Here is a 72,089-nt window from a genome sequence, read left to right as displayed (position 1 = left end):
CTCGCGCGACCGTGGCGCGGGGCGCGGACGGCAGAGGGAGCGCGCCGCGGGCGGAGGGTATTTAAATCGGCCGCCGCCGCGACCGAACCCAGTTCCCTCTGAGCAGCCATAGCGTACGGATCTCCGTGCCGGCACGTTCACAGGAGCTCAGTCCGTCAGTTCACCTGATGATGGCGACATGTATGATCGCCGAAATATTGTGCCCGTTGGACACTATAGACCGGCAGCATACCCGTGGATATTTTGATTAACTAATAATATGATAAGTTACGTGATGTATGTTTCTGTGGCACCAGCATGAATCCTCCGAAGTGCCATCTGCCGATGGATTTTTAAATACCAAAAACCGACAATGACAATGTTAACTTTTTACATCGTACTTGTGGCTTGTTGCTGTACTCAATCTATAATCAGCACAAATCTACTACAGACATATTTTTCATCACGTTTCTTATCATGCTTAAGTATATGTGTTTCTAATTCACGCTCCCCCCCCCCTCCCAAATTCACAAACTTTTAAGGAATTTTGTAGAACAGCATGTGCTGTTTTATCTCTGTCATTAGTTACTGTACCCCTGGTATGTTAACCAGTGTGATATAAGGTAATTTTGTTTTGTTTTCTTAACACTTCTTTTTTCATTATTTTGTCTTAACAGATTTATATTGCACCTTACCTTATACAGCTGTTTACATCGTACCGTAGTGGTGTAGCTGTAGTCGAGACGAACAAATTGATATGGGACGCTTGTGGTGTATCAAGCCGCAGAACAGCGTGAAACTGACCTATAAAAGCAAACTAAGCTACGGCGTATGAGCGCCACACGAGATTTGGCTAAAGTCGTCCTCGAATGTTGAAAATTCCTTGTTCTTCCACTTACAAAATGTAAGTGATGTTTGGGTAAATTTTAACTGAGACTATTTTGAATTTTAGCAGCGTAAAAATTAACAATTAAATCGTTTCGTTTGTTTGGTCCTGTTACTATGAAACTACTGTGCTTGTAAGCATTACATTTAGATGGTACTGTAAACGTAATTAATTGTTACATAACGTTTAAAAATGTCTTTCCTCTCATTACCGTCATGTCAAAGTTTAAATTAATAATGATGACGAAATAACCAGCTAAACTGGGATCGTAAGAGTACGTGAGGGTATTGAAAACCTCGTGCCGCGCATGCGCTGAAACTTAGGCGACTTACCCAGCTTGACAGGCCGCAAGTGCCCTGTATCAAATTTTTCGTCTCGACTCCCCCAACGTCATTGTGGTACGTTGTAAACAATTATCATTTACACACTAAATTCCATCATCCAAAACAGCGCAATTTCTTAACACCAATCAAATCAGCTCATTAACTTCTGAAGGAATAACACAAAGTGTGTGAGAAAAGTAATGAGACTATCAAAGATTTTTTTTCAGACAACAGTATTGTTCCCTTCAAAGTAGTTCCCTTCGGCAGCTATACACAGGCGTAGTCGTTGTACCCATCTTGATAGCAGCGCCGATAGGCTTCAACTGCTAGGGCCTTTAACATGTCGATCACGTTCTCCAGAGTCACAAAATGACGTCCTTTTAAGACAATTTTCAATTTCTGGAAAAGAAAAAAGTCACAAGGACTCAGATCAAGTGAACAGGGGAGCTGTGGAACAGTAGGAATGCCTTCTGAGGTAAAAAAATTCCTTGATGGAAATGACCGTGTGACAGGGAACGTTGTTGTGATGCAGCATCCATTTGTCCGAATTGTCCGGTCTCACTCGATTCTCCCTCTTCCTGAGCCTTTCAAGGATATCTTCATAAAACATCGGTTGACAGTTTTTTCTGGAGGAACATAGTCGTTATGTACAGTACGCCTTTTGTCAAAAGCAAATCAACATTGTTTTGATCTTTGATTTGCTCAATCGACCTTTTTTCGAGCGAGGAGATTTCTCAGTGTGCCATTCCTCACTTTTGCCGCTTTGTCTTAGGACCGTACAAGAAAAGTCCAGGATCACACAACTGATCCACTCGTGGTCATTGGCTTTCCTCTCAAGAACATCAACGCACACGTTTCTTCTATTGTCCTTCTGCTCAGTTGTGAGTTTTTTCGACACCATTTCGGCACAAATCTTTCATATGTGCAAAACTTCCGTCAAAATTTTATGTGCGGTGAAAGTGTTTAACTTTACCAGCTCATAAATCATCATCATTGTTGTTAAACGTCGGTTCGTTCTCACAAGAGCACGCACACGATCTAGGTTTTCGTCGGTTTTTGATTTTGAAGGTCTCACTAAGCGAGATACATCTTCATCTTGTTCTCAGCCTTCCAAGTACGATTTGCGCCAGCGAAAAACTTGTGCTCTTGATAAGGAATGTTCCCCATAAGCCTGTTTCAACGTTGAAAGGGTCACCCTAGCGGATTCCCCAAGTTTAACACAAAACTTGATGGCCTAACGTTGCTCTAAATTCCGCTTTTCCATTTATGCAATACATAACAAAAGGCCCCGGGAGTAGACAACATTCCATTAGAACTACTGATGGCCTTGAGAGAGCCATTCATGACAAAACTCTACCATCTGGTGAGGAAGATGTATGAGACAGGCGAAATACCCTCAGACTTCAAGAAGAATATAATAATTCCAATCCCAAAGAAAGCAGGTGTTGACAGATGTGAAAAATTACCGAACTATCAGTTTAATAAGTCACAGCTGCAAAATACTAACGCGAATTCTTTACAGACGAATGGAAAAACTGGTAGAAGCGGACCTCGGGGAAGATCAGTTTGAATTCCGTAGAAATGTTGGAACACGTGAGGCAATACTAACCTTAAGACTTATCTTAGAAGAAAGATTAAGAAAAGGCAAACCTACGTTTCTAGCATTTGTAGACTTAGAGAAAGCTTTTGACAATGTTAACTGGAATACTCTCTTTCAAATTCTGAAGGTGGCAGGGGTAAAATACAGGGAGCGAAAGGCTATTTACAATTTGTACAGAAACCAGATGGCAGTTATAAGAGTCGAGGGGCAAGAAAGGGAAGCAGTGGTTGGGAAAGGAGTGAGACAGGGTTGTAGCCTCTCCCCGATGTTATTCAATCTGTATATTGAGCAAGCAGTAAAGGAAACAAAAGAAAAATTCGGAGTAGGTACTAAAATTCATGGAGAAGAAGTAAAAACTTTTAGGTTCGCCGATGACATTGTAATTCTGTCAGAGACAGCAAAGGACTTGGAAGAGCAGTTGAACGGAATGGACAGTGTCTTGAAAGGAGGATATAAGATGAACATCAACAAAAGCAAAACGAGGATAATGGAATGTAGTCAAATTAAGTCGGGTGATGCTGAGGGAATTAGATTAGGAAATGAGACACTTAAAGTAGTAAAGGAGTTTTGCTATTTAGGGAGCAAAATAACTGATGATGGTCGAAGTAGAGAGGATATAAAATGTAGACTGGCAATGGCAAGGAAAGCGTTTCTGAAGAAGAGAAATTTGTTAACATCGAGTATAGATTTAAGTGTCAGGAAGTCGTTTCTGAAAGTATTTGTATGGAGTGTAGCCATGTATGGAAGTGAAACGTGGACGATAACTAGTTTGGACAAGAAGAGAATAGAAGCTTTCGAAATGTGGTACTACAGAAGAATGCTGAAGATAAGGTGGGTAGATCACGTAACTAATGAGGAGGTATTGAATAGAATTGGGGAGAAGAGAAGTTTGTGGCACAACTTGACTAGAAGAAGGGATCGGTTGGTAGGACATGTTTTTAGGCATCAAGGGATCACCAATTTAGTATTGGAGGGCACCGTGGAGGGTAAAAATCGTAGAGGGAGACCAAGAGATGAATACACTAAGCAGATTCAGAAGGATGTAGGTTGCAGTAGGTACTGGGAGATGAAGGAGCTTGAACAGGATAGAGTAGCATGGAGAGCTGCATCAAACCAGTCTCAGGACTGAAGACCACAACAACAACAACAACATAACAAAAACGCAACTTCACTGATGGCGCCCTCAAAAATCACGTGATGGCTGTACGGAGCTGAAACTCGGACTGATGATCTGGCAGGGAGGAACACAATGGTGAGCACAAGTAGACCAACGTTGCCCTATCGCTCGCAGTGTTATGAGTATTATTACTTTTCGCACACACCTCGTGTAAGTGATCAGTATTCGAAGTTTTTGAAAACGCCTGTTTTTTAACCATTTTTGAATATTTATGACAACTGCTGTTACGTTTTATATGAAACCAATGGGCAGAAGGGAGTCTGTAGTATGTACTGCTGGTAGATCGTCCTATAACCCATGAGACTGCTAAAGATGAAATGAAAAAAAAAAAAAGATGTTTATAGCCTACTGTCACTAAAGTAGCGTGGCTGGCGACACTCTCGAAGAGAGAAGGAGAGCTGTGAATGAGATGAGATAAGCCCTCTTCACAGACCATATTCTTATATAAAATGATATCATCTCCGACATTTGTCATTACAAAGCGCTTTACAAGAGACGAAGAAAATTCCCGTCGCGCAGATTGAAATACAGACGCGCTTTGGAAAGTAACAGTTGTGGGATGAGGTCGTAACTGTTTTGACTAATCGATTGTCTCTAGGACTTCGATTCTCACACCTGGCACGGCGTGTCTCTGCAGACTGCTCTCCTTCCCCGCCCTTCGAAGCGTACCACTCACACCTATGACAGGTCCTGGATGTACATGGATGAATCACGAAATATGTCCCGATGTTGGCCACAAGGCCTGCGAGTAAAATAATCAATATCGAGCCAGCATACAATGAACGTGTGGCGATGATTAATGTCCAACAAAAGCACAGGTGCCACCAAGACTGTGGAGGCACTAGAGTATCGCTATTGACGCCGGAATCGTTTAGAATTCGCATTAACCATTTCTTAATGCAAGTCGAATGATGTTCAGCAAAGGTCTAATTTAAGCCACTAAAGCATTCCTGTATGTTATTGTTGTCTACAGAGATAATATGCCAGTTATAACACAACTTCACTTGGAAACGCTGTCAATTGAACTATAAAGTTCCAATTAAGTACGCAGATTCTTAGTTCTTACCTGAAAGTTAAGAGGAAAAGAGTAAGAAAAAACTGTGTCTGACATTCTAGCCGCAGAAATTCTGCATTGAGCTACAAATAATCTTGAAATAATTCTTGCTATTTAATTGTTCGATCATTTGAAGTGCGTCCTTGGTACAGAGTGTTGAAAAATAAATATTGTTTTATTGGCGACAAATTAACTTCTCTTCTGCGGTGCAAAAGCTTCATTGCAAATTCATCAAACCGCAATTATAGCCCTCAGAATTATTTGTAATTACGTTCAGCGAACATTTAAATGAGTCTTTCAAAACAATAACAGATTTACAGTTTCTACACATAATTCAACAAAACCTGACGTTTTAATTTGTCAGAACGGGCATATCTTTAGTGAAACTGAACAGTTCAAATTTCTGGGTGTTCAGACAGATAGTAAGCTGTTGTGGAAAGCCCACGTTCAGGATCTTCTTCAGAGACTTAATACCGCCATTTTTACTACTCGAACGATATCAGAAGTGAGTAACAATATTAGCTTCTTCACAAGAATAAGCAGCTTTCACTCAGTTAATACTCGGCAGAAATCAAACCTGCATTTGGATCGGACTTCCTTAACTCTTGTTCAAAAAGGTGTGCAGTACACTGCTGCATCCATTTTCAATAAGCTACCACTCGAATTCAAAAATCTTAGCAGTAATCCACGCGCTTTCAAAACGAAACTGAAGAGTTTCCTCATGGGTCACTCCTTCTATTCTGTCGAGGAGTTCCTTGAAAAATTAAGCTGATTCTTATTGTATTGTTGATTGCGTTTGCTTAAACTTATGGACTGACTTTTATGGGGTTCACAAACATTTATTTTTATCTGGTATTACCTTTATGTTGCAATGTCGTATACTGACACGTTCCATGACACTGAAGATTTGCTCCTCGATTTGGTCCTATGGAACTTGATGTGGAAATAAATAAAAATAAAAAAAATTATCTTCATCAGTGTCCACATTACTCCTGCCTCTCTAGCTCTTCGTCTTTCATACCGACCCGATTAACTATTCTTCTTCGAGGGGTAGTGTGAAGCAAAAACTTGTGGTAACGGCGGTAAATGAACACAAAATTAGTTCCGTTTACCTATAGACAAAAGTAAGTGAAAAAACGACACTAATAAATAACGTTACGTATAGTCTATGTTGCCCCTTGAGCCTTTGTTACCGCCATGTTTTATTTACCACTGCTGACAACGTCAACGACCTAGCAGTTGTAGCACTACAGCTGCTCGGTATGAGTGTGTTATTGCGAATGAATCATCTGCAAGATTTAAACATGAATGTACCTAGAATGTGATTTCACGAAACGTTGTTAGTTTCGTGTGTCATTTCTACCAGAGCACGTGATCGGTATCGGGGCAGAAGTTGGTGGCAGTGTCGGAGACACAAGAAAACTTTTATCATCTGCGTAGGTCTACTTTCATTTACCCCTCTTAATGGCTACGTACACACATGATTTTTTAACGCGCGTTTATGGAAAAGTACTTTTCGAATTAAGCATTATTGGCCTACTCGTATGATTAATATTAATAATCGGTACTTCAGTTTTCGATTTTCACACGTTAAGTGTGTAACGTCACGGTCTAAGCTTTATTGAACAAGTAATAAGAAGTCATAAGTTAGCCACAAGAAGGACTGAATTAGTCCCCAAGGGCTCGAAGCCGCCCCTGTGCCGACATGTAAGACGGAATAAACAGGCAGGCAAGCGGGTTGCGTAGGGAAGGCAGCCAACCGCCCCATGAAGCAGCATAGTGCGCAATAGCCGCCGCCGATATGGGTGATGAGATGTCACCACGCCAAGGCTGGTCTCTGTTGAGAACGACATGACTAGCAGCGAGTTAGGGAAACAGATACACTAGACAGAGGAACGAATAAGTGCCGTATTTTGAGGCAGGGCAGATTCATCACTGACTCGTCGTCCGGTCATCTTCTGCAGTACCACCACGACGCCGGGACAGCGCTAAGCTGCGGGACGACGGAGCATCCAAGCAGCAGCCTTGGGTTCGAGTACGGACTGCACTCGCCGCCTTAGTCGCTAAGTTCTTGGTGGGCGCCGATACAGCATTCCTGTTGGACGCCGTCCATACGTCACTGTCGTCAACAAGGAGAGGCGTGGTTCAAATGGCTCTGAGCACTACGGGACTCAACATCTTAGGTCATAAGTCCCCTAGAACTTAGAACTACTTAAACCTAACTAACCTAAGGACATCACACATACCCATGCCCGAGGCAGGATTCGAACCTGCGACCGTAGCAGCCTCGCAGTTCCGGACTGCAGCGCCAGAACCGCACGGCCACCGCGGCCGGCGGAGAGGCGTGTTTGCCCGAGGGAGCCAGATAGCAATGCGTTCCAAAGCTAATGAAGATGATGTTCGATGTCAACAGTGTTTCACTGGGGACATTGATCCCACACTCAAACTGCACCCTTCGTCTTCATAGTCCATACTGGAGCGATTTGCAAGGGACTGAAGTGTATCTACATCTACATACATACTCCACAATCCACCATACGGTGCGTGGCGGAGGGTACATCGTACCACAACTAGCATCTTCTCTCCCTGTTCCACTCCCAAACAGAACGAGGGAAAAATGACTGCCTATATGCTTCTGTATGAGCCCTAATCTCTCTTACCTTATCATTGTGGTCTTTCCGCGAAATATATGTTGTCGGCAGTAAAATTGTACTGCAGTCAGCCTCAAATGCTGGTTCTCTAAATTTCCTCAGTAGCGATTCACGAAAAGAACGCCTCCTTTCCTCTAGAGACTTCCATCCGAGTTCCTGAAGCATTTCCGTAACACTCGCGTGATGATCAAACCTACCAGTAACAAATCTAACAGCCCGTCTCTGAATTGGTTCTATGTCCTCCGACCTGATAGGGATACCAAACGCTCGAGCAGTACTCAAGAATAGGTCGTATTAGTGTTTTATAAACGGTCTCCTTTACAGATGAACCACATCTTCCCAAAATTCTACCAATGAACCGAAGACGACTATCCCCCTTCCCCACAACTGACATTACATGCTTGTCCCACTTCATATCGCTCTGCAATGTTGCGCCCAAATATTTATTCGACGTGACTGCGTCAAGCGCTACACTACTAACGGAGTATTCAAACATTACGGGATTCTTTTTCCTATTCATCTGCATTAATTTACATTTATCTATATTTAGAGTTAGCTGCCATTCTTTACACCAATCACAAATCCTGTCCAAGTCATCTTGTATCCTCCTACAGTCACTCAACGACGATACCTTCCCGTACACCACAGCACCATCAGCAAACAGCCGCACATTGCTATCCACCCTATCCAAAAGATCATTTATGTAGATAGAGAACAACAGCGGACCTACCACACTTCCCTCTGAAACTCCAGATGATACCCTCACCTCCGATGAACACTCACCATCGAGGACAACGTAATGGGTTCTATTACTTAAGAAGTCTTCGAGCCACTCACATACTTGGGAGCCAATCCCATATGCTCTTACCTTAGTTAGGAGTCTGCAGTGGGGCACCGAGTCAAACGCTTTCCGGAAGTCAAGGAATATGGCATCCGTCTGATACCCTTCATCCATGGTTCGCAAGATATCATGTGAAAAAAGAGCGAGTTGCGTTTCGCAGGAGCGATGCCTTCTAAAGCCGTGCTGATGCACGGACAGCAACTTCTGTCTCAAGCAAATTCATTATATTCGAACTGAGAATATGTTCGAGAATCCTGCAACAAACCGATGTTAAGGATGTTGGTCTGTAATTTTGAGGATCCGTCCTTCTACCCTTCTAATATACAGGCGTCACCTGTGCTTCTTTCCAGTTCTGTGTATTTACAGATTTTTCACTTAATACTGGTTCTGCAATGATGTTGAGAGAAGACGAGTCACCTTCTCACTATTTTTCATATTCAAGCCTACTCTTTAATGTTGATTTTACACCCAATACATAATTTTTGTGAGACAACAGGATGTTATCAACATGAGCAGGCATTGATGGGAGCATATGTATAGTTAATGCTTGTGGGATATTTATGGTGGCTCTCCTTCGAATAGTATTTTCTGGAGTTGACAACAAGCAGGCAGTTTGGTCATTTAACAGTAAATCTCGCAGTGGACGTTTTGGGCTTCTAAACCACGTGCAGTTGGTGCAGACAATGCTTTCGGTCAAACAGACGTAAAAACTGCCTATCTGGCTCTACCTGTTAGGTGCCTCTAGCTACGGCAGGCGCAGGGACGTAAGGCAAATGAAAGTCGCCTGGCCAACGTGTTTCGACAAAATCGTAAACGCACTTTGTGAACAGGGATCGTAAAAATTCGCGTGTTTCCATTTCACTGTGGACCGGATACTATCGAGGAAGCCATCAGGTGGTGTCATCCCTCTGTTTGCTGAGTTTTTTGGAGAGCCTCAGGCCTTCGAAAGAATTTTAGAACAAAATGCAACATTTATGGCGGCTCTGAATCGTATATGTTGGAATACAAAAGCACTTTACTTAGTTTAGCTGAGGCCCCTTTTCGGACACACTGTAATGTTCGGCCCATCCACATAATGATCTCTATGATAAATGTGTTGTTCACTTTAGGCATAAACTAAACTCAAAACACACTGTCTAAAGTGGTTGTGGGAAGAAAATGGTTCAAATGGCTCTAAGCACCATGGGAATTAACATCTGAAGTGCTCAGTCCCCTAGACTTAGAACAACTTAAACCTAACTAACCTAAGGACATCACACATATACATGCCCGAGGCAGGATTCGAACCTACGACCGTAGAAGCAGCGTGGTTCCGGACTGAAGCGCCTAGTACCGCTCGGCCACAGCGGCCGGCGGTTGTGGGAAGAAAACAAGTCAGGAGCACAATGTGTTGTTCTCTCTGCTGGGAATTGATGAGTCAGGGATTTACTGCTTCTCCAGTAAAGAGAAGAATATTATTAACTTTTATTGGGATTGGCCGATTGGTAGAGGAGACAAGTTAGAGGAGGGAGTCTTGTGATTGGCATGAAGCCCTTGCGGGGGCAATCGCGTGAATCCTTATGGAGAGTTGACGAAGGTTTGATGGACAGGGAGGAGTGGAAAAATTGTGTCTTCTAGTTCAGACACCCACCTGGAGAGATTCTGGTCTTGATTCTTGTTATGGGTGGGTTGCTCTTAGGACAATCGTCCTGAGCGTGATTTTGCACTGGCATTCGTCTTGACTGGGGAGCCTGTGCTGTGCTGTACGGACAGTTTAGACCTCAGCCACCTCTGACAATTCGCTGCGCTGAGAGCAATCTTAATTGCGTAATTGACGTTTGATTTCCTTGTGAGTATGGCAGTACGAGTAAGTCAAATTCGTCCACGGTGTTATCGGCTAGAGGGAGTGTCACACGTTGGAATCTGGCGAGATTTCAGGTCTCCATTAGAGAGTAATTGCAATCCGTCTAACAGATCGCCAGCCGGACTTTGCATATTCCGTACCCACGACAACGAATTAAAAGTGGCGCGCATTAGTAGTGTGCAACGCTTGCACCACGACCGCCTCCTGAGACAGTGACACACATCGAGAGAGGGGTACAGTATTGCTGCTCCAATTTGTTTATGCAAACAGAATCACAGTCTCGCCACTTGGTCTGAGCTGCACCGGCTTCTGTGTGGAATAAATCCATCAAAGTCTATTCAGCGTTAGGTATTTTCACATTGTATTATCCATGTTTTGAGTCAGAGTAAATAGTTTGATCAGACGAACCTTAGTCTTTGCCAACCAGTCACTACCTCGTAGAGTGTTGACTGTTTGCGTCTGTCTGTGCTACCAACAGTTCATTATTTATTTGTTATCTCCCACAACTTGTGTTGTTTGTCCTATTTTGTGATCAATAAACTTTTGCCATAAGCTTTTTTAAAATAAATTAATTCTGTGTTGTTGTATTAATGACCCATCAGTAATTGAGTACAATAATGACAGGGCCGCCATTTCCTTAAATTATTTCAGCATTCAGTTTTATTTAAATTCTGTAAAAAATTATAATCTCTAATGCCGACTAACAAAACAACCACTGTCAAAGGGCAAAATCAGTTTAGCAGATGCATGGGCCAAGTGGAATGCTCACTAGTTAAAGTGATTGTTGTCAGGCCGTAAACTCATAGTCATCTGTAGCCTTTCGAATCATACTGCAAGACCAGTGTAGTCTTGCAACGTGAGTAAGCTTTCATAGGGTAATTGCCATTCATCGTCAAATGTGTGCCTATTCAGATTTTTGGTCGTTTCAAACAAATTTGTTGTGAAAACATGTTCCTCATTTCCAGGTGTGCAGCTTGGAAGCAAGCACCTACTACCTCCTCTCTGTCCTGACTGGGCCCAAAGTATTGCATTCATTTCTCAGTACAGCTTTCACTCGACCTCTTCTACATGACCAGAGGGGAGTAGACACATCGTGATGACAGATAAGGGGCAGGAGGAAGTAGCACAAATCCACTGAAATAATGATCGACTTCAGACTAAAGAAAAAAAAACACAATTAAAAAGATGCAGAAATTCACACGAGGCCATTGAAATAGGTGACGAAGTTGCCTAGGTACAAAATAATGATTATAGGACTGGGAGAGAACGCCCAGTCAGTCAAGAAAAACTACACACATGAATTATTAGAGAACACTTACAAAGGGAAGAAATGAAACACTTTTAAAGTGATAGTGAGCGAGAGAAGTTGTCTAATCACGGCACACGGCAACAGATCGAGGCAGATTACCTTAGCGGCGCCATGGAGGCATTAGTGGCCCGACAGCGTTCGTAATTACAATTGGACATCGTAATTCCATATGGTTAGATTTTCGCAACTAGCAGGAGGCAAGACCGTGCTTCTGACTAATCGGTAATATTAGATCGACCACAGGGTGACTGTACCACCTGAACTATCTTCCCCATAGCACAAAAACAGTAGGGTCATGTGATCAGTAGGCTAACTGTACCAGCCACGGAAACGCGTCTAAACTGCTGGAAAAGTTAGATCTGAATGACGCCGAGCTCTTTCTGTGGAGGTTATTTAACACCGCGGGTTTCCCAGAAAACGGCTGACTGAGCGGAAGGCTCTACTTTTCGTAACCAACCTAACAGAACTCATTTGAACTGTCTTCAAAGTTAAGTGAGGCTAGCTAGCACTGCCGTGCTCTTAACAGTCAAGGCCGCTTCTATACTACCCGTCTGGCGTATCTTTATGCGGAGGACCGTCCAGATTACCCATAAAAAGCTCCATTCCAACGAAAAAGACGAACTTAATGAAAATAACCAGCCTCTGAATTAATAGCAATCACGACCATCAAAGTTTATGGACAAAACTCCTCTTCTGTGGCATCATCACTGCCTGTTTGGTATCTCTCGTCCGCCTTCGCAACACACATAAACCAAAAATAAGTTACACTCAGTATTTAATACCTTACGCAGAAATATCTTTGATAGCCCCAGAGGCTGTAATCAACCTAATTCAGATGTGGCAAGAATAGTTTGCCGCCCTTAGAGTGTGATATCACACTGTGACCGTTCGTGCTGCCCTTCTTTGAACAAGTTTGGTATGACTGCCACACACTTGAGCGATATTCCAAGATTGGACACACAGGAGTTTTGTAAGCACACTCTTTTGTAGACTGCATTTTCCAGGTATTTTACCAATGAACGAAAATTGCTTTACCTTCAGTTGAGCCTATGTGACCACTACATTTCAGACCCTTACAAATTATTACTTTCAAGTAGTCGTACGAGTTAACTGATTCCGGTTGTGACTCATTAATCTAGTATTAATATTTAAATGGAATAACACGTACATCCAAGATTGGTTTTAAACCATGGCGTGCACATCCGCATCTGCACTCACAAGCCACTATATGGTGTGAGGCGGAAGGCAGTCTCACTTCACCCCCTTCCCTACTCCATTCAAGAATATACGGGAGGAGACAGACACTCAGTCACGCTTCTGCATGGCCCGATTTTCTTTAGCTTTTGCGTCGTAGTCGTTACATGAAATGCACGTTGTAGGAAGCAGGGTCTCTCATGATGCGTTTTGGAACGTGGGCTGTTGCACTTACGTGAGTATGGCCCTCCGTGATGCATGACGCATACATTTAGCGCATTTGTTCCCAACCTAGAAGTAATCTCCCCTGAGGGGTAAAATGAAATTTTCTGAGGGGTAAAAACAGAAGAGGTAGATTTTGTTTCAGTTACGAAACAAAATAATTTATATATTATCGTTACTATTATCAGTATTACAGAACCTTTAATACTGATTACACGAGTTACCAATAAATGCATAGCTTTTCCACATACTAGCATTAACGCATGGCACAATGTGATGGAGGGTACAGCACGTGAAACGAACATATGAACATCATCTTCCTCACGTGGTCCATCAACTACAGACATACTTCGTACTACGCATCTACGACAGTAAAATATGGTATATGAATATCGCATTTGCTTAAGTATCTTACAAAAATTCCTTCTCCAAGTTGTAATTTTCGCAATGGACCAAAAATTGCTCCATTATTCACTTTGCAACAGATAAACTAACTTGCAGAACAGTCACTATGTAATGACTACTATACCTTTCTAGGGCCTACACACTCAATTATTGCTATTATTACTATTATTATTATTATTATTATTATTTACAATCGTACTGACCAACTAGGATCACGTTAACAACTTCAGTTCCTCTTCTTCCTTTGTTGTTGTTTCCTATTTTTCCAGTATTCCTTTATTTTCTCCCCATGAAGTCTCTTCCTTTCTTCTGTCCATGTTGTTCCCTATTTTTTATTTCTTCTGCTTTGAAAGCCATCCAAATTTAGTATTTTGTTTTTAAAACGGTTTCTTTCTGCTATTTCTGATTCTTTGATGCGGTTTCTTTCAAGATCTTTTCTTACTTCTGTAATCCAGTCTACTGTCGATTTCTTCTTCCAGAAATACAGTAGTATTTGTTTTGTTAGTCTATTTCCATCCAGTCGGTATTATTATTATTATTATTATTATTATTGTTAATGGCATTTGTCAGACAAAACATTGGCAGCCTAAAATTTTTCAATTTTTGTCAGTTTATAAACAAGGACCCCAGCAGTCAAGTGATTTACAAACAGTTAATGTAGTGCACACATTTTAACTTGGTTGATTTTAAATGAGAGTGCATGGTACGGTGAAGCAAGCGTCACTACGGACAGGAAAGGTGCTGAGATAGCAAGTTCTGTAACAAGTGTCTACCCGCCACGTGCATAGACAGCTCTTTCCTGAGATGAGTAGGTAGCACTTGCGTTCCACTGAGAATCATTTCATCATTCTGTAAGAAAGTTGTTTTAAATAAACAGTGACAATTCTCGCATTTCCACATTAGAGTTCCGTTTAATGAAACACCTGCATAACTGAATATTATATATCATTCGTCCTTTTTAAAGCAAAAATGTTCAGAAAAAATTACTTTTGTTTCTAAAGTATAGTTAGTTGCTAACGTTGATGATATAAACACAGGCGCGGGACATGAGGGATACCAGCCAATATCTGACTACATTTTTGGGGAAATACTCTCAGAAATGTTTTAGCGTCTACCAACACAATTCGTTCAACATTTATGCGACACCATCATGACGGCTAAATAACCCCTTGAAGAATCGCCCTACTCTTCTTTGCATTTCTTCTGCCCTGTCGGAGCTACACCTGCATCTTCATCGCTAGTTCGAAATTCACATTTAATTGCCTATCAGAGGGTTGATATAACTATTTCTCGACTGTTCCACTCCCAGATGACATGTGGGTAAAATGAACACATAGATCTTTCCGTGCAAGCTCTGATTTGTCTTATTTTTTCACGATGGTTATTTCTCCCTATGTGGCTAGGAGTCGAAAAGTATTTTAGCATACGGAGGGAAAAATTCGTGAAAACAACTCGTTGCAACGGAAAACGTCTTTGTTTTAATGATTGTCACTCCAAAGCGCGAGTCGTATCAGTGACTATCCTTCCTTGCTTCTTTGAACTTTCTCGATATCCTCTTTCACTTCTATCTGGTAAGGACCCCACACCGCGCAGCAGTACACTAGATTATCTTGTAACAGAAATTTAACAATATTTTTTAATGCTCGTGTGGAGCAACTCATGCGTTTTTTGTTTGAAGTCAATTGCCACTTTTTGCACCGTGCAGAACTTCTTTCTTCTACTTTTTCTTATGCTTTATCTTGTATCTTCACGAGCTCGGCGTTTTATTTATTGGCTTTAGCAACGATAGTGGTAGAGGCTGGTCGGAAGCCCTTCTTGTTGCCGCCGCCGCCCCCCCCCCCCACACACACACACACACACACACACACGCACATGCCTTGGGACGCAGTTTATTGTTGCGGTGTCGGCGCGCCTCCCTGAAACATGCAATCGGTGTGCTAACGTGCGAGGCTAGCCGGGGGGGTTCTCTCGCACCCTGCAGACATCTAAATACGAGGGCCGTTCAGAAAGTAACCTCCGGTTGATTTAAAAAAATACACCAAGTTAAATAAAAATATTTTGATATATACATCTTACAACTACATCTTTGCACTATTTTTCTACATAGTCTCCATAGCGATTGAGGCACTTATCGTATCTCTTCACAAGCTTTGAAATTCCTTCTGCATAAAAATCACCCGCTTGTGCCTGGAGCCAGCCTGTGACCGCATCTTTGAGCTCTTCGTCGTCATCAAACCGCTGTGACCCGAGCCATTTCTTCAAATGCATGAAGAGGTGATAATCACTTGGCGCCAGGTCTGGGCTGTAAGGTGGATGGTTGATAATGTCCCACTTGAAGGACTCAAGAAGGGCTGTTGTTCTGCGAGCAGAGTGAGGACGGGCGTTATCGTGCAAAAAAACGATACCCGAAGTCAGCATACCACGGCGTTTGTTCTGTATAGCCCGTCGTAACTTTTTTATTGTTTCACTGTACACGTCTTGATTAATGGTCGTACCACGTTCCATGAATTCAACCAACAACACCCCTTTGGCATCCCAAAACACCGTTGCCATCAGTTTTCTGGCAGAAAAATCTTGCGAGGCTTTTCTTGGTTTGGTAGGCGAATTTGAATGTGCCCACATCTTTGATTGTTCTTTTGTCTCAGGGTTCACGTACTTAATCCAGGTTTCGTCACCGGTCACGATTCTGTTTAATAATGGTTCTCCTTCGTCCTCATAACGTGACAGAAAGTCTAATGCAGAGGCCATTCTTTGAGTTTTGTGGTGGTCGGTAAGAATTTTGGGCACCCATCGTGCACAGAACTAACGGTAACCCAATCTTGCTGTCACTATCTCGCACAAGAGAGTCTTAGAAATCTGTGGAAAACCAGTAGACAACTCCGACATTGAGAAACGTCGATTTTCACGAACTTTTGCATCAACTGTCTGAACGAGTTCGTCAGTCACCAATGATGGTCTACCACTCCTCTCTTCATCATGAACGTTTTCTCGTCCACTTTTAAATAAACGTACCCATTCACGGACAACTCCTTCACTCATAACTCTTGGTCCGTACACGGCACAAAGCTCATGATGAATAGCTGCTGCAGAATATCCTTTGGCTGTAAAAAACCTTATGACAGCACGCACTTCACATTTGGCGGGGTTTTCTATTGCAGCACACATTTCAAACTGCCACAAAAACTAAACTAGCGCAGGTACGACGTTCACTCGACCACGGCTTGATGCCGACTGACCTGTTGAGTGCGTGAACGCACAGATGGCGTCGCTACTCCCCCCACAAGCCGCACTGTGACCAATCGGAGGTTACTTTCTGAACCGCCCTCGTAATTTTACAATCCGTTTTGATTTTCTGATGAATTTACTCGACCTTAAATGACAGCAATATCTGCAAACAATCTTAGAGGGTTGCTCAGATTGTCTTGTAAATCTTTGTAGAGATTATAAACAGCAGAGGGCATATAACACTTCCATGGGGAGAAGATCACTTCATCACGCAGTGATTTCCCATCAGTTATTACGAACTGTGATCTTTCTGACAGGACATCACAAATCCAGTAGCACAACTGAGACGATACTCCACAGAGACGCAATTCTATGAAATGCTGCTTGTGAGGGATGGTGTCAAAAGGTTTCTGAAAATCTAGAAATATGGAATCAATTAGATATTCCCAGTTGACAGCACTCTTTACTTCGTGTGGATAAAGAGCCGCTTGTGTTTCACGAGAATGACATTTTCTGAATCCAAGTTGATTATGTGGCATATCATTTTCTTTGGGGTATTTCGTAATGTTAGAACGTAACATATGTATCAAAATACTACTGCAAATTGATGCTAGTGATATGGGTCTCTAATGCAGCAGATTGCTTCTATTTCCTTTCCTGTATATTTGTGTGACGCAATAGACAGTATCTTGTAAAGCTGTTATGAGATAAGCATCAACAAAAGTAAAACATTGGTAATGGAATGTAATCAATTAAATCAGGAATATAAAACGCAGACTGGCCGTATAAAAAAAAGCGTTTTCGGAATTGATAAATTTGTTAACATTTGACGTAAAATTAAATGCTGGGAAGTCTTTTCTGAAGATATTTTTCTGGATTAACGCCTTGCACGGAAGTGAAATGTGGACAATAACCCGTTCAGCCAAGAAGAGAGCAGAAGTTTTTGAAATTTGGTGCTACAGAATAATGCTGATGATTATGAGAGTAGATCACGTATCTAATGAAAAGGTACGAAGTAGAAGTGAGGAAGAAAGAATTTTATGGCACAACTTGACTAAAAGAGGGGATCGCGTGATATGACACGTTTTATAGCATCAGGGAATTAATTGTAAATTTTTTAATGGAAGGACGCTTGGAGACTAAAGGATAAATAGAGTAAGCAGGTTCAACTGAATGCTGGTTGCAGTAGTTATTCGTAGATGAAGAGCCACGCACGGGATAGTCTTGCGTGGAAGCCTATATCAGATCTGATCTTTAATTGAAATTTGAAGTACAGTAATTCCTGAATGTGATAAGGAAACAGCACGCTACAATCACAGGTGATATGCAGACTACACACCAATGAAAAGAGGGAACTTGATTATGACAGTAAGCTAAGTTTGATTGACGGCGTTTGTACGCGCTATTGTTGACTGTATAACATATGTTACTGTTTACGGTCGTGAAGGAGGATGGTATTTATTTACTTGACGCTACAATAAGAATGTATTACATAATTTTTAGTGACCTGTGATCTGTACTTAATAAATAATTGATGAACAGCTCTCGGTGGCTCTGAAGTACGATATTTTCCGGACATTTATGAACTGTGGTACAGAACCTACGCAAAATCTCTAATACTAGTACGATGTTATCTCCGTCATCCACTGTACAGTGGCTTCCAGTATGAGTGAAATAGGAGGTTTTACTGTTTGCACCTTGCTGTTATAATGAATCAGAGACTTATTAGGATTTTGTTTTAGCGAGAAGTCATTATTTACAAGACATTTAATATGAAAATGGGGAAAGAAAAATAGATAAATCGTCTTGCAGAGTTATTGCATGCATAGTTTGTGTGCAGATCATAATGGCCTTTTCTGTTTTGGCTAAAGTGGCCAGATCTGTGCTAATTGGAAAGGTCGACGTTGAAATCAGTGGGACTACTACCACGTAAATCCATTAGAGAAACTGTAGTAGTGCAGCAGTCTGGGACAAAATTCACGTTTCTGTAGGCGCACGGTATTTATCTCAGCGTTACAGAAATCAATAGATAGGGCAGAAAAGACCAGCGAATGTCACCGTGGTTTGAGCTCTGACACAAACAACGTCAGGAAATATTTTTCCGAGTTATTTTCAGACTCTGGGATAAATGGAAACATTAAACATTGCGTGCGCACAGGCCATCGACCTGACTCGGCACATCAAGATATTCCCGAGCTGCCACAACATCCTCTGCATTAAAATTAAGAGCACGGAGACAGCCAATTCGCACTTCTCTTTTCGCATAACAACTAGTACATAAGATGGCGTCCTGAGTTTTATGATTAATAACATGGATTTAATGCACAATACAGGCTTTCACGCTCGGTACTTGCGTCCTTAGTGAGTTTTGTTACATTGTTATTAGGCTGTAACCAAGGCAGATTTCTGCGCCTAACGCTTCGCCTCCTAATGTGGGGACATCATCAGAGCCTACAATGACCCAGATAGCAACTTTCAATCTTATACAAGCTCAGCAAGTTGACCACTGGTGCATCGAACTAAAGAAATCAGCGAACCACAGTACTTAGAGGAAGAGCTCCATCGCTTAAGAATCACCCTTTTACTCTCATAAGAAATGGCTTCTCTCCAAAAAGAGACGAATAGGGTCTATGTGGAGATCCTAGTGAAAAAGAACCGACTAAAGGGAAAGTTTTCCTGCCACTCGTAAAAATGGCCGCAGATAGCATCAGCAGAGTACTACGAAGACAGGTGCCGACACAGTTTTTAAACTGACAAAGGTGCGTGAGCATTTAGACACCGTATAGGACCGACACTCCCCACTCGCGACAGCAAGAGCGTATAGGGTAGAGAGAAACAGTCTGAAAGGCTTGTAAGGATGTTGTTAACAAAAGAAATTCATACGCTGCACCGTTTCCGAGTTATTTAGCATTTAAGTTAGTCAAGCGCGAATAATCAAGCATTTACACGTGCTAAGATCCGGTAAAGCACAGACGTCTGTGGGTCCTCGAGTTACCACTAGTACAAACACTCATTATCAGTGTGTCCTTGAGTTACAACTAGTTCAAATGCTCATTACCAGTTATATGTGACTTTCTCGGAAGTGATAAATTTAACTTAAGAAACCAAACGAACACGTTTGGCGACACACTTTGACAGGCTGCTTGAATTTGGGAGCGCAACGGCCTCATTGGCTAACATAAATGCTAAATAAATTGGAAACTGTGCAGTGTATATATATAAACAACGAAAAGAAGCAAGACCACCCGCCTTAAGGAACACAAAAGCAATTGTCTGGAAAATACGTGTGATAGTCCAAATAACTTACGGGCTTGCTGCTGGGTGACTTCATCGACCACCGCCGATATTTCGACAGGAGCACACCCTGCCATTCTCAAGGTACAACTGCAAGGAGGAAGCAATGTGCAGGGGAATTTAATACCTCGGTTCACAGAGGAGAAACAAGGAAGATACCACACACAGAACAAGTAACCGCAGAGTCAACACACAACCAAAGATAACCAACATCAGAAATATCGATAGTGACTATTAATCAACAGGTGAGGTAGCACTAATTCTGTCCCTCTGTTTTTTGATGAGAGACAGAGCCGGATTCCAAGCAGCATTTAAACAAAAACCACCATCTCTGTTTATAAGGTTGCTTGATATTTTGATTTCAACAGCTTCCTTAATAACACTATCCCAATAGCTGGACGTGCAAGCTAGAATCTCCGTGTTGTATTCCATAGGATGACCGGTGTCAAGGCAATGTTCTGCAATAGCGGATTTTCTCGGCTGTTGTAAGCGTGTGTGACGCTTATGTTCAATACACCGGTCTTCCGCAGTCCTGATTGTCTGACCAATATATGACATGCCACAACTGCAAGGAATACGATAGACACCAGCCTTACGCAAACCAAGATAATCTTTTACGGACGCCAACAGGTCCTTAATCTTAGAAGCTGGTCGAAAAACACATTTCACATCATATTTCCGCAACATACGGCCAATTCTGTTGGAAATGTTTCCTGTGTAAGGCAAAAAGTTCGTAGACTTAGGTGCCACGCTGTTATCGTCACTCACCCGTTGCACAGAAGGCTGATAGCGCAACGCACGTTTGATCTGCCTCTCACTATAACCATTCTGACGAAAGGTGGCTTTGAGATGTGATAGCTCAGCTACCAAAACTTTCAGGGCCCTGTGAACCAAGGTACGAAGTACTCCTTCACGCTGAGGGGAAGGCATCCACTCTTTTCCACCTCTATAGTGAACTAAATATTCGGGTAGATTGAATTCAGGTGTTCCAAAACCGGTTTAAATTCTCACTACCACGAGGCCAAACAACAAAAGTAGGCCCCTATCGTCTATATACCTGAAAAAACATGCAGGTTTCAAGGTCGCTGACTCCAACGCACATTCCTCAAAGTCCTCCACAAACAAACTGGCCACAATAGGTGACAACGGGCTTCCCGTTGCAACTCCATCAGTCTGTTCATAGTACTGACCATTGAATAAAAAGTAAATGGAAGTCGGCACATGTCGAAACAAATTTGTTAACTCGACTCCAAACTTAGCCTCAATTAGCTGCAACGAATCAGAGAGAGGAACGCGAGTGAAAAGAGAAGCCACATCAAAACTGACTAAAATATCAGAGTCATTCAAACGCAATCCCTTCAATCGACGTAAGTAATCTGCAGAGTTCCTAATGTGGTGTTCACACCTACCTACTAGTGGGCTCAACAAATTAGCAAGATGTTTAGCTACACGATATGTCGGAGCACCAATATTAGAAACAATAGGCCTCAACGGGATAGCCTCTTTATGGACCTTAGGGAGGCCATATAATCTAGATGGTACAGCACAGTAAGAATTAAGACTCTTGATAGTCTTCCGTGACAAAGAACTTTTCTTCAGGAGGTGATTAATCTTTCTCTCAACACTCTTAGCAGGGTCAGCACCGATTTTGCGATACGCCGAAGTAGACACTGTATCTTTTGAATGTAATCGTGCTTGTTCGATAAAACCGTGACATTTCCCTTGTCCGCAGGTAAAATAACAATATCAGGATCCATTCTGAATGAACGTAAAGCAGCCGCCTCAGCTGCTGTAATGTTACACTTGTTTCTAACATTGATCGCGTAACTGATGAAGAGGCACTGAACGGAATTAGGGAGAAAGGAACTTTGTCACAACATGACTAAAAGAAGGGAGTAGTTGATAGGGCACCTTCTGGGACATCAAGGAATCGTGAATTTAGTACTGGAGGGAAGTGTGGGGGCGGGGTCAAAACTGTAGAGGGGGAGACCAAAAGATGAACAGATACGCAGGTTCAAATGGATGTACTTTGCGGTTGTTATTTCGAGATGAAGAGGCTTCCACAGGATAGAGAAGCATGGGCAACTGCATCAAACCAGTCTGCGGACTGAAGACCACAGCAAAGGCAACATATGCGGCTTGTTTATTTCGATGAATCACTAGGCTCTTCTGCTCTCTCTGCCGTTGGAAATACCGGTTCCTGTTCCATCTTCGAGATCTACTGACCAGGCTTTATCTGTAACTCAATATAGGTCTCCCACTGTTGTCAGGCTTCATCTGTAACCCAAGACAGGTCCCTCACTGCTACCATTAGAGCCTTGTGGGCACAGGGTCTTGTATGAGGGTGACACTTCTGCCTCCCCACCCCCTTTCCACCCCCGTCTCCATTACGTCTCCATTATCCGAAGACCAGTATCAGTTGCAAAGCGATTTAGAAAAGATTGCTGTATGGTGTGGCAGGTGGCAGTTGACGCTAAACAACGAAAAGTGTGGGGTGATCCACATGAGTTCCAAAAGAAATCCGTTGGCAGTCGCTTACTCGATAAATAGTACAATTCTCAAGGCTGTCAATTCAACTAAGTACCTGGGTGTTAAAATTACGAACAACTTCAGTTGGAAAGACCACATAGATAATACTGTGGGGAAGGCGAGCCAAAGGTTGCGTTTCATTGGCAGGACACTTAGAAGATGCAACAAGTCCACTAAAGAGACAGCTTACACTACACTCGTTCGTCCTCTGTTAGAATATTGCTGCGCCGTGTGGGATCCTTACCAGGTGGGATTGGCGGAGGACATCGAAAGGGTGCAAAAAAGGGCAGCTCGTTTTGTATTATCACGTAGTAGGGGAGAGAGTGTGGCAGATATGATACGCGAATTGGGATGGAAGTCATTACAGCAAAGACGTTTTTCGTCGCGGCGAGATCTATTTACGAAATTTCAGTCACCAACTTTCTCTTCCGAATGCGCAAATATTTTGTTGAGCCCAACCTACATAGGTAGGAATGGTCATCAAAATAAAATAAGAGAAATCAGAGCTCGAACAGAAAGGTTTAGGTGTTCGTTTTTCCCGCGCGCTGTTCGGGAGTGGAATGGTAAAGAGATAGTATGATTGTGGTTCGACGAACCCTCTGCCAAGCACTTAAATGTGAATTGCAGAGTAGTCATGTAGATGTAGATGTAGATGGGGCACTGGGTTTGGAACTGGAAATTTAGCAAATGCAATCAAGCATGTGGTCCCTGTGTCAAGAAGGGCGATATGCTAAGAAGTAAGAAACAGGGGGCACTTTCACGCTGTGGGCTTCCTGACGAAACAAAGGTATAGACGAGTACCTGATGATGTGCTCCAGGTAGCCGCCGTACAGCAGGCGCAGGTGGCGGACCGCCATCTCGTCGTCCCTGCTGGAGAAGTGCCGCACGCCCATCACGTAAAGGTCCGGCGTCCACAGGAGGGCAGAGTCGCGCGGCTCCAGGGCATAGAAGCGGCCCGGCTCCAGAGGCTGCTGGGGGCTCAAGCGGGGCTCCAGCCAGCGCCGGTACAGCACCATGTCCACGCTGAGGTCCTGGAACACAGTAGGTAGTACTCATCCTCCAGTACTGCTGCCAAGGGGCACGGCACGGGAAAGCAAACACTGTTCGAAGATACTGTGGCTGAAGACATCATTTGAACATCGCTTTCCAAGTTTGCAGCTGTACCTTACAGAACAACTACAAGGGCTCGAGTACTGTACTGATCCCAACTTAGCAGCCACACTATGGCTTAGTACTAGAGGGGATCGTGTGTGAATAACACATGTCTGTGTCCTGTCTGTGAGCTGCCACTGGACAGATTAATGTGATCCCCACGCTCATACTCTATTATCTTTGTCAGAGTAGCTGAATGCGCTGTTTGTAAAATGCTTGCAGTTGGGCAGTGTGTCTCATTGAATAATAAAGTTAGGACTCCGTGGTGTAAGTTCAACAAATTAATCATACGAGAACTCTTGCTGATCTTAACAGTTTGCAATACTTTTATGTCTGAGCCCTGCCAAACTGTTGAAAAGGATGTAGAATACCAGCCAGTCTTTTTATCTCATTAACCAGAGTGGTATGCACTACAGTGTCGAAGTGCCCATAACGAAGAATCTAATAGAAGAAGATCACAAGAGCAAGTAGGCGTAAGTAATGCATCTCAGTGCTCAATGTGTTAAGCTCAGGAGGGCAGGTAATGTGTGCAGTGGACCTCGACGCTCAGTGGAATGTCTGGAGATAAGGCATTGCCAATGGACCATGATGGAGAATGGAATAAGGTCAGGAAAGCAGGTAGGGGGATGCACTATACACTGGCAGCCAATGAGCGCTTAAGAATAAACATTGGACTTCGATGTCCAACAGAATAAGGCCCAGTGGGTATTGGACCTCGATGCCCATTGCAATTAGGAGAGCAGACAGGTATACGCATCCAACCTAGACATCAAACGCAGTATGGTCAGGAGACCATACATGTTGCCAAGACTTTCGACTACGGTGCAGAAATTTCCTTGCAAAGACTTTATACAGACCCGAGTTCTCTCCATGCTAGTTTCATATTTTTGCAGTCCTGACAAAAGACATTTGTGACTATCAATTTGCTTCGGACAAAGAGGTGCAGGCCTGGGTAGTACAATCATGGTTCTGCAGGCAACGATAAACTATTTTCCATCAAGGCACAGTCTTGTCTCACAGTAGCATACTTATGGTGATTCCTTTGAAATAATACATAATTTACTAACTTTTTGCCCGTATGCCTCGTATTCGTTTGACTGTCCCTTATAGTCGTATACTTACATTTTTAAGGTAAATTACTTTTCTACTAAACTGGTAAGCAAATTTAAATAGTTTATGGAAAGTAAAGATTCTTGTGTTTGTGTTATTTAATATGAAAAAGGATGCCATCTTTTTGACGGAACGAAATTTCATCCTCCTACGACTGAATCAAAGGTATCCAATGAGTTTTGAAATAAAGCTATAAAATACTCACAAAATATCATCCATATATCCATGTTATGTTATAACTGGAAATTGAAAATCGGAAATAGAAAAACGTCAACACGTCTGAGAACATTCTGCTGGATGCCAATAGAAATAAACAATAAAAATGTGACATTGATACTCATCAATGTGGAGGAAGAAGCAATAAAATTTGCAAAAGGCTTATTCAACTATGGTGCTATTTGTTGCTTACAGAACATCGCAGCTGATTACGTTAATGGATTTATTTTATTACTTTCAGGACTTTTATTTTTTGACCGGAATAAGCCTGTTGGCTTCTGTCTTGGGTTCTTTGGCCGACGTTTGTCTGCTAATTTTCTGACGTTTCGCCAGCACGAGTGGCTGGCATTTTCAAAACTTCCCCTTCCATTGCTAGTGGTGGACGGAGTCGAACTCGCGGGGACAGATTACGCTCGTACACTGTGCTGACGATAGTCATGGCATAGCGATGTGCACATATGTAGGTGGCGATAGTATCGTGTACAAAAGGTGTAAGAGGCCACTGCATTGGCGGCGCTGTCATTTATACTCAAGTCATTCATGTGAAAAGAGATTCGATGTGATTATGACCGCACGACGGGATTGTACAGGAGTTGAAATGGGGACTGCAGTTGGAACTAGACTCATGGGACATTCCATTTCGGAAATCGTTTGAGAATTCAATATTCCGAGATCCACAGTGTCAAGAGCGGGCAGACATTACCACATTTCAGACATTACCTCTAACGACGAACAATGCAGTGCCGACGACCTTCACTTAACGACTGAGAATACCGGCGTTTGTGTAGAGTTGTCAGTGCTAAAAGAAAAGCAACACTGCGTGAAATCATCGCAGAACTCAATGTGGAGCGTACCACGAACGTATCTATTGGGACACTTTGGCGAAATTTGGGCTATGGTAGCATACGACCGACGCGTGTTCCTTTGCTAACAGCATGACATCGCCTGCAGCGCCTCTCCTGGGCCTGTGACCATGTCGGTTGGGCCCTAGACGACTGGAAAACCATGGCCTGGTCAGATGAGTTCCGATTTCAGTTGTAAGAGCTGATGGTAAGGTTCGAGTGTGGCGCAGGTCCCATGAAGCTATGGACCCAAGTAGTCAACAGGGCACTGTGCAAGCTGATGGTGGTTCCAAAATGGTGTGATCTGTGTTTACATGGATCAATGTACTCTGGCCCAGATGAGCCGAGCATTGACTGGAAATGGTTATGTTCAGCAACTTGGAGACTGTTGGTAGCCTTGTTCCCAAACGGCGATGTCATGTCACAGGGTCACATTGTTCGTGATTGATTTGAAAAACAATTTGGACAATTCGACGAACGATTTGGCCACCTAGATCGCCTGACGTGAATCTTATCGAACATTGATGTGATATAATCGGGAGGTCAGTTCGTGTACAAAATCCTGCACCGGCAACACTTTCGTAATTATGTACGGCTATAGAAGCAGTATGGGTGAATATTTCTGCAGGGGACTTCCAACGACTTCTTGAGTCCATGCCACGTCGAGATGCTGCACTAGGCCGAGAAAAATGAGGTCCGACCCAATATTAGGAGGTATCCCATGACTTTTGTCACTTCAGTGTATATGTACTTGGGGCACCAACGTCCAAATGCTTTTCCTTGTTCATTACCGTCGCGGTTCTCACCTTACTACTCGTAACGGTCGTTCTCTGCAGCACGGGAATCCATGATCCAGGCTTTCTTCGTTTTTATTGAAATAGTTGTCATGTTGGTGTATTTCTACAGCTTCCCTGAACAAGCGGGTGTCTCTTCTCTACAGCAACAACAACCGTGTCGGCAAATTTCACCATGCGGTCAGTCCCACACAGAGCGTACCCCACCATGGCCGATTTCTCTACCCGCATCACGCTGCAATTCCGCTTACGTTGTGTGATGCTAGAGTTGATTGATCGTCCCGTCATTCAAAAATAAACTCTTTCATATATATAGGGTGTATGGTACGTTCTCGACATTGCAAGTGGGTCCCTTTTCTGCTTTCCTGATATGTGACACTCTTTGATCTTCTTTGTCGGTTAATAAATAGCGTTTACGACGCGTTTGCGCAATATACGGCCGAATCTACCTGCCACACTAAGAGTGTGTGTTAGAAATACCGTACCCAAGATTTTCTTTTCCGATACGTCATTTTGCCGAATATTTGATTCTGTGAGTGAAGTACCCATTGCTGCTCAGGTGCTTCATCTCGCGTCTGAGGTGCTGTGGTTCACATATTCTTCTTGCTCTCATTACGAGCCTGTAAATCACGGCTCTTTTTTCGGCTCGGTTGATGGTTTGATAGTTTGTGCAGGTATCGCTGCGTGCGTGACGGTTTTCGATACATGCTGTATCTCAGTTTTTCACCATCTCTCGTGACCAGCAAGCATATCTAGAGAGGATGGCTGCTGGTTATCTTCTACTCCCATGGTAAATGTTATTTTGCCATGGAGACTGTTCGGGTGTATTAGGAAGACGCTGAGCTGTTCCTCATTTTCTCACCTTGGCTCGACATCGTATCGTCGACGTATGTGTACCATATCTTAGGTCTGCAAGGTGTCAAGCCCAGCGCCTGATTTTCGAAATGTTACATGAAGAAGTTGACCACAATTGAACTTTGTGGATTAGCCATGGCGATGCCTTCCAGCTGTTCGTAGAAGTTCCGTTTTACATGAAGTAGCTTGCGGTGAGTGAGGCATACATGAAAGACCTTGGTGACTCTTGCGGGAAAATGGAGCCGAAATACTCCAGAGAATCACTAAGTGGTACTTTGCTAAACAAAGAAACAACATGAGCCGTACGCTGGTCGTATTCGTGCCGTTTATTGCTCGACATCTTGTCTCTCGGTACTGCCGTCTCGTTTATTATTCGATTTACTGGCGTCACTAAGTTTCTGGCTTGCCTGCCCGTGGGTGTCAGCAGCAGTGCTTATCGGTAAGACCACTGTCGTATTATCTTTGGAGCGACCGCTAGTATTTCCAGGTTGTCGTGTGTCTGGAGTTCAGTGGGGGACGGACCAGCAATGAGGTCCAGATAGTCATCACTCCCCCGACCGTTGCTGGCACACTTGACTTCAGTGGGGACGACCTTGGTTGGTCGTTCGGTCGGTCGTCTCATTGGACTAAGTCTATTTGGTCGCCAACCGCTTCTGGGTTCTCGGTGTGTGTCGACTTGTGACTCCTCCTAGATGTCCCACAGCGACTGGTTTTAGTACTGTTCGAGTTATTTGTGGAAGTGTTTTCGCCGAACCGTGTGTAGCTTGTGCGGTTCTGACTGAGCAATTATTTTAATGCTGTCTGCGTGCTGGATTGAGTTGGTCGGTTGGGACAGAGCAGCGAGGAAGTCTCCGCAGCGCAAGGTCAGGCCGGGAAAGCTGGCAGTGTGCACGCAAGGTTGGATTGTGAGGCGCTAGCCGCAAGAGCCGCAAAGTTCGTTGCCCACCGAACCTGGACACTGAAGTTGAGTGATCAGTTCATGAAACCTCAACTGCTGTACATCTCTTTGTTCATTGCTGGTTGTTGCTTCCTGGGCCGTTCCGGCTAGCAGCAACGTATGGTGTGTTGGAGTTGGTAAAATATTGCAGCCGTCTTCCTGTATGGTCTTTACCTGTTAAATTGGTTGTTACTTATCAGTGAAGTGCACCAGCGGTATTTTCTGCCTTGTGGCCGTTAACGCCCGAGTTACCATCGCTGGTCGTTAGCTTAGTTTTCCGGCAGTGTGTTTTCCTCGCTGTGTTGATGCTGTCCAGCACGGCGTGTAGTTCGACAGCCTTTTAGTTGTTTGTTCACATTTTTTTCTTAAGAGTGGTTATTGTGCCTTGGCTAATTTTAGACACCAATTTTGAAGACGTAGTGCGGCTGGTATCTTCGTCCTCGGCTGATATTTTCCGTTGTCGTACAGTTGGTCGGGCGACAGGGAATTGATTAAGTTGTTGGTCGGACCTTCAGCCGTCCCTGGGTCGGGTTGCCATCTGATTAAGTTAGGTTAGGTTAGGTTAGTGGTGTTTAACGTCCCGTCGACAACGAGGTCATTAGAGACGGAGCGCAAGCTCGGGTTAGGGAAGGATGGGGAAGGAAATCGGCCGTGCCCTTTCAAAGGAACCACCCCGGCATTTGCCTGAAACGATTTAGGGAAATCACGGATCTGATTAAGTAACCTTACTCTTGGCTGCCTGTCTCACCTCACCTTACGTTACAGCTACTTCCTCAGGCCGACCCTAGGAACACTTCTCAGCACCACTGTTCTCTTGGTTTTAGAGTGTGATTTTTATTTTAGTCTGATGTATTGTACGAAACCTTCAGCCGTCTATTAATTTAGTTTGCTTGAATTTTAAAATAAGGCCTTCAGCCGACTCAAATTAAAATTTGAAGATTGATTTGTTTAAAAACTAAACTTTGAAAGTTTGTTCTATCTGAAGTTCTTGTTATCCAGGCCTTAAGCCCTGAGTTGTTCAATGTCAGGTGTGTGGTCTTCAGCCGACCTTTTACGTGAAATATTTTTAAGATAAGGCCTTCAACTGTCTTAAATTAAAATTTTGAAAATTTATTTGTGTAAAACTAATTTTTTTTAAAAAATTTGCTCTATCTGAAATTTTTGTTATCCAGGCCCTAAACCCTGAGTTGTTCAGTGTCTTGTGTGTGGCCTTCAGCCGAGTATTTAGGTGAAATATTTTCTGTTAAGTAAGGCCTTTTGTGGCGTGTATTCTTTAAAGCAAATTTTTATAACTTGTGTTCAGGCCTTCAGTCGTTCTTGTTTTTGGTGTGGTTTTGGGCCTTCAGCCCAGGAGGTATCACAAGTTTTCTTAACTAGGCCTTCAGCCTTATTGTTTTAATTTGATCCTTTTAAGGCAATATGTAATTAAGTGGTTCTTACGAAAATAAAAGTTTGTGTGTTTTGTGTAACTAACAGTAACTGATTGCGGCCACTTCCACAACCATAACCCGATCCGCTCTATCCTGCGAAACCAGATTTCACAACATTAAAGCCGACCAGGATATCGTTTGGCCCAAGTTTTAGTTTCTTTAGCTTCTTACTGAAATGTCCTGAGTCTTTTATGTATGTGTCAGTCTTTCTTCAGTCTTGCTTCCATTGTGAACCGCAACGTCAGAAGTAGCCTACCTCCCCAGTGTCTTTACCTTTCCCTATCCCAAACTGATCGTCATCCAACAGATCCTCAGCTTTCCTTCCCATTCTTCTCTATATTATTGTTGTCAAAAACTTGGACGCATGCACTGTTGATTGTGAGAGAATTCTTACACTTATCGGCTCATGTTGTCTTTGAACTGGATAATGTTTATCCAAAAGTCTGATGGTATCTCACCAGCCACACACATTCTTCAAACCAAAGTGAACAGTCATTTTGTTGCCACTCCCACGAATGATTTTAGAAATTCCGATGGAATGTTATCTAGCCCTTCTGAGTTATTTTATCTTAATTCGTCCTAAGCACTTTTAAATTCTGATTCCAATACTGGATCTCTTCAAGTCGACACTTGTTTCTTCTTCTGTCACGTTAGCAGACAAGTCCTCCATGTCATAGAGGCCTTTAGTATTATTATACTCCATACACCTACCCGCTCTCTCCTCCGCATTTAACAGTGGAATTCCCATTACACTCTTCACATTACCGCTAATGTTTTGATTTCACCTGAAGTTGTTTTGACTTTTCTATACTCTGAATCAGCCTTTCCGACAGTCCTTTGTTTTTCATTTCCTTCACATTTTTCATGCAGCCATTTCGCGTAAGCTTCCTTCACTTCCTATTTGTTTCATTCCTGAGTGATTAGTATTTCTGTATTCCCGGATTTCCCTGAACATTTTGTACTTCCTTGTTCTGTCTTTTGATTTCTTCGCTGCAACCTTCCCTGTATCTGCGGCTTTGTTTCCAACTTGTGTGACTGTACTTTTTAGAGATGTCCATTCCTCATCAGCTAAATTACGTACTCGCAGAGTCAATAGCCTCAGAGAAGTTCAAACTTATCTCTTCATTCCTTAGTACTTCCGTATCCCACTTCTTTGCTCATTGATTCTTCCTGACTAGCCTACTCTTCATCATTACTGAACTGTGATATTAGCCTTTATCTGCTCCTTCATACGCCTTATAATCCAATATCTGATTTCAGAAGATCTGCCGGACTATGACGTAATCTAACTGAAATCATCCGGAACCTCTTGGCCTTTTCCTCCTTTTGTGATTCTTGAAGACAGTATTCGCTATTCTTAACTAATATTTATTGCAGAACTCAGTTAGTCTTTTCGCTCTCTCGTTCCTGCTACCAAGCTCATATTCTCCCGTAACCCTTTCTTCTGCACTCTCCCCTACTACCAAATTCTAATCCCCGTGACTATTACGTTTTCGTCTTCCTTCAAGTACTAAATTACCCGTTCACTTTCCTCATATACTTTATCTCTTCATCCTCTGCTTGCGACGTCGGCATGTAGACATGTACTGTTATTGTCGGCGTTGGTTTTCTGTCGATTCTGATGAGAACAACCCTATCAATGAACTGTTCACTGTAAATGACTTTCTGTGCCATCTTTCTATTCATAACGAATCCTACTTCTCCCATTTCCTCTCTCTACCTACTCATCTGACCAGAAGTGCTAATCTTCTTTCCATTTCACTTCACTGTCCACCTGGTTAGCTGGGTGGTAACGTGCTTGCCTCCAATGCACTAGGCACTGGTTCGATTCACGACCGGGTTGCAGAATTCCTCCGTTCGGGGAAAGGGTGTTGCGTTGACCTCCTCCTCATCTCATCCTCATCACCGGCCGTAAGTCGTCCAGTGTGGCGACGAATGAAGTAAGACTTTCACTTGGCAGCCGAACCCGACTGGGACATCCCGGCCAACAGTGCCATACGATCATTTCGTTTTTTTTTTCACATCACTGACCCTGCTATATCTAGACTGAGTCTTAGCATTTCCCTTTTCAGATTATCTAGCTTATTTACCTCGTACAAACTTCTGACATTTCATGCCCCGACCCATAGAACATTATCCTTTCGTTGATTATTCAATCATTTTCTCGTGGTCGCCTCCCCATTGACAGTCGCCTCCCAGGGATCAGAATGGGAGACTAGTCCCGAACCATTTGCCTTTGGTGAGATCATGATGACACTTTTTTCAGTTACAGACCACATGTCCTGTGAATAAACATTATGTGTCTTTGGTGCAGCAGTTCCCACTGCCTTCTGCATCCTCATTCCGTTGATCATTGATGATTCTTCCGTCTTTTAGGGGCAGTTTTCCACCTCAAGGGCAAGTGAGTGCACTAAACCTCTTTCCGCTCCTCCACCCTCTTTGACAAGGCCTTTGGGAGGACGAGTGTGACTTCTTATGCCAGAAGTCTTCGGCCACCATTTCAGATGATTTTTATTCAAAATTTAAACAGTGGCGAAGTTCGAATCCGGGTTCCAGGACGGGTTCAATGACGCTACCCCTAGACACGGGTGAACCATTAAATTAATGGAAGAATTGTGGCGACTCGCGAGTGACAAAATATCGGAATGATTCCTTGTATGCCGGCCGGTGTGGCCGTGCGGTTAAAGGCGCTTCAGTCTGGAACCGCGTGACCGCGACGGTCGCAGGTTCGAATCCTGCCTCGGGCATGGATGTGTGTGATGTCCTTAGGTTAGTTAGGTTTAAGAAGTTCTAAGTTCTAGGGGACTGATGACCACAGAAGTTAAGTCCCATAGTGCTCAGAGCCATTTGAACCATTTTTTTGATTCCTTGTAGCAGTAGGTGTGATGTTAGGCTGCCAGGTTCTGGAGGATTTTACCACAGATTTCACCTTGAAGGAATTTCCCTGCACTCTTGCCCACAAAGACTCCGTTTTAACGATGATTTGCAACTTATTGACGCCAATATTCATTGAGGCACAACAACCGGAGAAAATTGCCTCTGTACGCCAGGAACGTCATTACATTATCGTCATCTTTCGGTCGCCCTTGTAACATAAATAAAATTAATATTGAAATTTCTGTGCTTAGCAACTGAGGTAGTGGTATGGGAAAGGCAGTAAGTCACACCAAATCATTTTCCAGCTTTTTATCGAAAAGGTAGTAACCTAGTAAGGAGTTGTTAGAATGACAAAGTGCCTTCGAAACCAGTTCCACACAAACTGCTAAGTCTTATTTTCCGTCTGCAACGAAATTTGCTTGCTTACATTCAGTGGTAACACCTACTTTTGTGTTTTATTATATCCTAACCGATTTGTACACTTCCTTTGTGCAGCTACTTGGAAATACAAATATAACTGCCATAGTTTTGAAGAGAATGACGTACAGCAGCTGCACTCAGAGCCTTGGAACCGAAATTGCATAAATAAAGGTAATTTTCTTTATGGTTTAATCAACATAGTTCAGATAGAACAAAGAAGGCTGCGTAAAATGGACGATCATGCTTTGAGCAGAAGACAAGTATTTGTCACTGACTCTGACTTTGTAGTGTGACAGCTGCACCAGTCAAAATAAAAATCAGGTTCTTTTATAAGCCTTAACCTACGTAGTAATAAACAGTTAATAATGTCTATGTCGGTTCCTAGGATTTTACCTCGGTTTGCGATAAATTATTGCATACATCACCAGTGAAGATCAGTTCTACTTCTTGGATTGTGATGCATGGGCTGCCCATAATAGAAATAGAAGATTCGTTCAATGAAATGGAACCGCGGAGAGTGCACAAAAGGGTAAATCTATTCTCTATGACCAGCTGGATAGAAGATTTCTTGGCGATGATGGACTACATGGACATCAAATATGCACTTTACCGCAATGTTCGTCCACTAAAATTATATTTCTTTCACAAATGGGACAGCTTTCTGCAGATATACTTTTTTGCAAAGTTAATTTGGAGTTTCTGTAACCATTTTGTAAACACAATTTCGTATTTCGTAGTGACAAAACCGTTTCTTGCTTCTGCTATCAAATTTGATTTGCAGGAGTTACTCCTTTCCCCATGCCAACGCCTCATATATTACCGTAGTTTAATTCAGCATCAGCTTTGATCACTTCCTCTAGTTAATTCTAATTGTTAATTGAAAACATACTTGCTATCGCTATCCCGTGAGGTCTCGGTATCGCAACCTGATCGAAAACAAATGAAGACTGTATTATAAAGTAACAAAGAGAGTCTGTAAATTAAGAATGTGTTCATGGTTTGGTCAATAATTAAAAATTAATACCCTTGACAGTCGGTTTATCATAACTTTCACTATGGCGGTCGTGCTCGAATACTCTGCGTCCTTGTTAACAAGAGACGTTTTGCTTGTCAATGATTTCTCAGTCGACCTGGAGACGAGATTAGTTAAAGTGTTTTCTTTAAGAGGTGCCGGTGCGATACTGAATCCAAAGAAACTACCCAGATTTCGTCGACCTGTACAGAGTGATTATTCTCCTAAATGAATAATCGATCTGCGGCCCGCGGGCTGCATGTTGCCCGAATCAACCGCTCGTGCGGCCCATGGATCTCCACCTTATTTTGTAATTAGTATAAGGTCTTCGCAGCACACTTCTATGATTTTTATAGGAGAGTGAGTACATAACATTTTGAATAGGAGCCAGTGTCCGGGAACGTAACGTTTCCGTTCCACAACGGTTTCAATTCAGATGTTTAACTCATTCATTTCTGCTTGAGGAATTGAATTAGGCGTGACGCGGAACAAGTATTAGGTAACAATTGGAAAGGAAACATGACGAAACACCGATTTATCATTTAAGCACATTTGTTTGTCTTAACACTTAAACATTACGTTAACTGTATTGGAAACGCACTGGCATTGAATAGGTCTCGCAGCAAGGTAGACGCTAAGTGACATCAGGTGACCGTCTGATGTAGTACACGTCATCCTGTCTTCTCTATGGCATACTAAGACAAGCAGCTCTGACACTATTCTCTTTCCCTCAGCAGACGTGCACGCGTTACACATCCGAACTGAAACCGCTGTAGTACGAAAACGGTACATTTCTGGGCATGAGTTTCTATTCAAAATATTATGTACTCACTCACCTCCGGAAGTCCTAGAATTTTATAACGGGACTTTCCGAACACCCTGTATACATCGAGCAATCCAAAAACCTACACTAACAAAAAATATTCAAATGTGAGTAAATTCCTAAGGGACCAAACTGCTTAGGTCATCGGTCCCTAGACTTACACACTACTTAAACTAACTCATGCTAAGTACAACACAAACACCCATGCCCGCGGGAGGACTCGAACCTCCGGCGGTTGTGGCCGAGCAGTCCGTGACTGCGCGCGGCCCTACACTAACGTTAAGAGTTCCTTAAGATTGTTGTTTTCCTTGTCAGTAAGAAATAATACTTACAGAGACAGTAATATTTTTAAATGAGCTTAATTTTTATTGACGTTGGTGAAATCGGACATGAGCTAAGAAAAGTTGGCCACTTATCTCAGAGACAGAGGAGTAAATAGCAAGGCCACTGCGGGCTTAGAAGATGTGTGAGGGGTACTGTTTTGTTGTTTGTTTTCCGGTACTGACAACTCAAGAGCCCGGGTGGCATGTAATGATCGACTGCTATGGTATAAATTCTGATACGGAAGTAACGCGGATTCGTGAATGTACATTCTAGAGAGTTCTTCATATAGTTGTAACAATTTGAAATTAAATTAAGGCCGTTGTAATAAAGCAAACTGAGAGCTGTTTTCTCAGGATGAGGCAGGATAAGGTTATGATTGTGGATGGGGCCGTAATCAGTTACTCTCGGTTGCACAACAAATACGTAAACTTTATTTAAAGAAATTAAAACTTTAAAACAATCTCTTAAAAAATCACAGTTGAATGTATGACGGCTGAAGGCCTTATCACAGAAAAAAATTTTAGGTCCGAAGGCCACCAACAATAACCTCAAACAACAAACGGCTGAAGGCCTGAATTGCCGGCCAAAGTGGCCGAGCGGTTCTAGGCGCTACAGTCTGGAACCGCGCGACCGCAACGGTAGCAGGTTGGAATCCTGCCTCGGGCATGGATGTGTGTGATGTCCTCAGGTTAGTTAGGTTTAAGTAGTTCTGAGTTCTAGGGGCTGATGACCTCAGAAGTTAAGTCCCATAGTGCCAGAGCCATTTTTTTGAAGGCCTGAATTAGAAGTCAGAAGAACAATTCCAAATAGCACATATTAAGATAAATAATTCGTTTTAAAACAAACTGTAACACGGCTGAAGGCCTTATTATAAAAGAAATTAAATTATTACTCGGCTAAAGGCCACAAACAATTTCAAATAACAAACGGCTGAAGGCCTGAATTAGAAGTCAGGAAAACAATTCCAATAACACTTTTAAAATAAATCCTTTGCTTTTTAAAACAAGTTTGCTTAATAAAACTTACTGTAACACGGCTGAAAGCTTTATCACTAAAGAAGTGAACTTATTGCTCAGCTGAAGGCCACACCAACAATAATTAGAAAATTACAAGTATCCTTAAAACAAATATCACAATCTAAGGAATCAGAACAAGCGGTTCTCAGCAAGTGTACCAAGGGTCGGCCTGGGACTATAACTCAAACATGAGGTAAGGTGAGACAGGCAACCAAGAGCTGTACTCACGTAACAGGACGGCAACACAAACTAGGGGCAGCTTAAGCGCCGACCGACCGACTAAGAAATCCGCCTAAAGTCTGATCACCGGTACAGCGATGGAATATTTTTAGGCAAGGGCGAAGAGACAGACAGCACTACGTCTTCAGAAAACACCCAAGCCCGACGGAAACACTAGAACCAAGGTAGACCTCCCAAAAAAATATGCACAGTACAATACAAGAGGCTGTCGAACTACACGTCGTGTCGGACAGCACCAACACGACGAGGAAAGGTACACTGCCGGAAAAGTACGCTAACCTCCAGGGCAGGTAACTGGGGCGTTAGCGGCCACAAGACAGAAAATACCGGTGGTTGCGCTTCACTGATAAGAATAACACTAAATTCAATGATGAATAACAAGAAAATGGCTCTGAGCACTATGGGAATTAACTTCTGAGGTCATCGGTCCCCTAGAACTTAAAACTACTTAAACCTAACTAACCTAAGGACATCACACACACCCATGCCCAAGGCAGGATTCGAACCTGCGACCGTAGCAGTCGCGCCGTTCCGAACTGAAGCGCCTAGAACCGCTCGGCCACCGGATGAATAACAAATAAAGATGGCTGGAATATTTCACCGACTCCAAACACTTCACTTGTTCCCGCCAGGCTCAGCGGCTCAGGGAGCAACAACCCACCGACCAAAGGCGAGACCTCAGGATAGTCAAGGTTGCATTAGCAGTTAACTCTTCACTCAACTTAAACGTCCAGGGTACGGTGTGCAACAAAGTCGTCGCTCTCGCAGCCACCCCTCCTCGATCCGGCGGTGGCAGCACCCCGCCACCAGCCCCAGCTTGCCCTAGCGCTGCACGGACCAGCTCGCTGCTGCGCCCCAAACCGACCTGATCCATTCGCCACTCACTCCACACAACGCGACCCTCCAAAGATAGTACCACAGTACTCGTATCGATAAGCGCTGCTACTGCCACTCAGTGGCAGGCAAGCCAACAACTTAGTGACGCAAATAATCGAATAAGAAACGAGATGGCAAACCGCAATGACAAGATGTCAAGCAATAAACGGCATGAACACGAGCCGTACGCGGCTCACAAGTGAATAGAAGAAAACTGACTTTTAAAATGTTTAGTAAACATTTGTGATCAAGTCTCTCGTTGCAAATGCATTTAAATATACTGACGGGAAAAAAATTCGCAACACCAAGGAAATGTTCGACTTACACGAAAGTTGGTAGGCGTCTATCTACATCTGAAAGATGATGTCAATTAAAATTTCGCGTCAGTTGTATAACAGTGGCGCTATTAGCGTCACTATGAGAATGCAAATCAAGTTAGCTTCAGATCAGAGTCGGTCACGGCATGCCAAACACCACGCGTGCAGTGTGTACGGGCCTTGTGCGGACCATGGCCCGGCCTGTCACTTGGCTTCGCTCGATCCTTCTCGGAAGTTCAGTTCCCGAAACAGCGCGACATTTCATTTAGCACTGCAGTGCGGCTTTTTGCGGCCGGCACTGTTCTCTGAGTTTGGCAGAATCGTTATGTCAGTGCTGTTTAACCTTTGCTATTTGTTCGTGGTGTGAAGAACGTTCAAAGGTCCAGCGGCTATTTGCATAAAAAAGGCAGTCTACCGATCGATTGTCACAATCTTTCAAAATGAATGGGATTGTCAGAAGAGAGGGATGAGAATTCTACATCTACATCTACATCTACATCTATACTCCGCGAGCCACCTTACGGTGTGTGGCGGAGGGTACTTATTGTACCACTATCTGATCCCCCCTTCCCTGCTTCATTCACGAATTGTGCGTGGGAAGAACGACTGCTTGTAAGTCTCCGTATTTGCTCTAATTTCTCGGATCTTTTCGTTGTGATCATTACGCGAGATATATGTGGGCGGTAGTAATATGTTGCCCATCTCTTCCCGGAATGTGCTCTCTCGTAATTTCGATAATAAACCTCTCCGTATTGCGTAACGCCTTTCTTGAAGTGTCCGCCACTGGAGCTTGTTCAGCATCTCCGTAACGCTCTCGCGCTGACTAAATGTCCCCATGACGAATCGCGCTGCTTTTCGCTGGATCATGTCTATCTCTTCTATTAATCCAACCTGGTAAGGGTCCCATACTGATGAGCAATACTCAAGAATCGGACGAACAAGCGTTTTGTAAGCTACTTCTTCCGTCGATGAGTCACATTTTCTTAGAATTCTTCCTATGAATCTCAACCTGGCGCCTGCTTTTCCCACTATTTGTTTTATGTGATCATTCCACTTCAGATCGCTCCGGATAGTAACTCCTAAGTATTTTACGGTCGTTACCGCTTCCAATGATTTACCACCTATGGCATAATCGTACTGGAATGGATTTCTGCCCCTATGTATGCGCATTATATTACATTTATCTACGTTTAGGGAAAGCTGCCAGCTGTCGCACCATGCATTAATCCTCTGCAGGTCCTCCTGGAGTACGTACGAGTCTTCTGATGTTGCTACTTTCTTGTAGACAACCGTGTCATCTGCAAATAGCCTCACGGAGCTACCGATGTTGTCAACTAAGTCATTTATGTATATTGTAAACAATAAAGGTCCTATCACGCTTCCCTGCGGTACTCCCGAAATTACCTCTACATCTGCAGATTTTGAACCGTTAAGAATGACATGTTGTGTTCTTTCTTCTAGGAAATCCTGAATCCAATCACAAACCTGGTCCGATATTCCGTAAGCTCGTATTTTTTTCACTAAACGTAAGTGCGGAACCGTATCAAATGCCTTCCTGAAGTCCAGGAATACGGCATCAATCTGCTCGCCAGTGTCTACGGCACTGTGAATTTCTTGGGCAAATAGGGCGAGCTGAGTTTCACATGATCTCTGTTTGCGGAATCCGTGTTGGTTATGATGAAGGAGATTTGTATTATCTAAGAACGTCATAATACGAGAACACAAAACATGTTCCATTATTCTACAACAGATTGACGTAAGCGAAATAGGCCTATAATTATTCGCATCTGATTTATGACCCTTCTTGAAAATGGGAACGACCTGCGCTTTCTTCCAGTCGCTAGGTACTTTACGTTCTTCCAGCGATCTACGATAAATTGCTGATAGAAAGGGGGCAAGTTCTCTAGCATAATCACTGTAGAATCTTAAGGGTATCTCGTCTGGTCCGGATGCTTTTCCGCTACTAAGTGATAGCAGTTGTTTTTCAATTCCGATATCGTTTATTTCAATATTTTCCATTTTGGCGTCCGTGCGACGGCTGAAGTCAGGGACCGTGTTACGATTTTCCGCAGTGAAACAGTTTCGGAACACTGAATTCAGTATTTCTGCCTTTCTTCGGTCGTCCTCTGTTTCGGTGCCATCGTGGTCAACGAGTGACTGAATAGGGGATTTAGATCCGCTTACCGATTTTACATATGACCAAAACTTTTTAGGGTTCTTGTTTAGATTGTTTGCCAATGTTTTATGTTCGAATTCGTTGAATGCTTCTCTCATTGCTCTCTTTACGCTCTTTTTCGCTTCGTTCAGCTTTTCCTTATCAGCTATGATTCGACTACTCTTAAACCTATGATGAAGCTTTCTTTGTTTCCGTAGTACCTTTCGTACATGATTGTTATACCACGGTGGATCTTTCCCCTCGCTTTGGACCTTAGTCGGTACGAACTTATCTAAGGCGTACTGGACGATGTTTCTGAATTTTTTCCATTTTTGTTCCACATCCTCTTCCTCAGAAATGAACGTTTGATGGTGGTCACTCAGATATTCTGCGATTTGTGCCCTATCACTCTTGTTAAGCAAATATATTTTCCTTCCTTTCTTGGCATTTCTTATTACACTTGTAGTCATTGATGCAACCACTGACTTATGATCACTGATACCCTCTTCTACATTCACGGAGTCGAAAAGTTCCGGTCTATTTGTTGCTATGAGGTCTAAAACGTTAGCTTCACGAGTTGGTTCTCTAACTATCTGCTCGAAGTAATTCTCGGACAAGGCAGTCAGGATAATGTCACAAGAGTCTCTGTCCCTGGCTCCAGTTCTGATTGTGTGACTATCCCATTCTATACCTGGTAGATTGAAGTCTCCCCCTATTACAATAGTATGATCACGAAACTTCTTCACGATGTTCTGCAGGTTCTCTCTGAGGCGCTCAACTACTACGGTTGCTGATGCAGGTGGTCTATAGAAGCATCCGACTATCATATCTGACCCACCTTTGATACTTAACTTAACCCAGATTATTTCACATTCGCATTCGCTAATAACTTCACTGGATATTATTGAACTCTTTACTGCTATAAATACTCCTCCACCATTGGCGTTTATCCTATCCTTGCGGTATATATTCCATTCTGTGTCTAGGATTTCGTTACTGTTCACTTCCGGTTTTAACCAACTTTCCGTTCCTAATACTATATGCGCACTATTTCCTTCAATAAGAGATACTAATTCAGGAACCTTGCCCTGGATACTACTGCAGTTTACCAATATTACGTTAACTTTTCCTGTTTTTGGTCTCTGAGGACGGACGTTCTTTATCAACGATGATAATGTCCTCTCTGGTAAGCCGTCAGGTATTTTATCGTTTCGCCCAAGGGGGAGGGGGGGTCCCTCTAACCTAAAAAACCCCCGTGTGCACGCCACACGTACTCTGCTACCCTAGTAGCTGCTTCCGGTGTGTAGTGCAGTAAGACATTGCAATTCTCAGTTATTTGCTACGAAGCAATGTTATAGAACCACGCAGAAAGAATTTAAACTTTTAGATGAGAATGAAAGAGCAAAAAATTATAGCGATCGACAGACAGGATTCATTTTTCTGCACAGCAAATTTGCAGGCATCGAGAACTTGAAGAAATTTGTGGTATGAAGAATAAAGTTTCTGACGTCACATCTGTTATTCCGTTTTCAGTTGCAACAGTTTTCAAAGGAAGTGAACAAAGAGTATGGAGACTTCATATAGTGTATTCGTATTTAATGCATTTGTTAAGTCAAGGGGATTACCTGGAACGATTTTTCGATTTAAATCTCGCTATTGATGACCCTATAAAGGAAAAACTGGAGTGCAGGAGCCGAAATTAGAACATCCGGAATGGAATTCAGACTTCGCAATTTAAGTGGACTTGACTGTACACTGCCCACAGTAAGACATTGCAAAGTAACTTCTTTCTGATTTGATGGAGATGCATTTAAAAATAAAATCGCACGTAGAAGTGACGCACACTGACAAAGACGATGCAGTTCCTTAAAATCACTGGCTTTGAAAAAAGCACAAGGTTTGAAGTACTCATTGCGGCCTTGCAGGAATTACTAGTTTTATAAAGGTTTTGAGGACACTTAATCTTACACCAGTTTTCGAGCTGTTTTCGAGACAGTTTTTTGTTTCAGTTGAAAGCATGTGCTGATGCAACTAATTGACCTGCAAGGTAATTCCAGTTTCAATTACAATTTTTTTTACGTTAAAACCGTCCAGGATGTCAACATTTCTATTCTCAGGTAGGTGCTACAAGTCTGCATAACGAGGATGGAAAGTGCTGCAATACTTTGGTCGAAATATTTGTGCGAAAGACCTTTCTTCGATTATGAAACAAAATAAGTCTCAATTACGTGGCAACTTGAGTGCGAAACTCCGTGAAATTGTCCGCGTCTGTCCGTATGCCAACAGTTTGTACCTGATGAAAGTTGTATTACGTTTCAGGGCGGCAAAAATAATTAATTAATACTGAACACTTCTTTTGTTCGTGGGCTGTGTTGTTGAGAAAATGGTTCAAATGGCTCTCAGCACTATGGGACTTATCTTCTGAGGTCATCAGTCCCCTAGAACTTAGAACTACTTAAACCTAACTAACCTAAGGACATCGCACACATTCATGCCCGAGGCAGGATTTGAACCTGGGACCGTAGCGGTCGCGCGGTTCCAGACTGTAGCGCCTAGAACCGCTCGGCCACACCGGCCGGCTGTTGTTGAGAAATGGGAAATATAAGACCAAGTAACATACAGTACGACTGTACTGCCATTTCAATGCGGCGTGTTCACTGTTCTCCCCTCTTCCCACACCTCACGCCCAGACAGCGTTGCGTGGCGGGGTTGGGGGGAGGGGAGGTGGGTGGGGGGGGAGGTACAAATGTGAAGTGAGACTCAGTGCTTTGACACTTGGGCGCGGGCATGGCCCGTGTACCGAAATATTGTCCACTTCTGCATTAAGTAACACTGTAACGGTCGTTAGCATTAGTTACCTCTGAGATTGGACGTGAAGCACGCCTTTAAGGCGACAGAGATGCAATAATCAACACCTTTCGGAGGTCGTATAGTAAAGATAAGCTGGATGTTTCTTCTGCGATATTGCAGAAAGATTGGTAGGAATGTAGCCACTGTACATGATTGCTGGCAGCCGTGGTCACGAGAATGTACTGCCACAAGAAGACCGGGCTCTGGACGGCACTACCGAGAGGAAAGACCAACGTGTTTGACTTACGGCTCTCGCGCATCGTATTGAATCTGCAGCGGCAATCTGAGCAGCAGCAGGCATCACAGTAACGCAACAAACTGTTACAAATCAGTTACTTCGAGAACAGTTCCGAGCCAGACACCCTGTAGTGTGCAATCCAATGACCCCAAACCACCGCCATTTGCGACTTCAGTGGTGTCAAGCGAGAACTCGTTTGAGGGGAGGGTGGAGGTCTGATGAAAGCTAATTCTGCCTCGGTGCCAGTGAAGGCCATGTGTTACTTAGATGGAGGCCAGTTAAGGGCCTGAAACCAACCTATTTGCTACACACACTGGATCTACACTTGGAGTTACAGTCTGCGGTGCGATTTCGTATCACAGCAGGAGCACTCTCGTGGTTATCCCACGCGCCATGACTGCAAATTTATGCGTCACTCTGGAAATTCAACCTGTTGTGCTGCCATTCGTAAACAGCATTACAGGGGATGTTTTTCCAACTAGATAACGCTCGCCCACATACCACTGTTGTAATCGAACATACTCTACAGAGCGTCGACATGTTTCCTTGCCCTACTCAATCACCAGATCTGCCTCCAATCGAGCACATATGGGAGATTATCGGATGACAACTTCAGCGTCACCCACAATCAGCATTAACCGTCCCTGTGTTGACCGACCAGGTGCAACATGCGTGGAACGCCATCTCAAAAACTGACATCCGGCAGTAGTACAACACAATTCTTGCAAGCTTGCATGCTTGCATTCAACATTCTGGCAGTTACACAGGTTATTAATGTACCAACATTTCACATTTGCGATGGCTTATCTCTCGCCCACGTTAACCTGTGATCTTGCAATGTTAATCACTTAAATATGTTACTTAGATAAACGTATTCCAGAAATTTCATTACTCTACGCTAATTATTTTTTGGTGTTCCGATTTTTTCCGTCAGTGTATAGATACAACTACTGTTTCCAGAATGAGATTTTCGCTTTGCAGCGAAGTGTGCGGCGATATGAAACTTCCTGGCAGATTAAAACTGGGTGCCGGATCGAGACTTTCACGGGCAAGTGCTCTACCATCTGAGCTACCCAAGCACGACTCAGGCCTCCTCCTCACAGCTTTACTTCTACCAATACCTCGTCTCCTACCTTCCAAACTTTACAGAAGCTCTCCTGCGAACCTTGCAGAACTAGCACTCCTGAATGAAAGGATACTGCGGAGACATGGCTGAGCCACAGCCTGGGGAATGTTTCGAGAATGAGATATTAACTCTGCAGCGGAGTGTGCACTGTGAGAACGAGAAGTGAGTCTTGCTTTGATAGCTGAGATGGTAGAGCACTTGCCTGCGAAAGGCAAAGGTCCCGAATTCGGGTCTCGGTCCGGCACACAGTTTTAATCTGCCAGGAAGTTTCATATCAACGCACAGTCCGCTGCAGAGTGAAAATCTCATTCTGGAAACATTCCCCAGGCTGTGGCTAAGCCATGTCTCCGCAATATCCTTTCTTTCAGGAGTGCTAGCTTTGCAAGGTTCGCAGGAGAGCTTCTGTAAAGTTTGGAAGGTAGGAGACGAGGTACTGGCAGAAGTAAAGCTGTGAGGAGGGGGCCTGAGTCGTGCTGGGGTAGCTCAGTTGGTAGAGCACTTGCCCGCGAAAGGCAAAGGTCCCGAGTTCGAGTCTCGGTCCGGCACACAGTTTTAATCTTCCAGGAAGTTTCACAACTACTGTTGTTAATCAGTTAGTCACCCATTCCCCCTACCATAGCTCATATATTGGTTACTCTTAACATACTAATTTTGTAGGTTACTAATTAATAATAAGATCGGTTCATATGCTGCCCGACGTGCCACCCCACAGTATCAGTATTGGCTTTTGACTAAAAAAGTTTGACGTTATCGTCCCACGTTATTATTTCTTACAGTGGTTCTTACTGTAGAATTGCGGGCTGACCTTCTAGGATTACATCGACAGTGTGTGAGCCAGCAAAACACGGTGACGGACAAAAGCAACAGTAATTCAGGCAAACAGGTAGAGATGATTGCCATGTGCTACTAGGCTACTACTGCCGATGGGCCGCGGCCGCGCATTAGGACACGTTGCGTGGCCGCTGCAGGTACGCTACCCGCCGCACACAAGTTATGAATGCAGTCAGCTGTCACGCGAGACGCTCGTTCATCCTCAGGAATGGGGAATTCTGTGTGCTCCTTGTAAGCCGTCACAAAAGAAGCTCTCTGGAAGACGACTGCATAGGAAATTGAGCTGTTCAATATTGTCACAGATGTGGTTTCCAAAATTTTCCGTATATCTTTTGTAGAACGTACACAGGATGACAAAAATTTAGCTCACTCATTGCAAATTTGTTTGAAACCGAAAAATGATAACATTGAAGGAAAGGTCCCGAACGAATGAATTTTTTTCACAGTGATATAGTGACAAAAACCATCGAAAATGCTCGCACAACTAAGGAACTAAGCACATCACAGAAAAAATTAGCCATTCCCAGGAGGCATCATGCTAACGCCGTGTAATACCGCATCTAGACTTGATCTTATTCTTATTGGTATTTATAACGTAGATTCGGGTGGCCGGATGCCCTTCCTGTCGCCCTCCCCCCCCCCCCCCCAGCCAATCCAGTACGGAATTTGTGTATACCGAGTATCTGAGTCTAATGCTATACCATGTGGAAGACTGTGGACATTTTCTAAATGTAACGCGGGCGAGACGCTGGTACCAGCCCGGTATTCGTTCAGTCGAATATGGGAAACCGCATAAAAACTACATCTGTAAGAAATAATAACGTAGGACGATAACGTCAAACTGTTTTAGTCAAAAGCCAATACTGACACTGTGGGGTGGCACGTCGGGCAGCATATGAACCGATATTATTATTAATTAGTAACCTACATAAATTACTATGTTAAGAGCAACCAATACATTAGCTATAGTAGGGTGAATGGGTGATTAACTGATTAACAACAGTAGTTGTGAACCTTCCTGGAAGATTAAAAGTGTGTGCCGGATTGAGACTCGAATTCGGGACCTTTGCCTTTCGCGGGCAAGTGCTCTACCAACTGAGCTACCCAAGCGCGACTCACGCCCCGTCCTCACAGCTTTACTTCTGCCAGTACCTCGTCTCATACCTTCCAAACTTTACAGAAGCTCTCCTGCGAACCTTGCAAAACTAGCACTCCTAAAAAAAAAGGAAATTGCGGAGACATGGCTTAGCCACAGCCTGGGGAATGTTTCCAGGATGAGATTTTCACTCTGCAGCGGACTGTGCGCTGATATGAAACTTCCTGGCAGATTAAAACTGTGTGCCGGATCGAGACTCGAATTCGGGACCTTTGCCTTTCGCGGGCAAGTGCTCTACCATCTGAGCTACCCAAGCACGGCTCACGCCCCGTCCTCACAGCGCACACTCCGCTACAGAGCGAAAATCTCATTCTGGAAACAGTAGTTGTATTTATACACTGACAGAAAAAATCGGAACACCAAAAAATAATTAGTGTAGAGTAATGAAATTTCTGGAATACGTTTGTCTAAGTAACATATTTAAGTGATTAACATTGCAAGATCATAGGTTAATGTGGGCTCGAGATAAGCCATCGCAAATGTGAAATGCTGGTACATCTAAAACCTGTATAACTGCCAGAATGTTGAATGCAAGCGTGCATGCATTGTGTTGTACAGCTGCCGGATGTCAGTTTTTGGGATAGAGTTCCATGCCTGCTGCACGTGGTCGGTCAACACAGGGACGGTTAATGCTGATTGTGGATGGCGCTGAAGTTGTCATCCGATGGTCTCCCATATGTGCTCCATTGGAGACAGATCTGGTGAACGAGTGGGCCAAGGCAACATGTCGACGCTCTGTAGAGCATTTTGGGTTACAACAGCGGTATGTGGGAGAGTGTTATCTAGTTGCGATCGTTTTAGCTATCAATCGTTTTAGCTATGCACAAAAAGGTCTGGCCTGTCAAAATAAAGAATGTTTATCGTGATGGTGCAATGAACGAGTTTTAACTGACGTGGAATATTGTTGGAAAAGGTATTTTTGCTTCATGACAGTGAGCGACCTCATACATCAGCTTGACACAGCAAGAATAGCAACGCCTTAGTGGGAAATGTATGTCATCCTCCTTACAGACCTGACTTGGCATCAAATGATTTTCATTTATACCCAAAACTTAAGGAATTCTTGGGTGGAAAACAGTTCAAAACGATGAAGACCTCAAGCAAGCGGTGAGATCCTAGCTTATATGTTTGGCGGTAGGAAAGTACAACACTGGAATTGCTAAATTTGTCCCATGATGCAATAAGTGCTTGAAAGTTATGGCGACTGCATAGAAAATTAGAGTGAGGTACCGTAGCTTCGTAAATAATGTTTTGTGCTGATATCTTTCAATTTTATTTAGCTGTGTTCTTAACTTTCTGAGCCACCCTCGTACTCATGACTCGTCCGGCAGACTCATTAGCCGTGAAGTATTGGTATGCGACCGCTTTTTGCCAGAATGTGTGTTTTCAGGCTGAGATTTAATCAGTTGATCGACGAAGAGGTGAGAGGCGGGGGAGGCGGAGGAAGGGGAGACGAAAACGGCGGAGCTCCATTCCAACCTCAAAAATAGTGAGGCAAGATCAGAGCAGCGAAACGCAATAGGCTTAAGTTAGTCAGTTCTCTAATAATACTGATGAAAAAACGCAACTTTGTGGTGTCAGAGTAACCATTGCAGGTGTCAAGCGACTATTTAGCATAGCGGACTATTAACGCTACCTGCCTCGAAGGAAAAGAAAAAAATTGGCCAGTACAAGTAGGACTCACACACTGAGGGTTCCGTACAAACTTAATTGTGTATGTAGACAGTTCATCCACTCCGAGAATCAAGCATCTCGAAGATTTTTTCCTGTTATCGACATCGATACTGGCAAGATATCGGTACCAGGGACCCCAAGGCTTCGAGAATGTTTGAATTTCAAGTTTGAAGTGGCATAAAAAATGACGAAAGAAATAATTTTTTTCGTGTTGTGTAAAAAACTAGGATTTTTACTTTACGTGTACAGTAGAAACTTCTTTCTTGCCATATTTCATGATTCTAGACCAATGGGAAGTACCCTTATAGGTTTTGATATGAGGCTGGTCCCGGCTGAGCTTCGAGTCCTCCCTTGGGCATGGGTGTGTGTGTGTGGCTGAAAATGGCTCTGAGCACTATGGGACTAACTTCTGAGGTCAGCAGGCTCCTAGAACTACTTAAACATAACTAACCGAAGGACATCACACACATCCAGCCCGAGGCAGGATTTGAACCTGCGACCGTAGCGGTCGCGCGGTTCCAGATTGTCACGCCTAGAACCGCTCGGCCACTCCGGCCGGCTGTGTGTGTTTGTCCTTAGGATAATTTAGGTTAAGTAGTGTGTAAGGTTAGGGACTGATGACCTTAGCAATTAAGTCCCATAAGATTTCACACACATTTGAACATCTTATAGGTATTGATAAGTGAGTCTGCCAGTATCAAAATATGTGACAAAAATGGCTTCATCTTTTGATTGCACTGACGTAGAAGCTAACCTCTCAGTATGTGATATAAATTTCGACATGATGTACCTGTTTGTTCCTGAGAAAAAGGGTCGTAACAGACAGATGGAGAGGCAGGTAGTCGGATAACAAATGACAAAAATTTTTTTTTTCGTGTGATAGTATTATAAATTAATAATTTTCGGATTTTTTCTATGATTGTAGTATGAAACGTTGCTTATTGGTAAATTTCATGATTCTGGGTCAATGGGAAATGCGCTGTAGGTTTTGATAAATGGGTTTCCGAGTATCAAAATATGTGACGCTAATGGCCGTATCTTTTGATTGCATTGACTTAGAAGCTAACGTTCAGTATACAGCAAGGGTACCATTGACGTTAATATGTGACATAAATTTCAGCTTGATGCTGAGGAAGAGGGGTCTTAACAGATGGACTGACAGACAACGTGATAACAAAAGAGGAAAAAAAGTTTTTCGTGTGATATAATGACAAATTGACAATTTACTGATGTTTTCCTTTGGTTGTAGTGTAAAACCTTACTTTCCGTCAAATTTTGTGATTCTGGATCAACGGAGTACCCTGTAGATTTTGATGACTGAGTTTACGAGCATTAAAATACGCTACATAAATGGCCTTATATTTTCGTTGCATTGACTTAGAAGCTTCAAGGGACTACAGACTTTGATATTGACATAAATTTCAAATTACTAATTACAAAAAGGGCTTATCACAGTCAGACAGAGAGATAGACGGACAACTAAGTGATCCTATGACAGTTTCGTTTTTACCGACTATGCTACAGAACCCTAAAAAAATGAAAATTCAGTTGGTCGTAAAAGAAATATTAAGGCTGGCGAAAGTGAACCGAGAACTGTACTTTTTAATAACTAATCTTTTGCCTGACTAGTAAGATAAGACACAATGGAGATCTTACACAAATAACGATTTTTAAAGGCAACAATAAATTCTCAACAAGGATAAAAATAAAACTCCACTTAGATACACACACAAAACAGCGTAAATTGGCAGGTGTGTGCAATATTAATTCCTACGAGCATGAATATTCTGGTACTGGCTCACAGAACATTGAAAAAATTGTTAAATCTTTAAATAAACATTTTGACTAAAAGTTTTCAAAGTGATGTACACACCGAAAGGCGCAACAGAAATTTGGTAGCTACTCCGAAAGATTCTGTGACAACCTTATATGGGTTTACAAAACCAGAGAAGATTCCCAGGCCGAGATACAATCATAAACATTTTATTTTGATGACCGTAGGTTTAATGATTCACAACCAAGGGTCGCAAAGGCAGCATATTAGCAGGACTAGCTGAACATAAATAAATGATCTTCTTCGTCGATAATTGATAATGAATAATTGTCTCCTATAGCGCGTGTCAATTACACTAACTTTGACGATGGAAAGTGTCTAACAATACAAGTCTAAGTCCAGACGAACCCAATCTGGCACGACAGTCCTCGAACGCAATCACAAAAATCAATAGCAATCGGCGGATACCAAGTCCTGCTGCTCAGAATTCTCGGAATGCTAATGTCATCGAGTTGGAGGTTCATATATGCTGCTCGTTGTGGCTGCAGAGGTGTAACTTCCAAACTTGGTGTGATAGTTGAAGCCATTGACGCGTAGTTTAGATCCACTGAACTGCCTGTACCAGCGAACTGAAGTGCCTGCTAGCGGTTGTGCGCTGTCTTAAATACTTGCCTGGCTGACAGATACCACTTCCATGCTTGGTGGAAACATGATTGGCCAACGCTGCCTGTTGGCGAAACGGACCCCACTCTTTCTTGTGATGTCCGCAGAGTTCCTCATAACAACGTGGTAACAACTGGCCTGTTGCGGTCGCCCAAATGTTGTTTTCGTGCAGCCCTGGCGAGGTCACGTTGTAGGTGGGAGCTAGAACTTCTGCAACCCGCTGGCCACGTGCGTATTATTGGTAGGTGGTGTTACAGGCGATATTCTGAGATATAATAGAGTCAATCTTTTTAATGAGGTGTGTCACATTCCAAGTAGCAATGACAGGCGTGCAGACAAGCGTTTTCTTTACGTATACTCTCACTTTATCACTGGTGTATCGCCTCTCAGCCAAAGCTGAAGTGCTATTGTCCATTCTATTATGGAATACGAACATTTTTATTATGAAATACAAAATAGTTATAAACTGAAATTACTATAACCTTAATAGAAAGATCACAAACAAAAACCGGTACTCACAGCTTCAGATACAACTTTCTTCTGTTATCAATTACCATACATCAATGTCGCTGCGCACAAGACAACGTTGTCAAGTTAAGCATGAATTGCCTCATTACAAATTTTCTTTGTTGTTGTTGTTGTTGTGGTCTTCAGTCCTGAGACTGGTTTGATGCAGCTCTCCATGCTAATCTATTCTGTGCAAGCTCCTTCATCTCCCAGTACCTACTGCAACCTACATCCTTCTGAATCTGCTTAGTGTATTCATCTCTTGGTCTCCCTCTACGATTTTTACCCTCCCCGCTGCCCTCTAATACTAAATTTGTGATCCCTTGATGCCTCCGGACATGTCCTACCAACCGATCCCTTCCTCTAGTCAAGTTGTGCCACAAACTTCTCTTCTCCCCAATCCTATTCAATACCTCCTCATTAGTTATGTGATCTACCCATCTAATCTTCAGCATTCTTCTGTAGCACCACATTTCAAAAGCTTCTATTCTCTTCTTGTCCAAACTATTTATCGTCCATGTTTCACTTCCATACATGGCTACACTCCATACAAATACTTTCAGAAATGACTTCCTGACATTTAAATCTATACTCGATGTTAACAAATTTCTCTTCTTCAGAAACACTTTCCGTGCCATTGCCAGTCTACATTTTATATCCTCTCTACTTCGACCATCATCAGTTATTTTACTCCCCAAATAGCAAAACTCCTTTACTACTTTAAGTGTCTCATTTCCTAATCTAATTCCCTCAGCATCAGCCGACTTAATTAGACTACATTCCATTATCCTCGTTTTGCTTTTGTTGATGTTCATCTTATATCCTCCTTTCAATACACTGTCCATTCCCTTCAACTGCTCTTCCGAGTCCTTTGCTGTCTCTGACAGAACTACAATGTCATTTCGCTCCCTGTATTTTACCCATGCCATCTTTAGAATTTGAAAGAGAGTATTCCAGTCAACATTGTCAAAAGGTTTCTCTAAGTCTACAAATTTTCTTTACCAAAATATATTTTACATGAAAGGAAGTTTTACATAATTGCACCGATAAAATTGTTCAGTCATAAGCACTTAAAATAAATGTTATTGATTCTTGATTTTGAAAAACTGTCTTTAAAATGTATCACGTGAATACAAATATTTCTTCCGACCTCTCCGAAAAGAGTGCTAGAGCTACTGTGACCGACATTTTTAAAAGAAAATAAGGGATATACTTATATCCTTGACAAAAAAATAATGGAAATCAAGAGAACAGCAAAATTTCATGGAAAATCAAAGCAGTATTTGTAAAAAGAAACTATTTAATTGCACATCGCAAATACTTAGACATATTTTGCAACAGATTTTGCCTCGGTCGATAGTTTTATATAATTTTTTAGCAAATTGAAAGACTTCACTGCATGAATAAGGAGAAGTCATGGCAACTTTCATTTCACATTTGATTAGGTTCGTACTACTTCTATTCCTTACATCTGTCCACTTATTATTCAAGATGGGCCCACAGAGTCCGAAGTGCTTCGTGTGGTTCAATAGAACATGATAATTTACAACCGAAGGTGTTAGTACTCAGCAGGCTGTTATCGAATAGTCACGTCCACAGTTGCAAAATGTAGATAAAACTAGACTAAGTATTAGAGTTCCTATATGCGAATCTTCGTTATCTAATTCACTATGGAGAATTAATTAATTTGGCAAGGAGCAATACGGGAAGCAATACTACATAGTACATCTACCAATACCACGTTCGCCGAAGAATCGTTGTAAAAAGATGTGCAGTTTGACTTCAGATGAGGACGATTTATTGCGTACATACGTTAACCCGCTTACCATCATAACTTGTTAATGTCCTATATCTACAATCATAAAACGCAAGCTAGAGTACCGTGCATGACGGAGGGTACTCTTGACCTGATCGTAATAAGCAAAATGAGATTTGTTGGTCGCAGGCCACTTCCAGGTCCTTATAGGTACGTGGAAGCACTCAGCTCGGGCACCACATTAAGACAAATTACAGACTCGGCTGCAGTCGACGCGTTAATGACCGTGCGGCAGAAAGGGCGGAATGGATTAATTCCCGTGCAATGCACGCACCCTAACGTAAATCGACACAGTCATTAGCGCACTGTCCCATCAGATGCTCTGCCGTGTTTTCTACGGCAACGTGATTCCTCTTCGAATCACTGTGCAGTGCACAGCGTAGGGTACTTTCTATTGTAAATAAGAGTATATTCAGGTTTCTTCCCGTTCCATTCATCGAAGGGTTGTTTATTTGCCTCAGTACGATGTCTTATCTGCTTTATGTAATTGGCACGTTCTCTATGCAGACGCGTACCGAAGTGAACCCTCAACTACCGCCCCCCCCCCCCCCCTCCCTCTCCCTTGTATCCCGTAAAACTACATTTCTGCAATTTTTTTGAATTTAGTTTTTGCAAATTATATTATTTTATGCGTAGGTTTAAAAAAAGATAAGTATTATTACTTAAGGGGGGGGGGGGGGCTCTACTCATGTTTGAAAGTTAAATTTTCTTACATTAACGGTACATAAATGTGATAGTAAAATATACAAACTAAATTTTCTATAATATTAATACACAGAAGTATGTAAGTACCTCAAGAATACTTTCTGCAAAAATTTATTGATGTTAGTTAATATTTAGAATAAAAAAGTTGCTACTGCAGTTAAAAAAACAAACTTACATGAAAATGGGTTTTAAAGTTATATTAAAATCGAATGCTAGTACATGACAAATACCCATTAAAATTCACCAGCATGTCTGTTTTCCCTTCCTAATCGAGTAACGCTTCTTCTTCTTGTAATTTCAAAACCAGGGTAGCATTTTTCTTGAAATTTTCCTTCTCGACGCAGCATCTTATGGACTGCCTGATCCGTCGTCGATCTCTAGATAAACAGATCTTCTTCTGGAAAGGTGATAAAGGAGTGCTTTGGCTCCTGTTTTCTTCAGTCTTAAAACATTTCATGCTGAACTGAGAAACAGCTTCTGCAAGTCCCCTTTTTATGACATTGCATAAATTTTGGTCTGCGTTTTCCGTCTTGCCGTCAGCGCATCTTATCATTAGTGCATCAGATGCACGTCTCCAGTAGACAGGTACTCTCTTGACCACTCTGGCAGCAGACAGTGTCCCACGGCCTCTCGCACAGTCCATATTTCAAATATTTCTGAGACTTTCTTGAAATTCGAATACAGCCAAATCATTTTGCGATCTAGGAGTAAGCACTTCAAAGGCGTGAAATAAACATTTTAAAAAAATCCAGGCTTTAGGATTTAGTTTCTCCTTAAATAACTATATTGCTGAAAAATATTGCACACTACATATTACACATGGCTTGGTAGTAAGTAAATAACAGATTGTATAGATTTTCTAAAAGAAATTGAAAAGTAAACAAAATAATATCTTACTATTTTTGGCAGCTAATGAACATTCCTTGTAGTATGATACATGGTACAGAACAGATTTTATTTTCTCTACTTAAATTATTAATGGTGCAATAACAGTGAGTAAGTATCAGTAATAAAAGGAAAAGTATGAACGAATATAGTTGTATACAGGCACAACTGCCAACAAATCCCGTAATATTATCAACCCGCCACAGAAGGTTTACCCTATAATCATTTTTTTTTATTTACACTGCGAATCGCACCAACTGAGCCCCCAAAACTATTGCTGGAGGGGCAGTTAATTACGTGTCCCCCCTACCTGTTTTGCTTGCGTCCTCCACCGCCGCGTCTCGTTGCAGTCCTCAGCCGGCAGAAATCTCAAGCCTTCGATCAAACAGAATATTTCCTTCAGTGCATGCTCGCCGACAATAGCGAAGTAGCAGCATGATCTCCGGAGATGAACATAAGCGATCTCTGCAGGTAGCAGCTGTGTGAAGTAGGTGCACTTTTGCCACGTAAACCGTTCTAGCGACATACGTCTATACAGTAGTAGTAGTTTGTTTATAATGCTACTGCTACATCTACATCTACATGGATACTCTGCAAATCACATTTAAGTGCCTGGCGAAGGGTTCATCGAACCATCTTCACAAATATCTATTGTTCCAATCCCGTATAGCGCGTGGAAAGAACGAACACCTATATCTCCCCGTACGAGCTCTGATTTCCCTTATTTTATCGTGGTGATCGTTTCTCCCTATGTAGGTCGGTGTCAACAAAATATTTTTTAAGTCCGGGGAGAAAGATGGTGACTGGAATTTCGTGAGAAGATTCCGTCGCAACGAAAAATGCCTTTCTTTTAATGATGTCCAGCTCAAATCCTGTATCATTTCTGTGACTCTCTCTACCATATTTCGCGATCATACAAAACGTGCTGCCCTTCTTTGAACTTTTTCGATGTACGCCGTCAGTCCTATCTGGTAAGGATCCCACACCGTGCAGCAGTATTCTAAAAGACGGCGGACAAGCGTAGTGTAGGCAGTCTCCTTAGAAGATCTGTAACATTTTCCAACTATCCTGCCAACAAAACGCAGTCTTTGGTTAGCCTTCCCCACAATATTTACTATGTGTTCCTTCCAATTTAAGTTGTTCGTAATTGTAATACCTAGGTACTTACTTGAATTTACGGCTTTTAGATTACATTGATTTATCGTGTAACCGAAGTTTAACGGATTCCTTTTAGCACTCATGTGGATGACCTCACACTTTTCGTTATCTAGGGTCAACTGCCAGTTTTCGCACCATTCAGATATCTTTTCTAAATCGTTTTGCAATTTATTTTGATCTTCTGATGACTTTATTAGTCGATAAACGACAGCGTCATCTGCAAACAGCCTAAAACGGCTGCTCAGATTGTCTCCCAAATCGTTTATATAGTTAAGGAACAGCAAAGGGCCTATAATACTACCTTGGGGAACGCCAGGAATCACTTCTGTTTTACTCGATGACTTTCCGTCAATTACTACGAAGTGTGACCTCTGACAGGAAATCACAAATCCAGTCACATAACTGAGACGATATTCCATAATCACGCAGTTTCACTACAAGCCGCTTGTTTGGTAGAGTGTCAAAAGCCTTCCGCAAATCCAGAAATACGGAATCGATCTGAAATCCCTTGTCAATAGCACTCAACACTTCATGTGAATAAAGAGCTAGTTTTGTTTCACAGGAATGGTGTTTTCTAAACCCATGTTGACTGTGTGTCAATAGACAGTTTTCTTCGAGGTGATTCATAATGTTTGAACACAATATATGTTCCATAATACTGCTGCATATCCACGTTAACGACATGTGCCTGTAATTTAGTGGCTTACTCCTACTACCTTTCTTGAATACTGGTGTGACCAGTGCAACTTTCCAGTCTTTCGGTACGGATCTTTTGTCAAGCGAACGGTTGTATATTTTTCTCTTATTTTTGGAGGATTTGAGTATTACAACATTCAGTCTCGCTACGACAACCCTGTATTCACTAATCCCTGTATCGGTTTTGATGCTGGTTATTAACTCAGGATTAGTTGTTGCTAAGAGGTCAAGTGTGTTTTCACATCTGTTTAGTATTCGTGTGGGCTCATGAACTAGCTGCTCGAAATCATTTTCAGAGAATGCGTTTAGCACAATTTCGGATGATATTTTATGCATACCTCCGGAATTAAACATTTATTTTCGCCAACAAATCGAGGGTAAATTAAAGTCACGACCAACTATCATCATATGCTGCCAATAATTTGTTCATTAAATGAAGTGTGGCAGCAGCAGATTGAGAGAACACCTATCATATAGGCACACAGTTATAGACAGCGACAGTGACACAGGTACCTCGAGAGTTTGTTTGTTTACGTACAACATGCTCCATTACACAGTATTTGTAATACTACATGAATGTATTTTGTCTGTGTTTGTTTGTCTGCGTGTGTGTGTATGTGTGTGTGTGTGTGTGTGTGTGTGTGTGTGTGTGTGTGTGTGTTAGTGCAGTGCAAATGTTTGTGTTGTATGATAATGATGGGGTGAAACCGGTGCCTGCACATAACCTACTCCTCGCGAGTAGCACCAAGGAGACCGCCATGCTTAACGTCCCCATCCAACGGACGCATCACCATCAACACTGTCACACGCCGTCACTAAATGAGGCTCTGCGGAGAGGTGTGGCATTTAAAAGAAGAAGTTGGCTTAAAGTCTGGTGATCAGGTACTTTACGGCACCACCTCTCCTGTCCTTACCGACCAAATACTGGCAGTGCTGTACGCAGCACACAGTGCTATAAAAAGTGTTCTATCCTCCTGTATTTAGCGTTTTCTTAAGTGCAACACCTGTACCACATCCTAACCACGAAAAACACCCTCATACCGTAACCCAACCTCCTCTCTACTTCACGGTTCTCACTACACAATATGGCAGCTAACGTTCTGCAGTCATTCGTAAAATCCAGACCCTACCATCGGATTTCACAAGATATACGCCATTCGTCACTCCAAATCACCCGTTCCCAGCCCTCCACAGTCCAGTGACGACGCTCAAGAGTCACTTAGCATTGACTACAGAAACGTTTGGGTTATGAGGAGCTGCTCGCTCATTGTATCCCATTCTCTTTAGTTCCCTACTAACAGTCACTGTGTCAGCCGGTCTCCTAGTAGCACTTTGGAATTCACGTGTGATTCTTTCTGCTGAACTCCCGCAATTTTTTTACAACTACAATCCACAATGTTCAATGGTTCCAGTCCGTGTTTACATGAGGTATGCCTGGTCTTGGATCAACTGCTGTGATTGCCGCTGGTAACCTTTCGCGGTATAAGGTCGTGGTCCACGAAACTCTTCTGTTCCTAACGTTTCGTCCAAAAATGCACAGGACGTCTTCAGAGGCGTTGCTCCTCCGGGGGCCTTCCTGAAAGGTTTACCAGCAGCAAAGTCATCCAGTCGTGAAATCCTTCATTCTATCATCAGCTGTGGTTGTTCCCTCGTATTTCCACTTGACAAACACATCACTAACAGTCGGCCGGGTAGCTTTAAATGAATTTAAATGTCTTTGATGGATTTGTTACTCTAGTGACATCCAGTTTGTAGTCCACTTCCGAAGTCACTGATGTCTCCTTACAGACCCATGTTGTTGTTATTGTTTCTCTATCGACAACAGAATACTTCCCGCCCCCCTTTTATACCAGCTGGTGCGCCACACCCGATATCTGGTGGTCAGTTACATAGGGGTCTCTGGATACTTTAGACCAGATAGTCTATATTAGACAAGACGCCATAGAAATGTTGTTGATTTCAGCGTGCCAGTGACAGTTCCCATTGTGTCGTTTAGCTGGGCACAAACTTGTTGAGTGCTTCCAGCCCTGACAGGACGCACACAGTAGCGATTGTGAAGCTGTACGAGAAGTATCGAGTCAATATTTTGATAATGTTCCTTTCAGTTTTAATCTTCTGTCTGTTGTTTCATGATCTTTATCACTCGTAGAGAGCTGTCAAGCATTACCTTAAAGTTACACATTGATCAGCCAGAACATTATCACCACCCACCTAATAGCCGGTATGTTTACTGTCACGGACAACAATGGCGACACGTCGTGACATGGAAATAGTGAGGCCTTGGAGGGAGTTGGCACCACATCTACACTCACAAATCGCCAAATTCCTGGGGGGACAATGAGCTCTGACTCCACGTTTAATCACAACCCAGATGCGCTCGATCGGGTTCAGGTTTGGCAAGTTGGGGGGCTAGCACAACAATTGGAACTCCCCACTGCGGTCCTCGAACGACTCCATCACTCTCCTTGCCCTGTGACATGGCGCGTTAACTTGCTGAAAAATGCCACTGCCGTCGGGAAACATGTTTGTCATGATGGGTTGTACGTGGCCTGCAGCCAGTGTACTATACTCCTTGGCCCTCATGACGCCTTGCACGAGCTCCACTGGGCCCATGGATGCACACGTGAACGTTCCCCAGAGCATAATGGAGCCGCCGCCAGTTTGTCTTCGTCCTGCAATACAGATGTGATGGAGTTGTTCCCTGGAAGGCAACAGATTTCCACCCTCCCATTGGCATGATGAAGAAGGTATCGGGATTCATCAGACCATGCAACGCTCTATCACTGCACCGATGTCCAATGCCGATGGTTGCGGTTGGTACACTGTGTGTTGAGACACGCTTGTACTCTGCCCATCACAAAAATCTGATGTTAGTTCCGCCACAGTTGGCCGCCTGTCCTATTTTAGCGGTCTGCCGAGCCTACGATGTCCTACATCAGCAATGACGTGTGCCGCCCAATCCCATGACGTCTGGACATGGTTTCACGTCGGTTTCGCCATGTCTCGAAGACACTCACCACAGCTCTCCTTGAAGTTGCAGTTTCCGGATTGCTCGTGCCAAGCCTCAGGGCCATCAAAATCTGTCCTCGGTCAGACTCAGATAGATCGCGCGCCTTCTCCATTCTACTCTCGGACAACATGCTCACTGATACTACATGCATCGTGGGTGGGTCTGACTAGCAGTCATTCCTCGTCAGATGACGCTACTATCGCCTGGACGGGTTCACACCGATAGCAGGTCGGTGGTCATAATGTTCTGGCTTATTGGTGTATGTTAATTTCAATAGACGGTGAAACGCCGGCATCATCTACAAACAATATAAGAGGACTGCTCAGATCGTCTCATTCATTTAGTTTTACACGGATCAAAACCAGCAAAGGAACTATCAGACACCTTTGGAGACGGCAAATACGGGAGTTGGAACTTTAATAGTGGCAACTATTTGTTTATAGCTCGTACAAAATAGATACGTGTTGCAAAGTTTTATTGACCTTCAAAGCAGTCACGAGCAGTACGTATAACCCGTTGCCAGCGGTGTGGAAATCGTATGATGCCCTCAGCAGTGCCAGTTGTGTTGCCAGTTCGAGCGGCATGGTCTATTCCCACGAATTTGTAGCAGATCTGAATCGAATGCCGTGAAGTGTTTCATCCATTTTAGAAATGGAGTGGAACTCACGAGCGCTTAAGTCAGGGGAGTGCAGTAAGTCGTACAGCACTTAGAAGCCCTATCAGTCAAACAAATCAGTAACAGCTTGCACTGTACGTGCTTGAGCATTGTCCTGCAAAATGATGGACAGGTCCTGCAGGAAGTGTCATCACTTCTGTCTCCAAGCTGCTCGTGGGTTGTGTCCCGAACATCAACAGGAAGCTGTTACTGATTTGTTCGACTGGTGGAGCTGCTAAGTCCTATACCACCTACTGCACTCCCCTGACTTAAGCCTTCGTGAGTTCAACTCGATTTCTAAATTGGAGCCGGCCGCGGTGGCTGAGCGGTTCTAGGCGCTTAGTCCGGAACCGCACGACTGCTACGGTCGCAGGTTCGAATCCTGCCTCGGGCATGGATGTGTGTGATGTCCTTAGGTTAGTTAGGTTTAAGTAGTTCTAAGTTCTAGCAGACTGATGACCACAGATGTTAAGTCCCATAGTGCTCAGAGACATTTTTCTAAATTGGATGAAAAACGTCACGGCATTCGCTTCAGAACAGCTACAAATTTGTCGGGCAATAGACCGCGCCGATCGAACTGTCAACACAATTGGCACCTACGACTTCCACATCGCTGACAACGGGTTATACACAATGCTGGGGACTACTCTGAAGATCAGTAAAACTTTGAAATACGTAGTTTGTACGAGCTATAAATAAATACTTGCCACTATTAAAGTTCCAACCCTTGTACAGCTCGGGTTTCGATAGACGTGTTCCTGTCGTCTCCTACATGGGGCTTACTGGAAAATCTCTGACAGGAAATCACCAATCCAGTCGCTTAGGTGCGCAGTTTAATTAGAATGAGCGTATGGCATCGTTGGCGTAGAGGCCCCATCCGGGGAAGTTCGGCCGCCAAGTGCCAGTCTTATTTCAGTCGACGCCACATTGAGAGACTTGCACGCCGGTGATGAGGAGGAAATGATGATGAAGACAATACAACACCTAGTCCCCGAGCGGAGAAAACCTACAACCCGGCCGGGAATCGAACCCGGGCCCGCTTGCATGGGAGGCGAGCACGTTACTACCCACCTAACAAGGGAACTTCCCCATCGCACCCCCCTCAGATTTAGATATAAGATGGCACAGTGGATAGGCCTTGAAAAACTGAACACAGATCAATCGAGAAAACAGGAAGACGTTGTATGGAACTATGAAAAAAATAAGCAAAATGTACAAACTGAGTAGTCCATGCGCAAGATAGGCAACATCCAGGATAATGTGAGCTCAGGAGCGCCGTGGTCCCGTGGTTAGCATGAGCAGCTGCGGAATGAGAGGTCCGTGGTTCAAGTCTTCCCTTGAGTGAAAAGTTTAATTTTTTATTTTCAGACAATTATCAAAGTTCAGGCACTCACACACAATCAACTTCACTCTCCAAAATTCCAGTACATGTTCAGATTTGCTTGGACATATGCAGGATTTGACGGTCTACACACGGAAAAATTTGAAAACATTAGAAACATATGTTTTGACAGAGCACAGGGAAAACTGTGCGACTGTGAAACTGTTGCATTCATTTGTTGCAGTTTATGTGACAAACTCTTATGTTTTCATCACTTTTTTGGGAGTGATTATCACATCCACAAGAAAATCTAAATCGGGCAAGGTAGAAGAATCTTTTTACCCATTCGCCAAGTGTACAAGTTAGGTGGGTCGACAACATATACCTGTCATGTGACGCACATGCCGTCACCAGTGTCGTATAGAATATATCAGAGGTGTTTTCCTGTGGAGGAATCGGTTCACCTATGACCTTGCGATCAAATGCTTTCGGTTCCCATTGGATAGGCACGTCCTTTCGTCTACTAATCGCACGGCTTTGCAGTGCGGTCGCAAAACACAGACACTACACTTATTACAGTGAACAGCGACGTCAATGAACGAACAGACAGATCATAACTTTGCGAAAATAAAAAAAGTAAACTTCTCACTCCAGGGAGGACTTGAACCAAGGACCTTTCGTTCCGCAGCTGCTCACGCTAACCACGGGACCACGGCGCTCCTGTGCTCACACACTCTTTGATGTTGCGTATGTTGCATATGGACTACTCAGTTTGTATATTTTGCTTAATTTTTTCTTAGTTCCAACAGCTTCTTCCTGTTTTCTCGATTGATCTGTGTTCAGTTTTTCAAGGCCTATCCACTGTGCCAACTTATAACTAAATCTGAGGGGGGTGCGATGGGGAGGTTCCCTTGTAAGAAGGCGGACCAGCTTAATTAGAATCTGCGGCGTCAGAAGCTTGTCAGATCGCACAGCACTATGCTCACCAGCAAATGTTCTGTATATTCAAAACAGAGAGCACGAAATTTAGTGTGCGGACCATGTTTGTTAGCCCGGCAGAGTTAACTGACGGTGACGCGCGTTTTTAGGGGACTCTGCGATACAGACTACTGCAGTAACTAGCAGTCGGTAGCCGGTCATGTAGTGAAGCGTGTTTTAGCGCAGTGTAGTGACACAGAGCAGGACGCGGGAAGCACATAGCGTACAGAGATGCCATCAGTCACAGTTAAAAGCCTCCAGGGACGGGTGCAGGGAAAACACGCTTCGGCACTCTACCTCTGCTGGAACTGGGCCACTAAGTCATCGCAAGCGCGCCAACACACACACACACAAAAGGACGTGGACAGTCTTGTTGTATCCAGTTTAGTCAACTTGAAATACGAGGCGACGAGAATTTATTTAGTTATTTATGCATTTATCTTACCACACTTGTTTTCCTGAACCATCAGTGGGATAAGTCAGGGATGCAAAATACACGAATTATTTACGGATTAATGGAAAAACTGGTAGAAGCCGACCTCGGTGAAGATCAGTCCCAGTTTCATAGAAATCGACAAATATGAAAAATTGACCCTGTGACTCATCTTAGAAGACAGACTGAATAAAGGCATGTCTATATTTATGGCATTTACAGATTTAGAGAAAACTTTTCATATTGTTGAAATTCTGAAGGTAGCAAGGATAAAATACAGTTAGGGAAAGGTTATCCACGACTTATACACAAACCAAATTGTCGTTATGAAAGTAGAAGGGCATGATTGAGAAGGGGCGGGAGAGGGGCGAGGGTGGGGGACGAACGCAGAGTAGTAGCCTATCCCCAGTGTTAATTCGATCTACACGTTAAGCAAGGAGCGAAGGAAAGGGAATTAAATTTCAAGGGAAAAATAAGAACTTTGGGGTCTTCCGAAGACATTGTAATTTTGTCAGAGGCGGCAAAAGACTTGGAAGCTCATCTGAATGGGGGGATAATATATTGGAAAGTGTTTATGATATTAATGTCAACAAATGTAAAACAAACGTGACAGAATGTAGCCGCATTGTACAGTGTCGGGCAAATGAAGGTGTACCGGACGAGTGGATACCATTGGACGTGAATCCATGCATACAACAACATCCTGTGACGCGCACACTACACGTACGCCCGTCCCGTGATCCACACCGGTGTAGGTTGTAGTGCGGGCTGTCAGTGTAAGTGCAGCAGTGAAAATGGACGATGGAACTCACAGTGGAGCAGCGGGTTTGATTGTGGAAAGGTATGTGACAACTAAGTCGTGGAAACGGAGTGGTTAGATGTATGCTGAAAAGTTTGATGGTGTCAAAGTGCCAGCAAAGAGTACCATGCAATACTTACTCCGAAAATGGCGGCAGACAGGATCTGTTCTGAGTATCACGGTATAACTGTATATGGGTGGATGGGTGTATGGATGTATGGGGTCACTTATCACGGGATAATTATATATTTTTATTTTATAATTATATTGTATGATTTTGGTTGGAGTGTCTTTAAATGTTTTGGTTAGCATGAGACTTTTAACTAACTTATATAGCGATAACACTAGTGCAGTCATCGGCTGTCCTGAAGTACGTACGATATAATATGTTTTAAACATAACCCGCGACTAACCGCCTTCTAACAAATAGTTTGCGTGAGCGCTGCTATTTAGAAAATAAGATATGCGCATTCTTACGCAAACTGTAATTATTAATATGGGTCTCAGGGGCTACCGGTTATTTATGTACCAAATTTCACAAAGATTAACTGAGATATTACGGAGCTTATTGAATGGAATGATTTTCAATATTTCTTGTTCATTATTTGCAAGGCAAAACTGGAAAGAATCTCATTTGCCGTTAAGCGGCCAAAATGAAACATACTGAACTCATTCAGTGCTGTGAATTTTAATAAACGAAATACATCACTACTCTTTTTAACTTTGAAATTAATGAAAGGTCAAAATTGAGAATGTTGCTAGGGAAGAAGAGCTCCCCGCAACTCGAACTTCTGAAAAAACTTTGTTAATTATAGTTAATGTTTACTATCATGAGAGGTGCCCACTAAGTCAATAATATACACTTTCTAATAACAAGTTCTATTATATTTTGCAAAAATACAGAAAAACTTGCATTAATTATTATCCAGCGCTTCAATGGCGGCCTACCTCTAGATAAAACAAAAACAGGAGTGAACTCCATCAAAAGCATTTCTTTGATCTTCATGGCCTATGTTACACATAGATTATACAAAAAACTGCGTTTTTTTAATTAAATCGATATCTGTGTTTTTATAATAATAATTTACGATCTTCACTATTTGTTATACATCGCGCAGACGTTCTTAGTCTTTAGATAATTTATGGTTCACATGTCGCGTAACAAAAACTTCTTTTCCCTTTCTCCAAACGTCCATTTATGTGACGTACCGTCACATGAGCAAGTCAAAAAAAACATTCCGAAACGTGCCTGAACACCAAACAATGTCGCTGCAGTTCACCCTACATCAACCCGGCGCCTGACGCAAGAGACCAGCACATCACGTCGATCATGCTGACGAATATTGCACCTGGACCTGCACATGCACCCATACCGACAGTCTGTTGCTCATGCAGCATAGCCGGTCCGTGTGCGATTACTTTGTGTGGGGAGCCCTCAAGTCTAAAAGTGTATCGCAACAACCCTCATAGTCTTCAAGAACTGCAGCAGAACTTTTCGGATGAGGCTGAAGCAATTCCAGCAGTCCAGCTTCGATCCGCCTTCAGCAACTTGCTGACTAGGGCCGGATGAATGGTGGTCACTTTCAACATCTGGCACAGTCGAGTTCGTATGGTATTTCCTTTCCTCTGCTGTGTTTCTTTGCACCCTGGAATTCTGTTCTCTGGGCCACTTTTAATTGCCCCATCCTGTATTAGATGATGCTAAGGGACAATGTTGGGAAATGAAACACTGATAATAGGAGACGAGTTTTGCTACTTGGGTAGTAAAATAGCTGACAATGGTATAAGCAGAGAGGAGAAAAAATGCAGACTGTCAACACCAACAAATGCGTGTATGAATAAGAGAAATGTTTTAAGGTCCAACATAGAAAAATGGAAATGATCGTGCGGCGTCAGTGGCCGGGAGTTCCCAGGCGGGAAGTTCGGCCGCCAAGTGCAGATCTTATTGAGTGCGACGCCACATTGGGCGACTTGCGCGTCGACAATGGGCATGATATGATGATGAGAACAGCACAACACCCAGTCCCTGAGGGGAAAAAATCTCCTGACCCAGCCGGGAATCGAACCCGGGCCCAGAGTGTGGCATTCCAACAAGCTGACCACTTTTTTTTTCATTTTGTTCGTTATGGTTCGTTGTATTTTGTAGTAGCGGACGTCACATGACATCCGTTCAAGCTCGTTGTTGATCCTTTCACTCAGTTTTTTTTATTACAGAGGCCGGCCAGCTCTCTGACCGAACACGCTGGGCTACCATTCAGTTAATGGGACGGACGATCTAACATAAATTTAAGTCTTAGAAACTGTTTTCTGAGAGTACTGGTCTGCACTATAGCCTTATACGAAAGAAAACATGGACAGTGAAGGGTACAAACAAGAAGAAAATAGAAGCTTTTGAAATGTGACTGGTCTGCACTATAGCCTTATACGGAAGAAAACATGGACAGTGAAGGGTACAAACAAGAAGAAAATAGAAGCTTTTGAAATGTGATGCTACAGAAAAAAACTGTATATTAGATGGGTAGATTAGATAACTTATGAAGGGGTACTAAATGTAATCACGGAAAAAACAAATTAATTGTACAACTTAGCTAAAAGAAGGGATACGTTGATAGGAGACAATCTGAGGAATCAAGAAACAGTTAATTTCGTAATGGGAGGAAGGATGGGGTGGGGGGGGGGGGGGGAAGGGGGAAAGTATGAGAGGTGAAAATTTTAGAGGGAGCCCGCAGGTCAATGTAATTAGGTTGTAATTATGAAGAGATTTCTACGGTATAGACTAGTGTGGGGACTGCATCAAATCATACTGCAGACTGAAGACCACAACATTAGCAAGAAACATTTATTTGACCTGACAAGATTAGAGGTTTCAGGCCCTGTCTTACATCTAATTAGAGGTGCTTAGGGTGTTGACACCGCAATGGGCATAATAAAACAGCAGCACATAATAGTAATAATAGTAATAGTAAGGAGAAGAAGAAGATTTGATTGTGGATGGCCAGTGGAACTCTTAAAAAACAAACAGAAGAAATGATTTTGTTAACGCAGGGACTAGTCATCAGAACGAAGTTGTAAAAGCGGGATTGAGAGATCAGCAGAAGATGCGTCGTTCAGACGTTGCATAGAATCTGGTGAAACAGTCGACCTCATCCTGAGCTATTGCCAAGCATTTGATATACTGAAACTGCTACTCAACACAGACGTAATGTCGTCGTGCATTTGATGTACTGAAACTGGTAACAGAACATCAACTACTTGTGGCAAAGAACTTGGGTGACAATAAACCAGAATAAGTGGTCGAAAATGAACATACTGGACAATCATTAGGACAAAATAATCCGGACATCAGAATCGTCGATAAAGAGGACATATGCATTGTCACCACTCCTATTCCGGGCGACAGTACGACGATCGACGAAAACAATTACTGCAAAAGCTTACAAGATATCACTACCTGAAAATTGGACTTGAGGGGCTCTGGCGTAAACCAGTACGACTGGTCCCAGTACTTCTTGGCACAGTGTGTGTAGTGTCAAAAGATCTGAATGAGCACTTGTAAAACTTTGGTAGCCATAATGTATCCATCTGCCTACTACACAAAACGAGTTAGCTTCGATCTCTGAGCATCATACATCATAACATCACGGAGTCTTAGCCGTTTGGAAAGTGTGTGAGCGGCAATACAATACGAAATACGACACTGTGATCTCCTATGTTGTGTTTACTGCTGTCTTTTATCTCAGTAATAATAATAACAGTTGCTATCCTAACGAATATACTGATACAGTAATGTCAATCTCATTAACATAGTGATTTTATGAAATTTATATATGACAAAATGTTCTTGTCGATAAGAGCAATGACGTACTAACCGAAGTTGCATAGCAGTGATACAGAGGAAATCAAATCTAGAAAAGAAACGGAGCGAGTCGAGAAATAATATTGAGAAGTAGTAGGTTCATTGTTGTTGGTGATATGGAAGTGGAATAAAATACGAAATAAATAGGGATGAGTGACGTGACATTATGAGAAACCAGATAGTGGAGAGAGAGACTGTGTTTTTACAGCTCGCAACGGCTATCCAACTGAGCGAGAAATGCAGGTATAGCCCGGTAGTGGCCGGCGCGCAGTGACCAGTTTTCGTCCAAAGCGCTGGACGAATTCATTCTTTTGTTCGGAAGGGGAGGCCGACAAGAGTTTTCCACCCTTCACCCAGTCAACGATGACATAATCAAATCGCACGCCCTGCAGTCTTGCTCAAACCAGTGTACAAAAACTATTCGGCAAAAAAAAAAAATCATTTTTGCTTTACTTATAGCTTTATATGTCAGATTCATGATGATATGCTCATCATTTCGTTAATGGTCATAGTTATTGTGATGTTTACGTGGAAGTAAGAGACTGCGCGAAATTTAGAAAAGTGTGCAATTAAAAACGGAGGTCGCTATGATTTTGAGTTTGATGCATTTTACATAATATCTTTGTTGCGTGTGAAATTTTGCTAGTGTATTGAATGTTTCTTTAGACTTGGGTAGAGGTATCTATCTGTCACCATTCTCAAAAAAACTGATCCGATGTAGCACATTCGTTTGCGATCGCGTCGCGCCAGCGATAAAGCCAGAGTTAAATATCTACAACATTCCTCATATTTCGCAAACAGTTTTAGATATCGAAATGAGATTTTGGCAAACGATAGCACACAAAGAAGAGAGTATTTTACCTAATCGTTTTTATGTACAACTTCACTATCTACGATGTTATTTCAATAACTACAGACTTTTTCGATGAAAGAATGTAATTTTAATGGCCATCGATAGTTGGTGTAATGAGAAATGCTACGGGTTTTGGAACAACATTAGTGAAGACATTACAGGTTTTTTTTTTTTTGTACCGAGGATGTGGTTTTTTCATAAGCTAGTGACCTTACTTTTCCTCAGTTACTTACTTAACAAACTTAATAAACAACTGTTTTAGCCGAGCGGTCTAAGGGCGCTGCAGTCATGGACTGTGCGGCTGGTCCCGGCGGAGGTTCGAGTCCTCCCTCGGGCATGGGTGTGTGTGTGTTTGTCCTTAGGGTAATTTAGGTTAAGTAGTGTGTCAGCTTAGGGACTGATGACCCTAGCAGTTGAGTCCCATAAGATTTCACAAACACTTGAACTTGAAACAACTGTTTCAGAATTCTCTCGCAACTGTGTCTGCACAACACGTTAGGGAGGTGAGACTGCGTAAACTCCGCTGTGTTTTTGCAAAAGAGGCAAATTCTAACATACCAACCAGAGAAATGCGTAGGTTTTACTCAACATTCGCAACTCATGATGCTTCTCTGAAAGTTACAAATGGCTAACAAGTCAGGCGAAAATAAATCGCTGTATTTTCGACGGAATTCTTTTTAGATACCAATGAAAGCAGAGGTAACAGCAGATCTTTTTGAATGTCGACCAGGCAAGTGTGAGCGTGGAGGGACCCCACTTAATATTTAAAAAAATGTGGGCGTAGGCTTCAATATAGAGCAGCACTTCCCCTCTAGCGCTCGGCATTTCTCTTCCAACGCCTGCCCATAACCCTCACCACTACCGCTCTCCCCATGTCTGCGCATCTGCCGGCCACAGCTTGGCATTCTGCGCGAACTATAAGCTGATGGCTGAGCGATCGATGTGGGATTTTTCCTGAGGCCAGGGTGTGAGTGCTGAATGAAGGATACTGACGACTCAGTGATGGCTAAGGTGAACAAAATGACAGATAAATATTATATTTCAATGAAACTGCAGTATAAACCCTAAAGCCATGTCAGTGTCATCGTAACTGCTGTCTGCTTCACATCTGCTGTGCAGCAAGCTACGTTAATTTAAGTATTAACTGTATTTTTCTTACTTGTCACTTCTTCCGTGTGTTTTTGCTTTTCGGAAGCTTTAATTGTCGAGTGCTAGTAATAGTGTTCCATAGATTTCGTGTTTGTTTTGCTGCCTCGGAGTGTAGCGGCAGTAGGGAGTCCGGTGCGTCGCATGGTACACCCCAGGTGTTACATGCTTCACCCACGCTCCCTGCTGTCGAGACGTCTTCGCGGGTACCGGGCGCGGTTGGACCACCCTCTCCCCAATGGGAGTGGCGGGTTCAACGGCGTTTGCGGCGCACGAGGCGGAGGGTCAATGTGGAGGCTGGCCGTGTGACTTCGCCCGCTCTGCCTGTGAATGGACATGTGGCCGCTCCTTCAGCAAGTTTCGAGCAGGCACACGGAGGGAGGGGTTTATTAGTGATTCGGAGCTACAAGGTTAGGCGGGTTATGGAGCCCCTTAGGGAAATAGCGGAAAGGTCGGGGAAGAAGGCCAGTGTTCACTCTGTCTGCTTGCAGGGGGGTCTCATCCGAGATGTGGAGGAGGCCCTGCCGGCGGCGATAGAGAGTACTGGGTGCACCTGACTGCAAATTGTTGCTCATGTCGGCACCAATGACTCCTGCCATCTGGGTTCAGAGGTCATCCTCAGTTCATACAGGCGGTTGGCGGTGTTGGCGAAGGCGGAAAGCCTCGCTCGCGGGGTGGAATCTGAGCTAACAATTTGTAGTATCGTTCCCAGAACCGATCGCGCTCCTCTGGTTTGGAGCCGAGTGGAAGGCTTAAACCAGAGGCTCAGACGATTCTGCGAAGATCTGGGGTGCAAATTTCTCGACCTCCGCTATCGGGTGGAGAAATGTAGGGTCCCCCTGAGTAGCTGAGGCGTGCACTACACAGGAAGCGGCTACAAGGGTGGCGGAGTACGTGTGGAGTGCACGTGTCGGTTTTTTAGGTTAGAGAATTCCCTCCCTAGGCCCGTCAAGACACCTCCTGAGACACGACAAGGTAGTAGTAGGCAAAACGCAACAGGGAATAACAGTATTAATATGGTAATAGTAAACTGCAGGAGCGTCTGCAGAAAGGTCCCAGAACTGCTCTCATTAATAAACGGTCACAATGCCCACATAGTACTAGGGACAGAAATTGGCTAAACTCAGATTGGAATTTATACCGCAGAGACAGGCTGGACAATGAAGGGGGAGGCGTGTTTATAGCGATAAAAAGTGCTATAGTATCGAAGGAAATTGACGGAGATCCGAAATGTGAAATAATTTGGGTGAAGGTCACGGTTAAAGCAGGCTCAAACATGGTAATTGGAAGTCTCTATAGGCCCCCTGGCTCAGCAACTGTTGTGACAGAGCACCTGAAGGAAAATTTGGAAAATATTTCGAGTAAGTTTCCCAACCATGTTATAGTTCTGGGTGGAGATTTAATTTGCCGGATATAGACTGGGAGCTTCTGGAGTTTCATTGTTAAAAGAAGAGTGCAAATTACAGGCCATCAATTAAGACGTAAAGGACTCCTGAACACAATCATACAGGGATACGTCGAGGGAAAAAGACCAAGAGGAAGACCACGATTGAGGTACATGGATCAAATCGTGAAAGATGTGGGATGTAACACCTATAAAGAAATGAAGAGAAAAGCTGAAAGACGCACAGAATGGAGACAAACTGCCATTGTAGCTGTTGCAAACCAATCCTTGGATTGACCACTACAGAAGAAGAAGACTGGGAGACTCAAACGTTTATAACGGGTGGCAGGGACAAAGAATCCAGTGAATTTTTTTAAGTGCATTATCTGAAAATTACCTTGAACAGTTAAACAGAGAACCGACTCGTGACGATAACATATTATACCTTCTGATGACAAACAGACCCGAACTATTTGAAACAGTTAACGCAGAACAGGGAATCAGCGATCATAAAGCGGCTACTGCATCGATGATTTCAGCCGTAAATAGAAATATTAAAAAAGGTGGGAAGATTATTCTGTTTAGCAAAAGTGACAAAAAGCAGATTACAGAGTACCTGACGGCTCAACACAAAAGTTTTGTCTGAGGATCAGTTTTGTTTGAGGATCAGTGGACAAAGTTCAAAACCATCGTACAATATGCATTAGATGAGTATGTGCCAAGCAAGATCGTAAAAGATGGAAAAGAGCCACTTTTGTACAACAACCGTGTTAGAAAACTGCTGCGGAAGCAAAGGGAACTTCACACAGCAAACATAAACATAGCCAAAGCCTTGCAGACAAACAAAAATTACACAAAGCGAAATGTAGTGTGAGGAGGGCTATGAGAGAGGCGTTCAATGAATTCGAAAGTAAAGTTCTATGTACTGACTTGGCAAAAAATTCTAGGAAATTCTGGTCTTATGTCAAAGCGGTATGTGGATCAAAACAAAATGTCCAGACACTCTGTGACCAAAATGGTACTTAAGCGGAGGAGGACAGACTAAAGGCCGAAATACTAAATGTCTTTTTCCAAAGCTGTTTCACAGAGGAAGACTGCACTGTAGTTCCTTCTCTAGATTGTCGCACAGATGACAAAATGGTAGATAGCGAAATAGGTGATAGAGGGATAGAAAAACATTTGAAATCGCTCAAAAGAGGAAAGGTCGCTGGACCTGATGGGATACCAGATCGATTTTACACAGAGTACGCGAAGGAACTTGCCCCCTTTCTTGCACCGGTGCACCGTAGGTCTCTAGAAGAGCGTAGCGTTCCGAAGGATTGGAGAAGGGCACAGGTCATCCCCGTTTTCGAGAAGGGACGTCGAACAGATGTGCAGAACAATATACCTATATCTCTAACGTCGATCAGTTGTGGAATTTTGGAACACGTATTATGTTCAAATATAATGACTTTTCTGGAGACTAGAAATCTACTCTGTAGGAATCAGCATGGGTTTCGAAAAAGACGATCGTGTGAAACCCAGCTCGCGCTATTCGTCCACGAGACTCAGAGGGCCATAGACACGGGTTCCCAGGTAGATGCCGTGTTTCTTTACTTCCGCAAGGCGTTCGATACAGTTCCTCACAGTCGTTTAACGAACAAAGTA

At 43.1% G+C, this 72,089-nt stretch overlaps 1 non-coding gene across 1 annotated transcript; it reads left to right on the top strand.

Annotated features, from left to right (window-relative positions):
* Positions 1-44,613: 44,613 nt before the first annotated feature.
* Trnas-cga lies at positions 44,614-44,688 on the top strand. Its single transcript has one exon. It is a non-coding gene; the product is annotated as a tRNA-Ser (tRNA).
* The last annotated feature ends 27,401 nt before the right edge of the window (positions 44,689-72,089 follow it).

This window comes from Schistocerca piceifrons, chromosome 1 (genome assembly GCF_021461385.2).
Source record: "Schistocerca piceifrons isolate TAMUIC-IGC-003096 chromosome 1, iqSchPice1.1, whole genome shotgun sequence".
Taxonomy (NCBI): Eukaryota; Metazoa; Arthropoda; class Insecta; order Orthoptera; family Acrididae; genus Schistocerca; species Schistocerca piceifrons.
This window is presented reverse-complemented; position numbering and strand designations above follow the sequence as displayed.